This window comes from Lissotriton vulgaris, chromosome 8 (genome assembly GCF_964263255.1).
Source record: "Lissotriton vulgaris chromosome 8, aLisVul1.2, whole genome shotgun sequence".
NCBI classification, from domain to species: domain Eukaryota; kingdom Metazoa; phylum Chordata; class Amphibia; order Caudata; family Salamandridae; genus Lissotriton; species Lissotriton vulgaris.
The window spans coordinates 1,417,191,204-1,417,263,057 of record NC_141696.1 but is presented as its reverse complement, the minus strand read 5'-3'; the positions used below and the strand labels follow the sequence as shown (position 1 = coordinate 1,417,263,057).

General features: G+C 48.6%; 1 protein-coding gene across 1 annotated transcript; it reads left to right on the top strand.

The window, feature by feature from the left end:
• The first annotated feature begins 19,040 nt into the window (after window positions 1-19,040).
• LOC147698844 (uncharacterized) lies at window positions 19,041-64,949 on the top strand. Its single transcript, XM_086936279.1, has 3 exons — window positions 19,041-19,281; window positions 57,024-57,102; window positions 64,361-64,949. The coding sequence occupies exons 1-3, from the start codon at window positions 19,041-19,043 to the stop codon at window positions 64,947-64,949; spliced, it is 909 nt and encodes a 302-aa protein (XP_086792405.1).
• The last annotated feature ends 6,905 nt before the right edge of the window (window positions 64,950-71,854 follow it).

Genomic DNA, 71,854 nt, shown 5'->3' with positions numbered 1-71,854 from the left:
CCAGTCTTAGGCCGCTCTGCCCCCCACTCTTCACCTTCTAGGCCCGCTGGGCCACAGCACCTTCTCGCAGATACTCAGTGGAGATCGTCAGTATCTGCTGGCGGGCCCTCCACTGCCTTTGTGCAGGCCCAGGGTCAAAGACGCCGAGCTGTCAAGACGACGGTCTGGGCCTCTCACCGCTGTGCTCCCCCGGTCTCGCACTGCAGCGCCTCATCAGTCCGACGGCCTCCCGCCGCCCTGTCTCTCGCCCGTCATCTCTAAGGCGCCCTGGGCCGCGGCACCCTCCTCTCAGCTGCCCAGCGGGAGAGCGTCAATATTCGCCAGTGGGCCTGATGTTGTACTTTCAATATGGAGGGCTGGGCCTCTCACCGCTGCGCTCCTATGGGCTCACACCGCAGCGACCTCACCACACCATCGTCCTCCTGCCTCGGCCGGCGTGCCAGTGTCTTCACCGAGGGCCTCCGCTCTCTCCGGGCAGGTCGGAGCTCTCCTCGCCGGACCTTCTCTGTCCCGCTTGAGGTCCCCAGGCGGCACCTCGCAGACCAGCCAGTTTTGCGCGCTATCTGCTTTCCTCCGGGGATGTGCACCAGCAAGCACAATCTCCGCTCCTGTCCAGCTCCAAATGATACCGGGACCTCTCCGACCCCCTACTATGACCCGACAGTGGCTGAGACGGCCCTGGGCCAGTGTTGTATCAGGCCATCGGTAGGAGCTTAGGAGCAGTACGTCTTCTCATGCCGCCATCTTAGCCACGCCCCCCCATAAATACATTTTTATGTAAAAATGTTAAAACTGTCTCCAGGAGACCTAAGAACTTTATTGTGTGGTGTCCTAGGACAGGATTAAAAATGACTAGGCGTTATCAACAAATATACCTCTGCTAGAGGTCAACATGTTTCAGCCCTTCACAGATCCCAGCAGGAGTTCACGGGCATTCTTCAGGACCAAAAAGAAAAACTAGTCACTCTGCAAAATCTTACAAATATTGTTACAAAATGTGTTAGACAAAAACAGATGTTTATACTGCCCGTCAAGAGTTCTTAGCCATTTATACGACCGGTGAAGAGTACACCGTCTCATCTGATCAAAGGCATTCAATTACCTCTCCTCAGCCAGAGGGTACCCCACTTGAAACTCGGTTGTGGTGCAGTCCGAGTTCCTCCTTTCCCCTGGAGTGCATCACAGCCAAGTTTCAAGTGTGGTACCCTGTGGCTGAGGAGAGGTAAATAAATGCCTTTGATCAGAAGAGACGGTGTACTCTTCACCAGTCGTATATACGGGCTACACACTCTTGTGGCCCTGGTGGGAGGAGATGATGAAGCATGTCACCTTTGGGTGAGTGAGGTTTATCGTCCTTAAAAAAGTCTCTCCTTATTCTCATCAAGAAATATAACCTTCTAATCTACAAATTTTTATTATAGTTTTCCTTTATAATTTTTTCTATAACAGAAAACCATGTCACACCTTTTTGAGAACGTACTTTTTGTGAGTTACAATTCAGATAGGGAGCAGTACGCTCACTCTTTGGGGCTTCTCCCTTAGATCTTTTGTGTGTAATATAATATTTCAGATTTTCTTTCCAACAGGACCCAAATGGGTATTCTCGGTTCCTATAAATATTGTACCATGACATTGGATGGGGGATTCCCCAGGGCTCATGTCTTAGACCAAAGCTTTAACATCTATGTTGCGTCCCTAGCCAAAATTGTCAGAGCCTTTTGTATTGAGATCATATCATTTGCGGACGATACTCAGCTTTTAATCTCCCCAGATAACAACTTGGCCAAAACCAAAGAATATTTTTTCTTTTGATTGCAGGCTATCACCATCTGGTTGACAAAAAACTGTCTCCAGTTAAATGCTGCAAAAACAGAGATGATGCTGTTTGGGAAAGCCAAACACCTTTGGAATACTGATTAGTGGCCCCCAGAACTTGGCACAGCCCCTTCACCCAAACTATTAGTTAAAAACTTGGGAGTCTATTAGATCAATCTCTATGAAAGATCAAGCTCTATCAACCGTAGGGGCATGCATGCATATGATGCGACGAGTCCTTCATCCACTACTACTTACAGCTAGGAAAACTTTAGTCCAGGCACTGGTGATTAGCTGTTTGGATTTTTGAAATGCTCTTTTGGCCTCAGCAAATGAGTCTCTATTATCCAAACTTTAGTTGGTGCAGAACACCTCTGCACACTTTATCAGTAACCTCCCTTCTAGAGCAGCTTCCTCCTCTCTTCTTTATGCCCTACGCTGGCTACCAGTTAAAAACAGAAATGTTTTCAAATGTTTCTGCTTAACTCCGAAAGCTCTATATGGAAAGGGGCCTTCCTATCTTTCATCAAAGCTCACCCGCTACTCCCCTCCAAGTCTTTTAAGGCCTTCCTACAAAGCATTGCTCAGGATACCTACGGTCAGGAAGTCCCAGTCAAGGGGCAGGTTGTTTTCTTTCTTAGCTCCATTCTATTGGAATGGGCTGCCTCTTCAATTGCAAATTTGCAAGGACCATTGGCAATTTAGGAAATTACTTAAGACCAATCTATTTTAACTGCTTTACTTCTGCTGTCTCCATGGTTTCCCCACCGAGATACCCCTCCCGGGGTGATTCGTGCACGTAATAAATGTTAGTACCATAAGAGGAGGAGACGCTGTCACCTACCAAACTTGCACATCACAGAAGTCCTACCTGAGCACACTCACAAAGGGTTTGACTCTAGTCTTTTGTAGCTCTAGATAAGATGAGGCCAGGGCTGGGTGCTGGGAAATTCCAAACACCTCTGGGAATGAAGCCGCCTGAAGATTCTCTTATTTCAAAGTGGGCACCAGGTATAAATATTCAAACCTCAGACCCAATGCTTCAGTACTCCTCTGGACCTGTGGAAGACTCAGAAGGACTATTGTGGTGCTCTGCAAGAAGGACTGCTACTCTGCATCCCAGCTGCCCTGCTGCCTGAGTAAGAAAGACGGGACCTGCGTCTTGAACACAGGACCACCAGAGTGACTGCAAGGGCTGGATTGCTAGCCTCCTGATCAGAGCCTCACGGAAAGAAAAGGATTTACCCACCTTCAACCCAGCACCTGGCCTCTGTCTGCTGTGAGTTTCACCCCTAAGTGGGGCCACCCCTGTCATGGAAGTGAGCCTGATGGTGCTCTACCAGCCCAACTGTGGTCTAAGTAGTACCAATGCAGTGAGATGCATTGCCTCGCAGCCTTGCATCGGAATAGCCGCAGTGCAACACCTTCCCAACGCAGGACCCAGCAGCTCCTTGGAACAGCCTCTGCCGTATGAATCCTCGCTGCCGGACCTCGCATTGCCAACTCACAGCTCCGAAGAACCGCCACTGCACAACGCATCCTCGATGCAGGACCCTGCATCGCAACCCAGAAGCTCCTCAGAACTGCCGCTTCCAATGTGCCCTTGAAACAGGACCATGCATCATTTCAGCGCAGCTCCTTGGAACCACCACTGCACGACACATCCTCAACGAAAGACCTTGCAGCAGCCGCTGAGCGACACATCCACGATGCGAGGCTTTGCAACACACTGCAACCCAGATTTAAGGTACTTTGTACAGTGGGCCTAACCTGGTAGCTGTGGTCGTTCTGAACTTGTGACATTGTCATGGTCCAGCGCGACCAATAGCCACTGATGGAGCTTGGTGCCTTCTAAGCACTGTTTACACCTAAATCTTTAAAATTGCATATCTCTGGTTCTACTGCTTTTGTGCCAAGCTAAGGGGGTTAAGCACAGGTTAATTTGGGGTTTGCTTGTGCTTCAGTCTAACAAGAAATGTGGCTATCGCATGAGTAGGGTGTCCCCCCTCAAGCAGTAATCCAATTTCCTACAGTAGTACACCCATAACGGTGTTAGTTACAGTGCAAAACCCGGCAATGTTTCCTATTCATAAACTCTTGTATCACACTAACATAAATTGTAAATTGATACTTGTATAGCGCACAACTCACCCGCAAGGGTCTCAAGGCGCTTGTCAGTCAAGTCAAGGCAAAGATCTTTATTCGGAATAAAACATCCATAAAAGTGCATAACAAATACAATGGCAATGAATACAAAAATAAACAACTAATATTTAGTCTATCTAATTCTACAACAATGCAGGTACATATTAAAAGAGGACAATATATGTAATTTAAAAATTAGATCATTTAAAAATAGCGACAACTATAAAATGTGGGACAAAGACAAAGGTAAAATCAGGACAGATGTATGTGCAAAATACAGATGTGCAAATTGTTAAGCGATACAAAGTGCAAAGTGCAATGTACAAATTTTATCAGTCAATGTGCAAAGTAGCTCGCGAGCGAACGGCGGCTTTAAGGAAACAACTCACTCTAAATATTATTTCATCTGATCCTAACATTAATAAATTCCTCAACGCTATCTTAAAATCCAACAGGTCATGTTTCCGACAGTATGGTATTAAATAATGGACAGTAAACAGTTTATAAAAACCACAAAAGAACATAAAGTGCATGAGACTTTGTTTCTTAATCGGGTTACACGGACAGCTTAAGGTTTCCAAATGTTTGTTATAACCCAAAGGAAAGTTTAGCAGATTTACGATGCTCCTGTCCCGAAAACGGAACAGTAAACTCCTGTTCCATCTACCAAGATTTAAACGTAGGTATTTCTGGGGCGGGGCAGGGTAACAACCAGGGGGCTCCAAATGGCCCATTTACTTTGCAACTGTACACTTTGGGAAATCGTTCCTTTCCCGCTCTTCTCTATAAAGGTTATACAGAGCCCTTTGAATCAGAATCTTATGTGAGCGGTCTATGAGATTGGGCGCTGTAAACAGGTGTCCTTGCCCTACACTTATTAGACATTCATTCACGGCTTTCAACCATGGTATACAATGTGCCCTGTCACATTTTAAACAATCTGAAATGATGTCACGTGTCAATGAGGCTGCAGGGTTCTGCCATATCTTTAGCCAAAAAAGGGCCGGTCTTGATCTGACAAAGTCCTCTATATAAGGGATATTTAATTCACTGTGGCATATGTAGTTTGAGGCACAGATGACTCCACCCAGCTCCTTCTGACAGAATCTATTTTCTTCCGTCTGGATATGGAGACAATTTGTATGTCCCCATACCTCTGCGCCATAGGTACCTGTTGGGATGCATTGGGTTTGATAGATCTTTAGTAAAGGCGTGATCACATCAGCATGATTAGGTTGGCGCAGGGAAATTATTGAGTTGATCGCTTTACCTAATTTATTCCTCGCATAGGAGACATGTGGTTGCCAAGAACCAGTGTTAGAGAACAACAGCCCCAAGTATGGGAAAGTGCAGGTGCTTTTTAAAACATTTTCCCCTGACATGATCTCAATAATTTTATACTTTTTTGGGCCACAGGTCATAATAAGTGATTTTTTAAAATTTGTGGTTAAACCTAAATCAGCCATAAAAGTAACAAAACCTGAAATTAAGATACGCAGTGCCTTTCGGGTGCGGCCCATTAGGACCGCATCGTCCGCGTAAAGAAGGGTAGGTATGGGAGTGCCATTTACATACGGTACATCTTTTGTTAGGGTACCCAGGGAACTACTCAGCTCATTAATGTATAGGATAAAAAGCAGAGGGGCCAGAACACAACACTGTCTGACCCCCCTGCCGATTAAAATATCACTGGAAACTTCGCCCGTGTGGTTAATGCGCACACGGGCTCTTAAGTCGCTATGGAGGTAAGATTAAAAGTAAACTAAATAATCATCTAAACCATAAGTAGGACGGACCATTTACAAAATCAAAGGCAGAACTCAAATCCATGAAACCAAAATATAAGGGGGATTTTTTAGCGATGGTATATTTAGCCATTATTAAATTCAGGTTCAGGCATTGTTCTACTGTACTCACATTGCTTCGGAAACCAAGCTGGCTTGGGTGTAAGATGATACTTTCCTCCGCCTAGGTTCTAATTCTTTTAAAAATTACCCTACCTAAGACTTTCAGAGTGTTATCAATTAATGATATTGGGCGGTAGCACCCAGGATCTAGCCTGTCGCCTTTTTTAAAAATGGGTACAATAGTACTGCAAGACCATGTTTCAGGGATAGATTCATAAGTTAGGTTGTTAAAAACATTACACAGCAACGGGGACCAAAAGTCAATTTCACTTTTTAATTGGTCAATAGAAAGGCCGTCAGGGCCAGGGGCTTTATTACCGGCACTTTCTGCGATGGCATCCTCTACCTCAAGCAATGTAATATTCAAAGGTTTCTGCGGGGTTGCCAGATACAGCATAGATCTTCGAGAAGAGGTCAACCCACACAGGCCCTGTGATGTTACAATTGATTGGTGTTATGTTTGAACCAAGAGATATTAGGTTCTTAACCTCCCTCCAAAACCCTGGGGTGTCCTTTAGGGCAGCCATACGGGCAAGGGATTCCCAGTGATCTTTAACTAATTCATTGGATCTGGTACGTAAGGTGAGTTTGTACCTTGCTCTCAAGAACCTTCCCCGGGAAGTATCCCGCGGTTTGGCCATGAGAGCAGCCCTTAAGTCCTGGTTTGCTTTTGAGCAAGAGGCATCAAACCATCTTGGGGCTTCCTCAGTTTTCCTGGATGCTGGTTTAGAGATCTCGCTTTTTATTGCGGAGCAGAGTTCACAGAATGATTTAATCATATTGCCCCCGCAGCTATCAATAGCAAGACAGTCCGAGATCAATACTGGATGTTTCTTAATCACACTGGCCAATACACCCTTGTTGTCTACCCCCCTCCAGACAACCCTTAATCTGTCCGTCGAGGCTTCCAGGTTTGTTGCCCCGATTACACTATGTGATATTTTCCCCCCTAATGATTTCAGGTAAATCACAATTGGGTAGTGATCACTATATACGTTACACACTACCTCTGCCTTTAATAAAACATCAGCAAGGGAGGGAGAGACAAATCTATAGTCGATCGTTGTTGCGCTCCCATGACTGATGTAGGTGGGGACCGGGGCAGTGCTTGTACCAGTACCGGCAAACTCCATAGTGTTTACGAGTTCTCTGGTTGCGAGGAGATCAGATAGTTCTACACCTCTCTTACAAGGGGGATTTCTTAAATGAATGTGTGCATTGAAATCCCCTCCTATGCAAATACCATCGAATTTCCCATATTTCCGTCCCTCCACTATTTCATCAATAAAATTGAACAAGCTTAAAAAATTACTATTAGGGTGGGATATAAAATCATTGTTGTAGAAATTAATTAGACATAGTTTTACCCTTCTTGTGTATATCAGTGCCATAAAACTTGGGTCATTAATTTGTAATGCTTCTGTTTTTACCTTTGCGGTTATCTTTACCCAGATCGATAATCCCCCACTAGGGCGGCCTAAGGGAGGGGCCGGTACAATCCTATTGTGACAACTATACCCTTCAAGTAGCAAATGGGTTGTACACCAAGTTTCCTGAAACATTAAGACATCATAGCGGTTTACCCAATCTTTCCAGGCTTTGATTTCCATTTTTGCCTTCAGCCCAGCAATGTTCCAGCTTATAATAGACAAGTCCTCGTCGGGCAATGGACGAACATCCTGGACAGAGACCTGGGCAATGGCTGTTGGGTTGGCTAATGGATCACATTGTGCATTGGGTGGCAGGGGAAGGTCAGATGGTATCAAAAACCCCACAGACTCTACTCTCTGTGAAAGTTCAGCATCGGACACCGCTGCATCTGAATCTTCCTGGGTGGCTGGCAGTCAGTCCAAGGTGCCCTGGTCAGATAGTGCTGAGAATCTATTATGTAACGGAAACAAGGGGGGTGGTTGCAACATTCTATGTGGGGGTCTGTAAAAGTAACTCAGAGGTAAGTGGGTCACCACAGTAGCTGGCCGTGCTGGTTGTAATTCTTGTTTAATAAGAATTTTACTGTGCCAGGGTTCCTGAAGTTGATTGTAATACAGTCTCCGTTGATATTTTTGAACAGAGGTCCAACCCAGGTCACCCGGCGTGCAGAAAGAATTTCGTTGGATATGTCATAGCCGACCCCCTTATGTTTAGTTAACCAGTCAATGCATTTGTTATGTAACTGGACCCAGGATTCTCCTTGACCCTCCCTAAGCGGTGGTATGCCAGCCAGAACCAAGACGTAAGGGCCAGCCTCAGGAGGAAGATGTAAAGCAGGACTTTGATGTTTTATCGGCCTGTTGTCCTCCGGTTGTTCCTTGTCCTGGCCAAGGTTGGGAGATACCTTCTGCTTGGCTGTGCCTCTGGGAGGATTACTCTTCTGGATATTATTGATGGAGTTTGTGGTGCAAGGTAGACCGGAGGATGGCAAAGGGATGGGTGGCGGAGTTGAAGCAGAATGGTTTTGCCTTTTATTTACTTCCCTCGGCGGTAAAGTAGGTATAGAGGGGGTACTAGTGTTGGGTGCCCCTTTACCCCCTTTAGCTAATAGGGGAAATAGGAAGAGTAACACCAATCATGATGGAGAGGGCAGCAATCACCTCCCGCCAGTAGCCATAAATCTCACTACATTGTCATGCAAGGGGCGAAAACCGCGTCCCATCCTGCCGGCATCTATCACAACGGCATCTTCTCTCAATATATATGTGTGTAGCCTCATAGGTGTTTAATAAACTCTCTGCAAAATTTTAAAGTGTATGTTTTGCAAGTGACTACTTACCGTGTTGGCTTCCATCTGTGAGCAACAATATACCCATTGCTCATCAGTCAGTGGCGAGTCAAGGTCCTGGTCCCATGCCTCCTTAGCCCCGTGTTTTGGCTGTGGTTTTTCCAGTACTGCAGTGCAACAGATTCTGGACACTGCATGTGCTGCTCCAGCCATTTTCAATATAGTGTGCAAGGTATCTAGCATAGGGGGCACCTGCAGAAATCCATGGATATTGGCGCTAACTTCATGCTTTAGCCGAATGTATTGGAATAACTCCAGCAGAGTGACATTATCTCCCGCCAGAAGCTCCTGCCAATCCTTAAAAGTGCCTTTCTGGTACAGATCTCCCCAATGTATGAAGACTTCTTTTTCAGAACATTTCTCGACATACAGCCTCATGTGTGACAGGGGCAAGGGGGAGGTACAGGTGAGGCAACAACGGGGAGTATAGCACAGGCTTACGCACTATTCTAGCTGGGCACTCCCAAGCTTTGTTGGTGCATGTAACCATGTGGTGAGCAACTCCCTCTCTGGGACAGGCTTCCCCAGGAAGGAGGTTACAGGAGTGGGCGCCATATATCCCTGCTCAACAGCCAGATGCGGCATGAATGGCGGTAGATGGAGCCTGTATATGTCAAAGTGGGCCTGGGCGCTCAGAAAATATAGCTTCCTATCTGGGACCTCGAATCCCCCACTAGAGAAAGGTTGAGTCATGGTCTGCCATTTCACCAGGGGTAATTTCCCACCACATGCCAGTCTAATGAGCAGCGATCGAAGGGTATGAAAGAAGGGGTGTCCCGGATTATAGGGTATGTTAATCTATACTACTATTATAAAGAGAGAACAGAAACCTTTTGGCAAGATAAACTCGGGAACCACAGCGCCAATCCACACACCCAATACATTGTTGTAATCCTCAGGGTGTGTAGATGGACATAGGCTGCATAAAATTAAAAAAAAACGTAAATTAAAAAATTAAACTTTAAAAACAAAGTAGTCCCCTAAAAGTAGCGCCGGCCGCGACGTAGCGCTGGCCGCGACCTAGCGATGTCCGCAACGTGCGTGATGACGACAGGCGGGGAGGAGCGGTGACGAGCAGAGAGGAGTGGCGGTGAAGTCCGGAGCGCGGGGAAGAGCGGCGGCTCAGGTAAGGCAAAAGCAAAGGCGAGGCGGGAGGCGGTCTGGGCAATGTCGGGGCGGGTGGGATAAGGCACTGGCTAGGCGGGAGGCAGGAGGCGGGAGGCGGTCTGGGCAATGTCGGGGCGGGCGGGGGCCGGGGCGGGAGTGCACCCAAGCCTGAAATGTTGCCCCCAGCCCCCTTCTGCCCCGGGCAACGCTGCCGCAATCCGGAAATGCTGCCCCCAGCCCCCTTCTTCCCCAGGCAACGCTGGGGTGGGCTGCTAGTAAATAGATATAGTAATTTGGGTAGGATAATCCTCTTCTTCAGTGCCAACAAAAGTGGCAGCGTAACCCAACGAGCTACCCAGTTGGCTATCATTTCGATGGCTGCGCCATAGATGGTATGAATTGTTTCCTCCCTAACTCATTTTATTACCACACCTAAATAGTTTATTTCTGTCTTGCACCATCTCAATGGAAATTCCAGGGAGAATTTAGCAGTATTAGGTATAAGAGAAAAGATCTGAGATTTATCCCTGTTAGTGTTTAGTCGGGAGAGGGTGCCAAACCGAATGACCTCTCGAAGGATAAGGTGGAGGCTGATGTGTGGCTCTCAAGGTATATGGTGATGTCGTCCGCACTAGTAGTGCTGCGATGAATATTGTATAGCATACTCTCTGTGATGCTGTCGGAATTTGTCCGCGTGAGGCTCGATTGCCAAGGCGAAGAGTAACGTAGAGAGAGGGCACCCTTGACGGGTGAGTATAGGCTATTTATTTCTATAGTGGCTTCCGGCTGAGAATAGAGTTGCCTTATCCATGCTAAGAAAGGGGGAGGTAGGCTCATTCTGTGCAATATTGTGAACATGTAGTCCCATTCCAAAGAATCAAAGGCTTTTGTGGCATCCAAAATTATCCCGGCTGCTGAGATATCCGGATCAACATCGTGCAATAGCGTGAATGTGGTTCGTATACTCCTGGGTATAAACCTCGCCTGGTCCTGCAGCACCAGTCCCTCCATCAGCAATGTCAGTCTATTTGCGATAACTTTAGCTAGTATCTTGGTGTCACAGTTAATCAGTGACAAGGGTCCATAGGACTCACATGCGGTGGCGTCCTGGCCCGGCTTGAGCAAGGAGATGACCATGGCTTTCCGCATGGTCATGGGCAGGGCCTTCTCTCCACTAGCCTCTTCAAATACTTGTTTAAGGAAGGGGCCCGGCTGATCAGTATAACATTTATAGAGGTCCGTAGGCAGCCTGTCAGTGCCCGGTGCCTTGCCGGAGCGTAGGCCAATTAATGTGGCTCGAATTTCATCTTACTCAATGTCAGCTGCAAGAAATTCCCTACAGGAGTCACTGATCCACCCAAGGGTGGTGTCATCCAAGATGAAAGTAATATCAGGTGAAGTCCTTCTGTGTGGGCTGTAGAGTTGTGTATAATATTTAGTAAAAGTGTTGAGAATCTCACATTAATCAATATTCCTATTGCTGTTTTCGTCAACTATGTCTAATATCTGATTAGCAAATCTGGGGATTCTAGCTACTTCTGTTAGGGCTCTACCAGGGTGTTCGCCCTCCCATATGTCCTAGCTGTATAATATTTGGAGCGAAACTTGGATTTGCACTCTGCCTGAGGTGCCTATTCGATTAGCAATTGTTTGAGATGTGCCCTCTGCTGTGGGTTAGGGGCAGTGGCTGGATATTCCTCTGCTTGCATGGTGACCTTAAAGTTTTCCCATATGCAACAAGTGACAAGACACTCTCTTTATTTCAGGAGAAAAAGGCACTGTCTAACAAAGTTAAGGTTTGAAGCCTCTGGGAGCGACACAGGGATTCGTTGCTTGGCAGAGCCAGTCTCAGCATCGGGGAGTGGTCTGAGAGGGTGCGCGCAAAGTGCGTCTCCTCTCGGAGTCATGTGTTCAGCCCTCTAGAGAGTAGCCAAAAATGTATACGGGACCAATTGGCATGTACACTAGAGTAGAAGGTGCCTTCCCTGTGTGTGTGATGGAGGGCCCTCAATGCGCCAAATAGCTGGTAATCTGTCATAATGCCTGAGAGATGTTTATTCGCTTGTGGATGTTAGGGAGGGAGTGCGTGTGATCGGTCAGTCAGTGAGTAAAGGTCTAGATTAAGGTCGCCTCCCCATATAATGAAGGTAGAGCCTATCCCCAGAATGTGGCCCCAGAGTTTGTCGAAGTAAGCGGCAACGTCAGTGTTGTGGGACATAACAGCTAACCAACGTTAGTGAATGATCCACCAGCCTGCCCCACATCACACTAAATCTACCATGTGGGTCCTGAAAGGCCCCCACCGGACGGTATTTTCCACAAGCTTTAATTAGAATTGCTGTGCCCCTGGCATAAGTCGAATATGAGGAGAAGCAGCTATGGGCTGCCCATTTATTGACAAAAGTAGGAGGTGTTTTAGGGCCTAGGGGCATCTATAGCAACATTGCCACCTGCACTTGGTGCCTGTCTAGGTAGCCTAGGATCTGTCTGCGCTTGCGGGGGTCCCGGCGTCCTCGCACATTCCATGTCAGGAAGGTGTAAGTGAGGGCCGAGGCGGCCTAGCCATAGCAGTAGTCATACTGGCGTACCTGAGGCTGGAAGTCTTTGCTGGTTCTGTCATGCCTAGCATTTGTAGTGTCCTGTATGCACATTCGCAGCTGCGCAAATTCAGGCTCTTGCCATCCAATGCCACTGCATACAACTGTAAAATCCCCATCCCTCCCCCTCTCACGTCCGCGGCCCAACCCGGCAGGCGGATAGCAACCCACCCAAAAATCCCACAAACAGTAAAAGTTCAAATGCATTGCAAAAAACCAGTGATCCAGTGATAGGAGAGATAGAATGTGGCCAGAAAGGAGAATAGAGAATTTAGAAGGTCGAGATTTCTGAAAGGAGATGATACTGAGATAGCCATAATAGAAAAGAAAGATAAGAAAGAAAGTGTTGATCATCAGAGTACATTTTACAGGGAATCCCTACAGGAGAGCTGCGCCAGAGAGTTCACCGGTGCTCCTCGCAGGTGCAAGGGTGCCCGGGAAGTGTTGGGCCCCCTGAGGTCAGTAGCTTCGGCTGCCACAGTACAGTCAAATGTTATTGCCGATTGGGTCATCAAGGGCCTGCGCATGTTCGCAACAGGCCCGCAGTTAGTTATCTGCAGAGCCTTATCAGGTGTGGCGGTGTCTGCCTTGCATGGAATGTCCACCTTTATTCCTCTTTAGGAGCTGGGAATTGCCGTCTGAAGTATGATTCTCTGTCTCAAGAAGCAGGCGACCGTCGTCCAACGGTTTTTAGGCACTCCTGTGATTCTTGTGGGGTAGTGAAGATGTGTGTCTTTCCACGGTATGGGACTCACAGCCTTGCAGGGTAGAGCATTGAATATTGTATATTGGCCTGTTGGAGCTTGCGCGAGACTGGGAGGAACTTTTTCTGTGCTTCTGGGACTGCCATAATAAAGTCTGGGTATATAGAGTCTGTTCCCTTCATGCACCAGCTCCTTCTTGTCTCTTGCCAGCCTCAGCATTGTGCTGTGATCTTTATAATTAAGAAAACGTGCCGAGATGGGCTGGGGTGCTCCTGGCGGTGGCCTGGCCGAGAGCGAACGATGCGCCCTCTCCACCACCAGAACTCCAGCTCCTCGTTCTTCGCTGCAATGATTTCTAGTAACTTTGCAATGCCTTGGAGGCGTTCTTGGCTTTTGGAAGATGTGTCCTCGAGAGAGCAGATGCGCTGCTCCGCCTTAGGTATGTGGTCATCATGTTTGTCCAAAATGGATGCATATTCATGGCATCCATTTTGGTCTCGATGGACGTAAGGCTATGGTGTATCGTGAGGAGTAGGGATTTTCTGTCGGGTCCTGTGTGTCATTTAAGGAAAGGGGGGTCCGCTTCCCGCTGTGATTCCGTGTCCTTCACAGCATTAGATGCAGTTTTGCATGCTGTGAATTGCAATTTCGCCTGCTTGCCCTCCGTGCAACCCATGATGTGAATTTCAGAGTGACTTTAACAGCCGCTGTTTGCGCCGCAGGTGGGGGGTAGAAGTGCGTCCGGGGGATTATTAATTTTTATGTTTTATAAACTCCCTCTGGTTTGTTTGTACCCAACGGGTGTGTCTTTCAGGTCTCGACGTGATCCAAGAGTGCCTGTTCCCAAACACAGTGTATTGCATGTGTAGGCCTCAGGTCCTCTCTGATTCAGGCAGTTGTTGTTTTTATAGTGTCCTAAGTGATTTATTAGCCCCAACTCCATGTGCAGCAGTGCCGCCGCACCTTTTAGCTGGGGGCATGTTCATAAGTGCTGTACCTCCTCATCCGTGGCTGCACAGGGATTTCCAAGCGGCCTTCCGCCCGGGCAGCACCAGGTCCGGACCTATGGTCTTCCGCTCTGCCTGCCACCACTCGGCGTCGCCATGTCAGACCAAGCAGGCTTCTTCACATCCAAGAATGCAGCACACTTAGAAAGAATAAGTAACAAGAAGAAATAAAGATGTATTCCTCGTTACGCCACCCTTGTGGTGGCATATCTTTGTTGCACATTCCCAGTGGCGGCTGGTAATGTTAGGAACCATGTTATTATCATTTTATTTTCCGCTAGTGGCTCTGTAGGTACAGGGCGAGGCTGGGCTGCCACAGAGCAGGGGGAGGAGTGGTGAGCACTTTCTAAGTGTGCATGACTAGTCGGCCAAACCGTCATGCGTACTTTGAATATTCTCCACCGGCTATATTGTACAGCCTGGGTGGAGAACATGCACAGCCTCCCATCCCCTGACTGAGCGCCAAACCACGGTGCTCAGCCCAATCACGACGCTGCTGCCATGCAGGCCACAGCAGCGTTGTGATTGACTACTGGAGTCTGGGAGTCAGGGTGCTTCCTGTTTCCTGCGTCGTGGATAGAAAGACGGAGGAGAAGCGGCAACCACCAGGAGCTAAGTTAAATTGCTTTTTCCCCCCTTTATTTCTTTCTTTTAATCGCCCCACCACTACTGCCCTGTAGCAGCCGCTACTCTCTGCTCTTTTTGTGAAGTGAGTCAGGACCAGAGTAGCACAACACCCTCTGCTCCCGTTCCGCAGATTCGACAGATCTTCTGAGGGGTTGGAGACGCTCTCCCCCCTGAGGGGAAACTCCCTGACGGATATGCCAGTGGATCTGATTCTAAGGAGCCCTTGTAGTGCTCTCCTGTTTGCTTTGTTTTCAGGGATGAATCCTCGTGTCGTTAATTGCATTGCATCGCCTAAGATCAGAGCAGCACACTGCAGTTGACTTTATTTTTAAGAAGACTGTGATTCTCTCTGTCTGCTACTTTGTGTTTTTTTTTCTCCTTTGCCACAGGCGCTTTCTTGTTAGAACGGCTGATCTGGCGCCGAATTGCTGTAAAGGAAAACTAACAGAGCATGGCTCCAGTGACTTGCAGCGCAGTTTACAGCAGCTTGTCTCTAATGGCTGCAACCTCCTGTCCTGGTAAAGACACATGATGGGTGATTAAAGTGAACGTCCTTAAATCAAAGCCGAGCCAGCGGTCTGAAGAGGCAGCGGCTGCGCTCTGAGCGGGCTTCTGTCTCCAGGAGGAGGGAGGACCTCATTAGGGCAAATGGAGTCTTATACTAACAGGAAGCTGTGTCTCCGGATCCTTTTCATGTTCCCAAGATTTAGCATAACCGGTGTCAAGGGGCTTGACTTCAGTTCCACTCATCAAAACTGGCATGTTTGCACTTCTAGAAATTTCATGCTTGATGGGACATGAGCTTTCCTGAATAATGTATTTTAAACAAGAGTAGATGAATTCCTATCTTTCCTATACATCGACTTCTGCATATTAGTGTTTTCCACAATATATAAGAATCTATGAGAGCTGGCATCAAAACATGCAGGCATGAATGGTTTGTTTGTAGTGCTTCATTTGTTAGAAAACAGGTGCAGGATCCGAAGTTTTTCTGAACAAGCCACCAATGGCTGCCGAAAGGTCATGGTTGCCAGATACCAAGGCTTCTTTGTCTTGATTCGACATTATGCGTCTTTCTTTCTCCTCTCCTCACTTCATGCATGTATCTGTTTTTCTATCTTTCTCTGCCTCCTCCTTTAACTCTTTCCTGCTTTTCTCCCCCTTGCTTCTGGTCCACGTCTAATGATGAAACATGAGTTCTGGTCTCCAAAGATGAATGTTAGTGCCCACCACCTGCATCCACTTCCTTAAAGTTGCTACTCGCTGATGGAAGATCCTGTCCTCATTTTTTCTTTTTTGGCTTGCCCTTACATTTCTGCGAAGGCGTTTTTCTTTCTTCCTCAGCAGACCACGCTCCACCTACAGTGGATTGGTATCGCTGTTCCATCATACGGCTTTGGGAAGGGTGGTCCTGTGGTTCAGCTAACTGAAAGTCAGGGACACAGGAATTTTTACCTGTTTTCTAAAGACAGTGGTCTACTCACTCACTAGTGAAAATGCGCTAAGTCAGCGATAACTGTGTTCCTTCACTTTCTCTATGACATATGAAATGTAGCATAACACGTTTTACCATCTGCTACCTAACCTTTTCCCTCCTGAGGCGGAAGCTGGGAGGTCTCCTTCCTTTTCTTGGCACCTTTTATCTGAGTGTGTTTGACTTTTGTGACTTTTGTGTTTAGTCATTTTAAAACTGTGTGCAGTTTAGGATCGCGCTAGATTAATTAGCGTGTTGCTGCCTTGCCAGAGACTTCCTAGCGCTTTTAAGCGCTTCGCCTGCTCCCTTCCCCTTACCTGGGTTTTCAGACCGCCCTCGGCCGAGCATTGACGCCGAGGGCTGGGATCTGATTTTGGCCGCCATCTTGGGGATAGGACTCTCCGCCCTCGCGCTCTAGTAGCGCTATAAAAGGGAATCGTGACACTTCATCTGGGATTACCATCTGCTACCTAACCTTTTCCCTCCTGAGGCGGAAGCCGGGAGGTCTCCTTCCTTTTCTTGGCACCTTTAATCTGAGTGTGTTTGACTTTTGTGACTTTTGTGTTTAGTCATTTTAAAACTGTGTGCAGTTTAGTATCGCGCTAGATTAATTAGCGTGTTGCTGCCTTGCCAGAGACTTCCTAGCGCTTTTAAGCGCTTCGCCTGCTCCCTTCCCCTTACCTGGGTTTTCAGACCGCCCTCGGCCGAGCATTGACGCCGAGGGCTGGGATTTGATTTTGGCCGCCATCTTGGGGGGGTAGGACTCTCCGCCCTCGCGCTCTAGTAGCGCTATAAAAGGGAATCGTGACACTTCATCTGGGATTACCATCTGCTACCTAACCTTTTCCCTCCTGAGGCGGAAGCCGGGAGGTCTCCTTCCTTTTCTTGGCACCTTTTATCTGAGTGTGTTTGACTTTTGTGACTTTTGTGTTTAGTCATTTTAAAACTGTGTGCAGTTTAGGATCGCGCTAGATTAATTAGCGTGTTGCTGCCTTGCCAGAGACTTCCTAGCGCTTTTAAGCGCTTCGCCTGCTCCCTTCCCCTTACCTGGGTTTTCAGACCGCCCTCGGCCGAGCATTGACGCCGAGGGCTGGGATCTGATTTTGGCCGCCATCTTGGGGGTGGGACTCTCCGCCCTCGCGCTCTAGTAGCGCTATAAAAGGGAATCGTGACACTTCATCTGGGATTACCATCTGCTACCTAACCTTTTCCCTCCTGAGGCGGAAGCCGGGAGGTCTCCTTCCTTTTCTTGGCACCTTTTATCTGAGTGTGTTTGACTTTTGTGACTTTTGTGTTTAGTCATTTTAAAACTGTGTGCAGTTTAGGATCGCGCTAGATTAATTAGCGTGTTGCTGCCTTGCCAGACACTTCCTAGCGCTTTTAAGCGCTTCGCCTGCTCCCTTCCCCTTACCTGGGTTTTCAGACCGCCCTCGGCCGAGCATTGACGCCGAGGGCTGGGATCTGATTTTGGCCGCCATCTTGGGGGTAGGACTCTCCGCCCTCGCGCTCTAGTAGCGCTATAAAAGGGAATCGTGACACTTCATCTGGGATTACCATCTGCTACCTAACCTTTTCCCTCCTGAGGCGGAAGCCGGGAGGTCTCCTTCCTTTTCTTGGCACCTTTTATCTGAGTGTGTTTGACTTTTGTGACTTTTGTGTTTAGTCATTTTAAAACTGTGTGCAGTTTAGGATCGCGCTAGATTAATTAGCGTGTTGCTGCCTTGCCAGAGACTTCCTAGCGCTTTTAAGCGCTTCACCTGCTCCCTTCCCCTTACCTGGGTTTTCAGACCGCCCTCGGCCGAGCATTGACGCCGAGGGCTGGGATCTGATTTTGGCCGCCATCTTGGGGGTAGGACTCTTCGCCCTCGCGCTCTAGTAGCGCTATAAAAAGCTCCTCCCCTCCTCCGCGCAGCGGACGCGAACTGCGGACGCTCCGGATCTGTGCCGGAGTCGTGCCAGAGTCCTGCCCGTCTGCGCCCGTCAGCGTCCCGGAGGCGTACGGCGTGGCAGGATCTCTTGGTTGTTACTTTCTCCCCCCTGTTTCATTATGCTTTCTTACTCCTCTCAGGAGCTCCACTCCCTGCGCACTATGGATGTGTCCTGTCACTCAGTATTTCCTGGTCACTATAGGGGTAAACATAAATGCCCTGTCTGTGATTGGCATCTCACTAGCATCCCCCTCCCCACCCGTCCCGCGAAGGACTGCAGCATTAAACATCTTTGCGTACTCCTTAACACTAGGTCGCTGCACAGACACACTCAGGAGATTTTTGATCTCCTCTCTACGACCAGTCCTACTTGTCTTATGCTCACTGAGACTTGGCTCAATGAGTCCTCCCATCCGGACATAGTGGCAGCCATTCCCTCTGAGTATAACATCCATAGACAAGATAGAGCTAAGGGAAGTGGGGGAGGAGTCACCCTAGTTGTGAAAAAATCTCTCACGTGCACAGTTATGTACACAGAGACCATCTCGGGCGCCGAATCCCTCGCCTTTACCCTATCCCTATCACCTCAACAATCGGTGAAGGGTCTTGTAGTTTATAGGCCCCCGGGTCCTGTGGGATCTTTTTTTGATGATCTCCAGCAGGTCCTGTCTGCACTAGTCCTGAGATCTGAGCAGTGTCTATTGGCGGGAGATTTCAACTTCCACATGGAAGATCTTCAGGATTAGGATGCTATTAAGCTGCTGGATATCACGTCTGCCTTGGGCTTGTCCCCTTATCTCTTCGGCCCGACCCATGACAAAGGTCATACGTTAGACCAGGTCTTTTCCACTTCACCAATTGTGGCTACCGCACTTCTGCCAGTATTATGGTCTGATCATCGTCTTGCCCATTTTCAAATATCTGCCACTGAGAAACCAGTTGTCAGTGCCATGAGACAACAGGGCAGTAACTACAGGGCGTACCATCGGGTGACTCCAGATCTGTTAGCCCAGGCCCTGGTGGACCATCCTCTGTCCTACACCGGTGATCTGGATAACGACCTTGACATCCTGCAGTCCTGGCTCTTAGCTAGATTGAATGAGCTGGCCCCATTACAGCCACCCAGATCTGATACTCAACGGATCTCGGCCCCTTGGTTCACGGTGGAGCTGGCCCACTCCCGTAGACAATGTAAAGTCGCCGAACGGGCATGGAGAGCCCACTATGATACCGAGGCAAAACAGATTTATAAATCCATGATGAAATCTTATCATGGTTTAATCCTACAGGGAAAGAAATGCTACTTTGCTAAAAGAATTGAGGAAGCAGCAAACTCCTGCAAGGAGATCTTTTCGATTGTACGAGAATTTACCACCCCGCGTTCGATCTCAGCACAGGAAGTCCCGGCTGAGACTTGGGCCGACACCATTGCTAACTTTTTTACTACCAAAATTAGGCAGATACAGGACTCCTTTCCCCCAAGACCGACAGCTGATCCTTCGACTCTGTCTAACGAGATAGCTCACCTGCCTACCTCTGGCCCTGTCCTGCTGGACTTCCCGCCTCTTACGATATCCTCATCTTTAGCATTGATGAGGAATCTTAAATCTGGCTCACCTCGCGATCCCTGCCCGGCGAAATTCCTAGCTAGAATGGCAGATGTTGTCAACCCCATAGCCAATCCTATTCTCAACCTTTCCTTGAATCAGGGAGCTTTGCCACACTCCTGGAAACAGGCCATGGTTATTCCTCTCCTTAAGAAGCCCAATCTTGACCTGGAAGCTCCGTCCAATTATAGACCGATCTCACTCCTTCCAGCACTTACTAAAATCCTGGAGAAACACGTTCATAGCGTGCTCTCCAACTTCCTGGAGTCGAATGAGCTACTCCATGCGTCTCCATCGGGCATTCGATCCAACTTAAGTACCGAGACGGCGCTTTGGAAGTCTCAGAGATTGTGAAGGAGGTGCTGGATGCCGGAGGCAGGGTGATGTTAGTTATGTTAGATCTGTCGGCGGCTTTCGACACCGTCCCCCATGAGGATCTCCTCACTAGATTACATGACATCGGTCTAGGGGGGACGGTGCTCAACTGGCTTTGTTCCTTCTTAGCCAACCGCCGACAGACGGTCTGGGCCTCACCTGGATCTGCCGAAATGCCGCCATTGGGAGTTGGAGTTCCTCAGGGCTCAGTACTGAGCCCTTCTCTATTTAACATCCTTATGACCCCTCTGGCGACATTGGTGGAGTCCTATGGGGCCCGGATCGTCTCTTATGCTGACGACACCCAGCTTCTTTTCACCTGCCGTAAGAGCGAAGATTTCGATGGGGAAAGTATCCGTGAGTGCCTTGGGGCTGTTTTCAACTGGTTCCAACTGAACAGCCTCAAGTGCAACTCGGATAAATCCGAGATACTTTTCTTCGGATGCCCATCGGAACCGGATTGGCATAGTTGGTGGCCTGCCGACATGTTCCCCCCAGCTCAGTCATCTAAATGGGCTAAGAACCTGGGAATTAAAATCGACAACGAGCTCATGCTCAAATCCCAGGTGGCTACTCTCACAGGGACGTGTTTCGGTATCCTCAGGATGCTTCGAAAGTTCTTTCCTTTACTTTCTGAGGAACATCGGAGAATAACTGTACAGGCACTCATAGGATCCAGATTGGATTATGCTAACATTCTGTATCTGGGTCTGCCGGAATATCTCTTACAGCGCATGCAGGTGACCCAGAACGCTGCAGCACGAGCGATTTTTGGCCTGCATCGCCGTACCAGTGCCTCTAACTTGCTGCAATCCCTCCATTGGCTTCCCATACGGAAGAGGATAATGTTCAAAGCCTTGACATTAGCCCATAAAGCCCTGCATGCCACTGGTGCAAAATAGCTACAGAAGAGGCTGGACCTTTACCGGCCGACACGATCCTTAATATCGGAGTCACTGGCACTTGCTGTGGTTCCCCGTATAAAGAGGGCCCGACTGGGTGGTCGGTCCTTTAGATTCTTGGCCCCCCAGCTATGGAATTCTTTACCGCTGTCCCTTCGGTCCACATCCAATCTGCTTGCCTTTAGGAAGGGTCTAAAGACCTGGTTATTTTCTGGTTAGTGCGCTTCCATTTTTAGCTTCTGTTTTCCTCTGTTGTTGTTATGTTTTTCAGTCTCCTCTTGGGTCTGGAGCACAAAGCGCCGGGACACTCCCTTGGAGTAGCCGTTGCACTATATAAGACTCATATAACATAACATAAAATAACATAACATAACATAACATAACATAACATAACATAACATAACATAACATAACATAACAACATAACATTTGCACTACATGAGGGTAACTACCTCCAAAATCCTTGATGCAACTCCAGGAGTTTGCAACTTAAGGACTCTTTAGCCGAATTCTTCATTGTCTGGTGTCTAGAGTACTCCTGGCAACGTTTAGCACAAAGCTATGGCCTGGATGAAATCCGTTTTTTCTAATTGGAGAGTTCACGTCCATGGTCTGACCAGCAACATAGAGATGACCCTTATGACATCTGGGCTGTATCTTTACAACCTGTGACCAGTTGATCAATTAGCTCTCGTCCTTCCATCAGTGTAAGGAGCACAATCAAATGCCTCAAAGACACTCCCTGTGCTGGTGAGATGGACACTCTTCATTTAAGTGGTTCGTGCCTTTCCATTCGGGCACTGGCTTCTTGTCGTGCCATCAGTGGTACATCAGTGCTGACTGTCTAGAACAAATACCCTGGAATAGCTATGACCACCTGGTGGTGTCAGTAGCCTCATCTGAGTGAATAAATGATACTAAGGTCTTGAATGCTCCACTCAAGGGTGGAATTAAACCTAGTGCCAGATGAAAAGACCCTACTTCTGCTCCCTTCCTTGGGTAGACGTGTCTGCAATGCTTGGAGTGGTGAAGGTGCCACTGTGGTCTTGAGAACAAGCACAAGACAGGGTAAGCGTCCAGGAGAGAGGTAGGGCAGCAACCATAAGGATCAGCGGCCAGCTAATCAATACATAATCTGAAAACAAGATTGGCATCTCCATCATGAGACGATTCAGGATGATAAAGACACTAGTGGACTACACCTGCCAGTGACCATGCGCCGCTCTCTTGATCTAAACCCCTCTACTTTGGCCAATGTGCATCATTTTCAATGGCTCAGTGGAGACATGCAGTGTTACCTAACGAAGGTAGGATAATGCCATTTGACAGTATGGTAGACTCTATCGTTTTTTGCTGTACATGAGAGGAAATTAAGGTTTACCATCTGTCACCCTAGACCACTAGTATGTTGACTAGTTGTGTGGAATAGAAAACCATTGGTTTCCAAGTTATTGCATTATAACAGCTTGAAGACCCCAAACCCAGATGTTCCCTTGCCTCAAATGGATGCCAACAAATCCAAAGTGTGCCCCCAATATGCATGAGCACCTTCACCAGTGGAAAGTTATTCCCAGCCATTGCTTAGGTACAGATTCCCAAAGTTCTGAAACAACCTGGGGTTCTAAGCATTAAGTCCAAGTATGCATTTTGAGTAGGATATACTTGACAAATTTGAACTTCAGCCGCCTGGCAACCCGTGTTTTCATCGCTGGAGACCCTGTAAAGATGGAGGCATTTAAACTACTAGCGCATAACTTCTGGTGGTGGTTTACTGTCTTTTGTGTGTGCAATGCAGTTTTGGCGCAGACGCATGATCTGCTTTACTTGAGCCACAGATTGCATAGATACCAGCACAAGGGCGATAATAGCCACTGTGCTACATTGTAGCCACCTGTCTGTCTTCTTCCATTGACTAGAGTACAGGAACTTCTTCTGATGTATTAATTGTGAAAATGACCATCAAACAACTAATGATCTAAAATGTCCTCATGTAATAACAACTCTTTTCATCATGAAGTTGTGTTTATGTTAAGTGTATTTAGTTTGGTTGTTTTCCTAATGTCTTGTCTATATTTGTGTCTGTTGATGTTTGACAGCCTTGTAGAAATCCCATGTGAATCGGGACGAAACGCGTAGGCTGTTTGTTTTGGACGTGTCAATCCTGTTTTATCCAAACATTTTGGAGATTTGTATGAATAAAGACGATATAAAAACAACCTACATGTGGAAGAAATTGATTACTGCACTTTAACTAATGGTTTTGCTGTCATATGTTTTGTCAGAAATAATGTATAAATTCTCTTGACTTTCTAAACTTTGTGCTCCTCAATTTTGTGGTGATTTGTATTGATTAAATTGGGTTTTTCGGTGGACCCAAAGAGTGAGCATTCTTCAGACGTTTGGGACAGACAGTGTGCAGGCAAAGTCTATACCACAACGGTTTTTTCTGTATTTATTTAGTACAGGAACTATGGAAATAATAAAATGAGAGAGACACAAGGCAATCTGAAAACTACGGCGTTTTCGCAATTCCTCTTCGCCAGATTTATGTTGTTCATAAGCCCCCATATTATCAGAATGATAACACAAATAGCACATTTTATTTTATGAGCCACTAATGCTGTTTTTCACATTAAGCATATTTTGGGTAGTTTTTCCGCCAATTTATGATCACATTTTTTATGTGAAATTTTAATCCATGCGAAATTGGTTTGAGCAGAAAATATCTTGCAGGAACTGTAAAATGGATGCCTGCTGCAGCCCAGAAACAGTTCTGTTCGAACCACTTTTTCTACAGAATCTCGCATACCCTTTCTTCAAGAGATGTGCCCTTGTGTATAGTTTTCACATCGATGACTGATGTAATGAACTTCAAGCTTCCTATGGACCGACACAGGAAATAGCATTGTTGGGAAACAAATTTAGCTGAACTCCAGTCACAGGTAAACTAGGTCCAATCATAGTCCTGAGTTGATGTGAGCCGGGAAGGGTGAGGCTACATTCGGGCTCGAGTTTTATTTTGGAGAAGTCTTCCAAAAGCAATGAGCAGATGTCCAGTGGTAAGGCAAAAGACTATATATGCATTACCACTGATTGCAGATTAATTGTAGCTATTTCACATCAAATTTCTTGCAAAGGGCTTACAAATAATGCTCCCCCCTGCACTGAGCACAGCCCCCAAGCCCACGGATCATGCACGCAATCTAGGCTTCATCCTGGACTCCTCTCCCACGATGACCAAACAAGTCAACGCCGTCTCATCTTCATGCTTCAACACCCTGCGCTTGCTTCGAAAGATCTTCCGGTGGATCCTCACCAACACCAGAAAGACGGTCACCCAGGCCCTCGTCACCAGCCGTCTGAACTACGGGAACGCCCTCTACGCCGGAACCACAGCCAAAGTACAGAAAAGACTCCAACGCATACAGAACGCTTCCACACGACTCATCCTGGACATACCCCAACACAGCCACATCTCTACCCACCTGAGACACCTGCACTGGCTCCCCGTCAGCAAAAGGATCACATTCAGGCTCCTCACCCACGCTCACAAAGCTCTCCACGACACCGGCCCCGAATACCTCAACAACCGCCTCACGTTCTACACACCCACCAGACAACTCCGCTCCCCCAGCCTCGCTGTCCCACGAATTCGCAGAACCACCACCGGAGGAAGATCCTTCTCCTACCTGGCTGCCAAGACGTGGAACTCCCTCCCCACCTACCTACGGCTGACCCAAGACCACCTCTCCTTCAGGAAGCAACTCAAGACCTGGCTCTTCGAGCAATAGTAGCTCCCCCTCCCCCAGTGCCTTGAGACCCTTGCGGGTGAGTAGCGCGTTTTATAAATGTCCTGATTGATTGATTGAATACTGATCACTCTTCTACAAAACAAAGTTCCACTATCACCAAAGGCCACTCTCTATACTCTCTACTAATAAATGCTCGATCCCTCTCTAAAAACAAGCATCACATCTACGACCTTCTCATCGATGCAAAACCAGACATACTATTCATAACCGAATCATGGTTGGGAGAGGATATGGCTCCAGTCCTGCATGAAGCCATTCCTCTAGGCTATCAAATAATCACCCAAATTTGTATAGCCAAAAAAGGAGGTGGTCTAGCTGTTGTATTCAGGCAAAAAATACATATCACTAAAGTTGACAACATCTCCATAAAGAATTGTGAGGCTCTTATAACAAGATGCAATCCTACACCGTCTTCCACCTGTAACTTCCTGCTCCTTTACAGACCTCCACCTAGCAAGGCAACATTCCCAGACGCACTTCTAGACACAGTTTCAAACCTGATAACAATGCACTCCAACCTATGCATTCTGGGTGTCCTTAACATTTGGTCTGATAAAACCAATATGACCCATCCAAAAACAATAATCACCGGCCTAGACGCATTGAAACCTGCATCAGATTGTCCACAATCCGACACACACCGCTGGACATATCCTAGATGTCATTTTTGCTAATACTGAACTAGTTACCTTTCAAACTATAACTCCAGTCACATGTTCAGACCACCACTTGCTTGCTTTCCAACATAAAACAACACTAAGCGACTCACCTAAAACTACCTTACATCCATCCACCTATCGGCCGTGGAACAAACTCAATTTGGAACACTTGGAAACACAACTAACATCCAGTATAAATCTGGAAACCATAAATTCTGTTCAGAATCTATAAGAGTGGCTACAGGAAGCTTTTGACATCCTGATACCACTCAAAGCCACACAACAGAACAAAAGAAAAAAAAAGCGCCTTGGAGAAACATAGAAATAAAAGACACAAAACAGCAAATTAGAAAGCTGCAACGTACCCGGCTCAAAACAAATGCAAAACAAGACAAACTTCACCCACAGAAAATTAACAAATTATGTAAGTTGGCTATCAAAAAAGTTAAGAAAAGGTACCATTCAGACAGAATTCAAAACGCTAAATGTGCAAATAAAGAATTATATAAAATACTCAATAAATTTCGAAAACCAAATTGCCTAGATGGAACTCATCCTTTTACTCTAGATTTCACAGACAAACTGGCAAATCATTACACGGACAAAGCAGACATGTTGGACTCGTACTTAAAACAGAAACAAAGCACCAGCACTAACCCTTGTACAAAACAGCTATCCAAGAATGCTCTAATCAAGCCCCGCCGTTTCTTTCAACACATCTCACACAATGAATGTATGGACTTGGTCAAAGCAAGCAGGCCTGCCGGCAGCCCTTATGACCCCTGTCCGCCACAAACTTTCAAGACAATTCTTTTAACAACCTCTGCTGCCATTCCAGTAAGAAGAATCATCAATGATTCCCTAACTACTGGAATATTTCCACAAGAACTCAAAAAGTCATACATACACCCTTTACTGAAGAAAACAAACTTGGACCCGATGAACCCTGACAATTACAGACCCTTTACAAATGGACCTTTCCTGGGCAAACTTATAGAAGGAGCAGCGTTCGCCCAGATGTCACAATTCATTGAAGAGAATAACATACTTTCAGATTTCCAAACATGATTCAGTCCGAGAAGAGGCACTGAATCTGCCCTCCTTGCCATCTGGGATGACCTAAAGAATACCGTTGACCGCAACGGGGTTGCTGCGCTATTCCTCTTGGACCTCTCAGCTGCCTTTGACACCGTTGACCATGACACTCTGAAACAAAGACGTTATGAAGCCAGCATAGAGGGAACTTCTCTAGACTGGTTATAGTCCTACCTTCGAAAGAGAACTAATGTCATCCATGCCCCACGTTTCTCGTCCAAATCGTACTCCACAAAAGCAGGGGTCCCTCAAGGTTCTATCATGTCGCCCATGCTTTTCAACATTTACATGAAGTCTTTACCAGTACTGATCAATAAATGTCACCTCACGTGCTACAACTATGCAGAGGACACGCAAATACTCCGCCAACTGGAATACCCCAAAGACATTGGAAAATCACCAATTTTCAGCTGCCTCACAACCGTGAATCAGTGGTTGACTTGGAGCCATCTCAAATTGAATACTCACGTGTGGCGATTGGAAAAATTACAACCCGCCTGCCGCATGGCCTGATGAACTGGGATCACTGCCTAAAGTATCGAAGGAAGTAAGAAACCTCGGTATGACCATGGACTCCAAGCTGTCGTTGAATGCCCAAGTGGATAAACTAGCAAGATCAAGCTTTGCTACTATAAAAACACTGTGACGAATGTTCCCTCATTTGGGATTTCCAGACAAGGTCCAAGATACTATCTCCCTTGTTCTATCCAAACTCGATTACGCCAATAGCCTCTACCATGGATCACCTTTAACGACCATGAAAAGACTACAACGGATTCAGAACTCGGCTGCCAGACTACTCTTGCATATCAAACCACAAGACCACATCTCCCCTGCCTTGAAAGCCCTGCATTGGTTATCGGTTTCCTAAAGATCCACGTTCAAGCTGCTTTGTATTACCCACAAAGCAATATATGGAATAGGACCACTCTTCATCGGGAATAAAATCAACAAACACATTCAACAAAGGAACCTCCGCTCTAAAGGAGCATCTCTCCTCAAAATCCCACCATACAAGAAAAAAACCATGGGTGGCACATCCTTCTCTGTTTAAGCAGCCAAACTATGGAACTCTTTACCCCCAACATAAGATTCACCAACAACCACCTTATCTTCAGAAAACTACTCAAGATTTGGCTCTTCCCCACATAAGCACCATATGGAAACAGAAATTTACAGCATATCCCTCTGTATATAAGCATGTGTTTTCACTGTAGATATGTACCTATCTTTCTGTATTACTTTATAAAACATGTAAAATAATTATGTTGTTAAGAGAAAAGAAAGAAAATAATAATAATAATAATAATAATATTAATCAATAAATAAAAATCATCTTTGGCCTACATGTACTTACTTCCATTGTGCATCTATGTACCTTCCATGTACTTGGATCTGTATGTCTGTTACTTTTCTGCTGAAAAAGCATACCCAAAGCACTACCCTATTTCTCATCCTGTGCCTCTATCAATATATTTAATCTAAATATATTTACTTCCTTTATGTATCTATATACTTTCAATTTACTAATGGATATGTATATTTATCACTTTCTTCTAATTTAGCATTTCCAATGCACTAGCCTATTTCTCAGCCTATACTTCGCTCAATATATCTTCTAGCCCAACCTTCTCACTCATCTCAAACTTCTTTCTACTACTCCTTCCAATGCACTACCCTATCTCTCATCCTATACATCTATCAGTATATCCTCTACATCCACTCTCTCATTTATCCCAAACCCCATACCACTGCTATTATCGCCAAAATAACCATTTCCAGACTCTCTCCTGCTCTACCCCTCCTTGCATCATCTGACACATCTTTAACTGTACTGATCCCCAAAAACAAACCTTTCTAAACTCTCCCCTTTGACTCCTCGCCTCCAAAACTACTTTTTACTCATCCAAAAGCCTCTTCCTACTGCTAAGACCTAAAAAAAATAAACAAATAAACAAATAAATAAAAATCATTCACTCTTTTAACCCTCCACTATCCTTTTCAATCAAAATTAACAGACTAACATGTTCACTTCTCAAATTCCATATTCAACTATACTAATATACTGCCCAAATAACTGAATAACATATCTACTACTCAAATTACTTCATATTTATAGTATACTAATTTTCAACACTAATCCTTTATGGGTTCCGGAGTGGCGTGCTACTCGCCAGAAAAGCGCTTCAACACCAATCAGGGGTAACAAGTGCTATATGAATGCAAATCTTTCTTCTCCTTTTGTTCCTTCGCTATCCTTTTCACTCCAAGTGGAAAAGCGTGGCTCAATGGTAGAGCGGGAGACCCTGATGCAGAGGTCTCGCCCGGGACCAGGGTTCAATTCCTGCCTCAGCGTCTCTTGGACTCAATCTCCCCGGACCTGATCATTCTCGCCTCGGTGCCTAGTCTTATCATGGGTCCCACTCTGGGCAATAGCTTGCTTAATCTCCACAACAGCCCCAGCAGCGCTTGGATGCCTGGCTTCACCTTGGGGGTGCCCAGGAGTGGACACCTCACAGGAAAGCCAGGAAGGGTTCCACAGCGGTATGAATACAGCGTTACGAGACCTCTGGGTAGAAGGTGCTGTATAAATACAAACACATTTACAAGTAACTGACTACTATCCACGACTGAAATTACCTCATAATTCACCACTAATCCTTTATAGGCTTCCTGAATAGCGTGCGTCAACAAGCGATAAATAAATACAAACTTTTGCTTTCTGCTATCATTCCAAATCCAAATAACTGACTAACCTATCCACCACTTAAAATGTACTTGCATGTTTCACTATACTAATTAAACACTAGTCCTCTATGGGTCCCGGAGTAGCGGGCTACCCGCCGAAAAAGCACTTTGACGCCTCGTCAGCGGTAGTAAGCGCTATATAAATGCAAGTATAATACAATTATAATAATACCTTCAGCTATTCAGAGGTCGTCACTGTCAATAGTGGAGGGGCGCCACCTACTGGCAGCCGCCCTCCAATTGTGGCCTGACTTCCATTTTACACTCCGAATTTTCAACCTTTCTCAATAGTGAAAAATATGGGACTCACATGGATATAGTTGTTCTTGTGAAATACCAGTTTTTATTAAATATCAAAATTAAATATCAAACACAAGACACACACACAGACGCAGGTGTATCTTTATTGGGAATTTAGGAAACATTTGGAACAGCACAACTCTAGTAGTAAAATTCAATACAATCTGTAGCTTTACGTTCTGGCAAGTATTTCCACAATCTAAATGCAAATGTATTTTTTTATCAAGTCCACTTCTCTTGCTTATATCTATTTAAAAATCATGCTACTGTTGTTTAATATTCCCGCCGTTATAAACGTAATTTCAGGATATTATCTACATAAATCCCACTTTCATACATAAAGCACGTTCTGACCTTGAGATGCTTTACTATAGGGACCCTGACCCTAAACCGCTCCTACTTATGCCAGAGAAGTTTGTTGTCTAGAGGCCACGTTACTGACGCTGAACTTGGGTAAGTAGAAGGTCTGGTCCCAGTTCAACACTCGCATGTTAAAACGGTGTGATTCTCGTTAAATCCTGTAATCTCCCTGTGAGTGTTGTTGCAAATAGGTGTAGTTTAAAAAAAAGGGGCTTATTTACAAGCCCCTTGCGCCGTCAGTGTGTCACTTTTTTGGACGCACCGGCGGCGCAGTGTGCTGGCCCATATTTACAAGGCCACGAAAAGCCAACCTGTGTGGCTGTTCATGACTTTGCGTGAAAAGGGTATTTCATGGAGGTTGCTGTGGGTGTTCCGATGCAACAACACTGGATTCTGCCAAATTCCCAGATTTACAACATTTCGTAAACCAGAGAATGCGTCAGAGTACAACGCCTCCCCAGGGATGGCGCAACGAGGAGAAATACTATAATTTCTCCTTGTTTTTCCTCTGTCTGTGCGTACTGCATTCAGCACACATAGAAACAGTAAAACACCATCAGTGATTGTTTTTGTCAGGAAGGTGTCCCTAGCATATCATAGAGCTATTGCAACTGGCTAGTACCAACATAAGGCCTGTAGAGCTGAGGTAGAGTCAGTCATTTGCGCTACTGGTTCTGCTTGAAACTCAATCAGCTTCGAAGCTTTGGACATTTCTTGCAGGTCAAGTGGGCGAATATTATAAAAGTGGACACTGTACTGAACATTATCCTCACAAGGGGAAAAAAAGTAGATCAAAGTTAAAATTAAATACCTACACCAACCAACCTCATGCAGTATTTTTTTTATTACGAGAGACGAGAAGTGGTGGGGTTAGCAACTGTCAGCTCGACGTTAATGCTCTTAAAACGGATCTGCGAGCACGACCCTTGTGGGTGAGAGCTCTTAGATTGAAACTGACAGGTATATAAGGAAAGGCCTGAATAATTCATTGCGAGTGGCTGCGCGGTACGCCGTCATGTGATCACCCTCACGCACACTGTTTAGTCTCGGGTTCAGCCACTGTATGGTTCTTTTTAATGCAGCGGACTCTTTGTTCTTGTTGACCTCGCCGTTCACTCCTAGATGTTTTGATGCCGCATGCCTCTAGCGCCGACCTGCCCTCGAAAAAGCACTTTACTACCCTCAGATTCACAAAAACCTGAACTGCTACCTACAGCAGCAACCTGGGTACGTCACCAGTACGTCAGCAAGCGAGGCAGCACAGTGGGCTAAGCTGTCACTGTGGAGACCTTTGTGTAACCCTCGGTCAGTAGGGCGGTGCCCACGCGAGGGACGGTCACTAGTGGCCCGGTAACAAGGCGCAGTTCTGTCGCACCCGGTAGTACCGAAGCCTGTACCGCCCGGGCGATTCCAAGTTGAAACATCTGGAGTGGGTAATAAAATGGGAAAAGTGTTGTTACAGCACCCACTTTACAACCGCACTTACCAAATTCCATCCCATTTCTAGCCATATTTCTGCCTGCTTTTTGCAGTGGACATGGACCCGAAAATACCAGAGCATCTATCAGTTCAATTTGGCTGAACACTCGCATTTTTGTCTGAAAATTTAATTTCTGGCACTCTTAGAATCGAGCCCTCGGTGTTTCCTCCTTCTGGTGTAAGCAACATGAGAATCCCATTCACTTTGTTGATAGAGACCCCTATTAAATGTAGTGCTATGAAGTAAGCATGGGCGAATTTTGCGAATCTCGCGTTCGCGAATTTTGCGGATTTGCGAACTCGCAATCCGCAAAATCCGCGAATTCTCGCGAATTTGCGGATTTTTTTTTTTTTTTGTGTTTGCCACTCTCTGTCACCACTGCCACTCTCTGACTACTCATGCCACCCTCTGGCCCACCCATGCCACCCTCTGTTTCATCACAGCACCCTCTGGTTGTCCAGTCAGTGTACCTTATTGTGGCAAAGCAAAGCACACCTTCCCTGCCTCAAGTGACCTGAATTAATTTGGGGCTGATTAATGTGTCACAGAATATTTTTTTAGCTGGCACCTGCTTCCTTAGTGCTTCCTGATTAGTGATCTTTTGCACTTGCTAAGTGCTTTCATTGTTGCAAAATTAGTTACAACACCTGCCCTGCCCCAACTGACAATAATGAATTAGGGGCTGATTAATGGATTTGAACTTCCAGCCTGGCTCCTGCTTGTCTCCCTTAGCTGTAATTCAGGACCTTTGTGGCATATGTGTAACTATTCTGAGGTTCAGAGCAGGGTCACATAATAGTTGCAACTGGCAACTGAACTCTGGAGGGGCCCCTCAGGAAGCACTACAGGAAATGGCTACTAATGATGAGCCTGAACTTTTGAACCTGGTAAGTAGTTTCAGTTTTACTAAGATCGTATTTCTGCAATTTAGCGCTTTTTCGCGGGGCGCGAAGTTGTACTGGGAAGCCGCGAACTCACGCGAACAGTGCGAGCAAGCCATAAAATCCGCTGCTCGCGGATTTGCGGATTTTGCGGGAGATTCGCGAATCTCGCGGATTGCGAATTTACCGAAAATCCGCAAAATCCACGAGCGAAACGGATTTTCCGCCCATGCTTACTATGAAGCTTACTGGTGCGTATATCAGCCGGTGGTGACTGGCCCTTTGGATTGCATGAGGTGGACGCACCACCAGTCTGTCCTGAAGACGTGAAAACATCGCTGAAAATGTGTTGCACTATATAAGGGGTCTCCAACCTTGTTTGCATTGAGAGCTACTTCAGCTCAAGGAAAGGCTGGCTGAGGCTCGTTGAGCTACTAGAAAACATTACCACTGCCCACCAGTATACAATTGTGCCAAGACTGGACACCATAAGGACCAGGATGGCCACCCTATTATTAGTCATGGCCAATATTATGCAAGGGGCAGCCACAATGATATCAGGGACACCTAAATATGATGTAGTCATGCTCTTAATATGCCACTGATGGCTGCCAGTATACCTTAACTAGACCACGAATACTCAAAATAGTTAAGGATGGCCATAACTATGTCATTGGCACTATTACGCCATGAACTGACACGATTGTGCCATAGACAAAACCCATATGATGGGGCTAGCATGCCCATTTGTTAGTCCTTGACACCAGGTGTAGCTTTCAGGAAACATTAGTGTTTATAATGGATGCATGCATAAATGAATGCAGGTAAGGCTCTTAATGTTCTCTGCTCAGGATCCAAGCTTTTCTCAGCCCTTGGCTGCTCATGCACCCAACTGATACATTTTCACTCTGACTCCTGCAGTCCCAGACTTTAGTGAATCAGCACTGATTACTGCTCAGGCTACCACTGCCACTCTTCATTTATGGCCCACTGTTCACACACAGTGAAAGTGATAAAGCAGGGGACTACCTCATTGCCAATCGCCCTGTGACTTAGTACGATACTGGATAAAGGTGGCCATGTGGCAGACTCAATAGGCCGACACAGTGTGTGTTTGATTGTTAATATGAGTCCCTGCCATAGGATGGCTGGCTGGCTAAAGATCTTCAGATTAGCAGTATTGTCTTTTGTAATATGCTTAAAGTCTCTCTATAGACTCTTTGAATGAGATACTGGGAATGACTTCACCTGTGAGAGCTACTTTGAAGGTGCTGCCAAGTTACCAGTAACTCCCGAGGTACTCCTTGCAGACCCTGACTATATAATGGAAAAGATGACCGTGAATCAATGTGAGCTAGTTAGGGGGCACGTGCAATTCTTTAACTGATTTCAGTCCGTTATGATGTGGCGACGTTGTCCTCTATAATACCAGTAAATATGTTATTTAAGTCAAAAGCACAATTCGACTCACACAACAACAAACTGGAAAACAGTAATGGGAAAGGTGTTCTAAAACTGACCTTTTGAACCTGATGTAAAATAAAGTTTACAATATAGAAACTCCCCAAGTATCTATTGAAAGTGCCAGCATCACCCACTGTGCAATCCTGCGGACAGGAAGGCTTATTCTATGTCGCAACATATGCGAGGGGCATCATTTCGACTTTCTTGAGACTCTTCAGGTACTTGCTATGCATGGTGGTACGGATAGTTGTTTCTGCTGTGCGTCTTGGTTTCTATAAAGCTACACATGCTTCTACAACAATGGAATGTTGAAAGCTCCATTGAAGGTAATTGAGTAGTTCCGGATCCATAATGGTCAGTCTAGGCCTCTGCTCTAACATTTCAATATTTGTCTTTCTGCTTCTCCCTGCCTAATATAAAACATTCTACCCTCCATGGATGGAATGCACTCAGTGGCGACTCCTCCGCTAAGGCGGAGGAGCGTCGCCCCCACTGTTGCTGTGCAGCAGGAAAAGAAAGGAAAAATAAAATGAGAATAACTTGATTTTATTATCATTTTATTCTTCTCATCTGGGGCAGCATGAGGGCAGGGCTGCTCTGCTGACAGAGCAGGGGAGAAGCAGTGGGCAGACTAAAGTGAACATGATGCATTGACCAGCCCCCTCGGGACGGCCAAACAGTCATGCACACTTTAGCATGTTCTCCATGCAGGCTGCATTACAACCTACATAGAGAACATGCCCAGGCCCCCAGTTCCCTTCTGAGTGCCAAACCACCATGCTCAGACCAATCACAGTGCTGCATTGCAGCGTTGTGATTGGTTTAGGGGAGCCAATCACAATGCTGCATGGCAGCATTGTGATTGGCTCAGGTATGCCTGGCTGCTTCCTGTTCGGCAGAGGAGAGACGACATGGGACAGAGCGGCGAGGAGGTAAGTGAATATTTCTTTATTTTACAATTATACCTCCTTACCCACTTACCCTCTGGCTCACCAACCCAGATCCCTGCTGGCCGCCACTGAATGTACTAAAAGCCTTATAGCCCCTTTGCTTCGAACTATCTGGCTTGTTAAAGCTCCTTATCCTTATTATAGGCACTCGTGTATGGCTCTGGCCTATAACTCGAGTTTAAGGTCTTTAAAAACTGGTATAGCCCCAGGCAGGGGCTGCAAAGGTATATTCATGATTACATACTTCTTAACTGTTGAGTACAAATAAAACATTTGGGTGCTATGAGAAACCTTGAGGTATCAAAAGAAATCTATACGTTCACTTTGGATGAGATGTAGGAAAAGTCTAGTAGGCCATGTAGGATACCACTAGCATAACAACTGACAGCGCCATTCAATACTGATTCCAAGAATGATCAAATAGTCTTATCTCATGCTTATTGACATTTTTAAAACCTAGGCATATTTATTTATCGAAGCCCAGCAAATAAGTCATAATATTTTTTTACTTATTATTTCCTTTTTCAATCAGTTTTTAATCAATCATCATTTTATATTCTAGTTGATATAGGCATTGTGATTGACTTAATGTAAAATCTATACAATAAATATTGTATTCATATATGCATTCCAGCATGGGGCACCTACTGTACTCCTTAAATAGAGAATATTCCATCTGTGTGGTGGAGGGGGATTGAAAAATGTGACCTCCCTTTGGCACCACAAATCCTTGCACTGATCTTATGTTTCATTAGGGACTGTCTCTAAAATGGGTTATATTTTTTTATAAGTGTACATGGAACAAGAAAATGTGAATGAGTCTTTGATTTTTTGGTGTTTTGATAATTTTGTCAAGCGATAGCATTCAATATCACAAACTGAACTACTGAGAGGGTAGAGTCATGTTTTAAATGCTCTGTTGAACCTCAAAAGATTAGTGTTGGGGCATAGTGCTAAGGAAGTCAGTGCCTTTGCGCCACTGAAGCGACAAAGTCCTACTGTGTGTTGCAGCAGAATATAGTGAACTATTGCCCCGCAGATACAGCTTGACCATAATAGTAACTCTTAAAATATTGTCACAGCAGTGTTAATAATAGTAAATCCTATTCTAACCCTTTTGGCTTTTAGGGACTGTTTAAGTCATCCTAGGGAAAGGGTTCAGACAAGGGCTTACATTTGTGATTATTACTGTTAATAGGCTTGTATACAAGACATAGTTTGTGAAGTGAAGTACAGATAGAGGTCAAAGCAGGTGACTGCATATTAAGTTTAAAAAAAGCCCAGTATCATTATGGCAGCTGTTCTTTAACAGCTGCAACCCATGTCACGTGGCTCAGGGCAAATCTAAGTTAAGTTCTCAACAGTGGTCCAAAAACATTAAAAGCCAATATTTTACGGGATAAGAAAAAGCGAAAAATTTGAAATTAAATTTAAAGATTGTGCTTGTTAATGGAATGCCATTTTAATTTTTAGTTGATTTTATACCAAGTTTTCTCGCACAGGTGACAAATATGGAAGGTTCTGCAGGGGTTCATGGTCAGAAGAAATGATGCCATAATGGAGTATTGACCAAAGGCAGCAGGATCTCGGTTTTCCCATCATTCAGTTTTAATCTATTTTGAAGCATCCAAATGTCTATCACTGTTAGGCAGATGTAAAAGTTGGTGAAAGTTCTTAATAGAGATGTCAAATCTTTTAGCACAAGATAAATGTTGGTCCTGACATCCTTGACTCAGCTTTCTCCTGACTTTTTCCATTCAATCCTTATGTTTTTGCTGACTTCATTTTTACTGGCCTTAGTAATATATATACTTTACCACTGCTAACCAATGCTAAAGTGTTTGTGCTCTCTCCCTAAAACATGGTAACATTGGCTTACACCGACTTGGCACATTTAATTTACTTCTAAGTCCCTAGTAATGCGGTACTACATGTACCCAGGGCCTGTGATTTAAATGCTCCTAGTGGACCTACAGCACTCATTGTGCCACCCTCTCAAGAAGCATTGTAAGCATTTTTTAGGGCTACCATTGCAGTGTGTGCATTTAGTTTTAAACTGCCATTTCGACATGGCAAAATAAATCTTTTGCCAGGCCTGCGCCTCCCTTTTGCCATAGGACAGCGGGGAGTGTATTTAAAAAGTTGGACATGTACTTTTAGGTTATACATGTCCTGGTAGTGAAAAACGTCCACATTCATTTTTCACTATTGTGAGGCCTACCTTTCCCATATGATAAAACTGGGTTACCTAATTACATTTAATAAGTGAGAACTTTTAATGGGGAACAGGTAGGAATATCGCGTTTGGTGTCTAAAGAATTGTAATTTAAAACCCTCTTTAATGGTAAGTCAAATTTGAAGTCACAACTCTGAAAAGGCTTGGGCCAAGACAGGGAGGCAAGACATTCCAAACACCTCTGGGGATGGAAACCTCCAGAACCTTCTCCCACTTCAAAGCTGACACCAGGTATAAATATTGGATCCTCAGACCTAACACTTCAGTGCATCTCTTGGCCTGTGGAAGACTTAGGCGGGCTTCTGCGCAGTGATAAGGACTGCAACTCTGCTGCCCTGCTGCCTGAGTGAATAGGACTAGACCTGCATCTTGAACCAAAGACCACCAGAGTTACTCCAATGGCTAGTTGTCTGGTCTCTTGATCAGACATTCAGGGGTAGAAAATGTTCCAACCACCGTGAACCCAGCAGCTGAACTTTGTCTTCTGTGAGTTTTGCCCCCATGTGGTGTCTCCCCATATATGGACCCTTGGATGTTGTGGTCCAAGCAGAACCAACATAGTGCACCACATAGGAACTGCAGCTGCACAATGCACACCCTGACACAGGACTCAGCAGCACTTTGGAACCACAGCTGGGCAACACCTCCTCCACACAGGACCTCCCATCACAGCCCTGCAAAACCTCTTTGACACAGGACATTGCATCAAAGCCCCACAACTCTTCAGAACTGCTGCTGCACACTGCAAGCTCAACTCAGGACCTTGCATTGTTGTCCAGAGGCACCACTACGTGATGCATCCTGGATGCAGTACCTTGCGTTGCAGCCTGCCGCCCATTGGAACTATTGCTGCATAACATGTCCTCCAATCGGGGTCTCGCAATGTTCCACAAACCGAATTTAAAGTACTTTGTTCAGCGGGCCTCACACGATACTTGTATCCGACCGATGGTCCATTGCAGTCGGCCTGAACTTGTGACTTTGTCTCGATCCAGCACGACCTGATAGCCATAGTTGCCACTTTGTGCTTTTAGGCACTATTTTTGCTTACATCTTTAAAATTGCATATGTCCTGTTCGACTGATAGGAATTTTGCTGTTTAGTCTCCAACAATGTATTAAAATTAACTCTATTTTTCTAATTTGGTTTGGTATTTTTCTTGCGTTGTGTTTCCACTTTGTTGTGTTTTTACTTGTCGTGTGCTGCAAAAATACTTTACACATTGCCTCTAAGTTAAGCCTGACTGCTTTGTGTCGAGCTACCACAGGTTAATTTGGGGTTTGCCATGATTTTACCCTGACAGGAATTGTGGTTTATTCTTGAGTAGGGTTCCGCCCTCTCAACCAGTAACCCAATCTTCTACAATGGCATCTTCAGAATGCAGGCCACACATAGCCAAAACATTGGAGCAGTTGTGTCAGAGAGAATACATACACATGGAATAACGATGTGACCATTCGGATCCTTGTGTCAACACGCACAGTGACATAAACTCCCAAAACATGCTGCTCCACCCTTCCAGCTACTCCAATAATTAGAGTCCAGGTGGTTCTTGATGAGTCAATGGACACACTTGGTAAACACAAAAAAGCCTGAAGGAGGAAAAGAAAGAAAGAAAGTCCATTGTGTTCCAAGAGGTAGTAAGGGACAGTTTTGCTAATTTCAGAACTCCAGGACCCCAAAGAGTGGCACAATTTGTTGATAAAAGTCACAAATATAACATGAAGGAAATTTGAATGAAATGTTCTTTCCTTTGTTTCTTATGTCATTTAGTTGGTATAAGCATTATTTATGTTTGTGCATATATGCCAATTTATATATGCATATCTGGATTCAAAGCAACCAAGTACTGTACAAGAAAGCGGAGTTTACATCCAATAGAGTGGGTTGGGTAAAAAGAGAGAGGATACATGGGAGAAGCACCACAAAGCTGTGGGGTGAGGTTTATGTGTTGGTTGGACAGTGTAGAAAAGGCAAAGAGGTGCGGATATACATATGCTGAGGAGATGATGGCTTATAGGGAGGATCCTGTTTCCGGAAATTTAGTAGCTTAGATGGTCACAGTGTGATTAGCTTTTCTTTAAGATGATGGGTCTTCAGCTCATTTGGGAACTGGAGAAACGAAGGAGTGTATTGGATCTGGGCTGAGCTAGAGATACGGATCCCAGGACTTTGCAGGAAAAACCCTAATTTCATGCCTTCTCTTTCCTGTGGTTTCTGGTCTTGAGTCTGGCAATATTATTTCTATGGTGTTATGAGAGAATATTGTTGGCCCGGTATGGTGCAAAGTTTAGCAGCAGTGTGAAAATTTTTAGTTGCCAATTTTCAATCAAGAAAATCTAGAAAATCTAGCCTATGGGTAATAGAGTGTGTAATGATTGCCGATTGCTACACAATGCATACTTATTAACTGTCTATAAGGGTGCGGTGTAGTGTGGACAGCCACCGGACCGACTACATTAAGCATGTGTCGCTACACCACGAGCGCGTGAGCTGACCGACGTCTGGATGATCAGCAGGTCTTGAATATGATTCAGATAGATAAGAGAGAGGGGGCCAGTGCAGTTCTCTGAGGATGGGTGGGATTCCAGTGTCATTGAGACCTTCCACCAAGGGTGCTGCAACATGGGTGTAGATCCTAGAGGGGATCAGGTGTGTCTCTGAAATGCGAGCTAGTGGGGTCTTTCCACTATTGACCAGGACAGGACCATGCTTGGTCGACATCTGATTCGAGTAGAAAGGCCTTCACTTTGCAGAGCAGAGTCAGACCTGGACTTGGCAGCTTTAATCTTGTGTGCGATGTGTGTCCTTAAGCTGAGGTTGACATCTATGCAGAGGCCAAGGAATTTGGAATTTGTCTGTGGTGCGTGGGGTCAATCTTCCAAGAAGGATGTATATTTAGGGATACTTTCAGAACTTGAATGTGTCACAGGGCTCTTTCCAGGCCGAGGCATCCACTAAACAACCACATTTCAGAAGGAATCCTGTCTAATTTGCATGTGCAGATTATCCTCAAGAAACGCTTTCAAGAAAACGCCTCGCAGGCATCACTGGAAATGTGATTTAAGAGTAATGACTTTCTAATAGGCTGGAAATTGATGTGATTCTAAAATGATCACAACACTGAGACAAGTGAGCAGGGTTCCTCTTCCTGACAGGCTGTTTATACTTCTAAATGAAGCATTTCAAGGAGCGCATCTTGCATAATGCATGGTTGAAAGCTGTGTTTTGGTTTGCTTTTTTCTGAAATGATAAATATATGAATGAGCATCTCTGGGTGCAAACACAGACCAGACCTGCGCATGTAATGAATGCTAATGCACTTCACAGGTAAGCCTTCATGCATAATAGATTATATGTACGGTGCACATAGGGGTCGGGGTAGTTCAAATCCCCCTGAACATGTATGTATTTATCTTCAGTGTTTTCGACAATGGCTTTCTGGGCAAGTGCAAGCGCTTCAACGCGATTTGTAGGGACAGAAAAAAAATATGAAAGTCTGGTGAGAGTGAAGCGGGAAAACAGGAGAAAAGAGCGACAACGAGGTAACTGAGTTAACTGCTCGCCAATGGCTGCTCCGGAGGCTGGGAAATTGTGCACCGGTATTTTGATTAACAGTAGAACCCGCTATTTAACAGCGCATGCGTGTTGAAGCATGTATTATGACGTGTGAGGACAGTGGCGGGGAGAGGAAGTGATGATGCTTCGGAGAATGCCGGGGCCCGGGGGAAGCAGAGTCGCAGACTAGTCTTCCCCCGGGGTCTTTCGCGCAGGGGATAGGCCAGGTAGGGGAAGGGGAGGAGTTAGGGCGTGGGTATTTAAGTGCGGGGAGGAAGGGAACTTCCTCTTTTCTGCGCCTGGCACCATCGGGAGGGAGATCAAAAGGAGTGGGGCCCATGGGCCCGTCGGGCACCCTGCCAGTGATGCTTTTCAGGGGGATGGGCCTGGGGATGCCTTGCGGGAGGCAGGGGGGCTGGAGGAGGAGGCCCCCATTGACTTGTCCAGGTGTTCCAGGGCGGGCACCCCGGCCGTTTTGCGGCCGGTGGCGTCCGGGGATTTGGCGGGCCGGAGCGGGTCCCCCGCTCTGGTCCCCATTGGCGGGCCTGGTTGGGTGCAGGGTTTCCAGCAGGTGGGTTTCTTCCCCCCGGCGGGTGATTTCTTTGGCTACTGCCCGCCCCCTCCCCCACAGATCTGGGGTTCCATTTCTTGGGAGGAAAGGGCCCGGGGGGAGCGGATTTTGGAGCAGATTCAGGAGGTCAGGTGGGCCGAGGCGACCCGTGCCAGGGTGGGTGCGGTGTGGGGCCATGAGATTGAGGGCCCTCCCACCCCGACCTCTGAGGAGGAACGGGAGGCGGAGAGGCAGGAAGAAGAGGCTAGGAGGGCCAAGGCGAAGAAGGCAGGGCAGGCCATCCCCCCCTCGGGGGGTGTGGCTGCAGTAGTGACGGCCGAGACGGCTTTGAGGCCCGATGGTGCCGGGGCCCGCTCAGGTTCGAGCGACCTGAGGGGCGGGAGGGGATCCAAGCCGGCGGTTGTCGGCAGAGCCCGGGGGGGCCTTGCGGGGCGCAAAATGGCTCCGAGACGCAGGCCGGAAGCAGTAGGGCAGTCCGCGGCGGCTGTCCCTCCACCGAGGGATCGGGCGACTTCGGCAAGTGGCGTTTCTGGAATGCATGGACGAGGGAGTGTGCAGAAGGGTGTGAAGCGTGCGGTGAAGGAGGTGGTCAGCGTGGGTGTGGATCTGGAACCGGTGCTTGAGTTGGATTACAGTGCTGAGAGTGAGGAGCTGGAAGAAGGGGAGGTGCGGGATGACCTGGAAGGCTAAGGCGGCACAGCGGGAGACAACGACCTTGGTGTGTTGCAGGTCGAGACTGTGACGAGGACGAAGGCCGGATCGGTGGCGGTCCGGGGGACGGAGTCCAGAGGAAGGCCCCGGGAGCGGACGCCGGCACTCACAGGTGAGGGAGCCTGGTGGGAAGCTTGGGATGACGCTCCTCGGGGGGGGGGAAGGCCGGAAACGCACCTGCCGGTCGGTGGGTGTGGGGGACGGTTCTGTGCGGGAGGGGGAGAAGCCATCGGGCGGTCCACCTGCGGATGGTAAGAAGGTGGATGGTAGGTCGGTCACTTTGGGGGTGCAGACGGACAAAGGAGATGGCAAGGAGGAAAAGGGGGTGAAGGTGCCTAAGAAGCTGCCGTATATGGGGCTGGCGATGCCTCTTGGGTCGCATTTGTCGGAGAAACTGAAGGAAAAAATCTGGAAACATGAGTTTGTGGACGTTTTTAAGTTACTTCATCGGGAGGTTCAGGCCAAGGAGGGCTCTAAGGAGGAGGAGTGGGAGCTGACGAGGCGGCCTAGGGTGCCGGTGACTATGGAGAATTGGACGTCGGCTTTCCTGATCTATGCCAGTGTTTATTGCCAGAAGTGTCTGGACCGGGCGATTGCGCTGTTTAAGTACATGGACATCATTCGCAAGGCCCAGATGCAGTTTGGGGGGTTTGCTTGGTTAAGCTACGACGAGGAGTTTCGGGCCAGGGTTAGCGCGGATCCAGAGAAGAGTTGGGGTGAGGTAGACCAGGAGCTTTGGATGCAGTGGATGGCGTCTTCGCACTCGACGGCGTCTACCCATACTGCCAGTGGTTTGCCGGTGTTGTATCGGTCTTTTCCGCCGCGTCCCGCCCAAGGCGGGGCGGGGGGTGGAACAGTGCCCAGCACCATTGTTTCAGGTCAGCAGTCCAAGCAAGGGGGTTACTCCACGGGGGCGTGTTGGAGCTACAATCGGGGGTACTGCTCCAGGTACCCCTGTAAGTTCAAACACGAGTGCTCGAAGTGTGGCGGCAAGCACGCCCTTACGCAGTGCCTCACGCTCACCACCCCCTCTGAGCAATGGAGGAACGCGCGGGGGCGGGGCCAGCCTGGACCGAAGGGCGCCTACTCCGGTTAGGGTGGAGGCGATGGCCCCGTGGCTCGTGTGCTATCCTGATCGCGAGGCCGCGGCGGGGCTCTTCTGGGGGTTCACTGAGGGCTTTCGGTGGGCTACCAGGGTCCCAGGGAGTGTTGTTGGGCTGAGACCTTGAGATCTGCAAAAGAATTGCCGGGGGTGGTGTCTGCAAAGTTGGGAAAGGAAGTGGCCGAAGGGAGAGTGGCTGGCCCGTTTACTGACTGGCCGTTGCCGGACCTGATCATTTCCCCATTGGGGGTGGTGCCGAAGAAGGAGGAAGGGGAGTTCAGAATGATTCACCATTTGTCGTGGCCGGAGGGTCAATCGGTGAATGACTTTATTGCAGAAGAAGACTCGAGGGTGCTGTATGCGTCGGTGGACGATGCAGTCCGCCTGGAGAGGAGTTGTGGGCCCGGAGCGGAGTTGGCGAAGTATGACATCAAGTCGGCTTACCGTCTCCTGCCTATTCACCCGGCGGATGTTTCGCTTTTGGGTATGCAGTTTGGGGGGGCCATCTACGTGGACAAAGTTTTGCCCATGGGGTGTGCCATCTTCTGTGCTCTGTTTGAGCCTTTCAGCACTTTTCTGCAGTGGGTCATGGTGCGGGTCAGTGGGTGCCGTGAAGTCACCCACTACTTGGACGATTTCCTCTTCCTGGGGAGGTCGGAGTCCGGGGATTGCGGCAGGGTCCTGTCGCGGTTCCAGGCTTTGGCCTTGCAGTTTGGGGTGCCTTTGGCGGCCGAGAAGACGGCTGGTCCCAGCTGTTGCCTCACATTCCTGGGGATTGAACTGGACTCGGTGCAATGGTTGGCGCGCCTGCCTGCGACCAAGGTGAAGGAGATTCTTGCATGTCTGGAGTGGGCTGTGTGGGAACGGCGGATCCCTTTGCGGGCGGTGCAGAAGCTTCTGGGTTTCCTTAACTTTGCGTGCAGGGTGGTGCGAGCAGGGCGGACGTTCTGCAGGCGGCTCGGCATGGCCATGTCGGTGGCAGTGCTTCCGCATCACAGAGTGAGGATTTCCTTGGGGGTGAGGACGGACTTGAGGACATGGATCACCTTCTTGCAGGATTTCAATGGGGTGTCATTGGACTTTGACGAGGACAGGGCGGTCTGGCAATGCCAAATTTACTCTGACGCGGCTGGGTCAGCGGGGTTTGGTGTTTTCTGGGATGGCAGGTGGTGTGCGGAGAGCTGGCCGGCCTCCTGGATCAAGCAAGGCAGGAGCATTGCCTTTTTGGAGTTCTTCCCTTTGCTGGTGGCACTGGTGGTGTGGGGGGAGGACTTTCGGAATAGGTCCGTGCTCTTCCACGTCGACAATATGACGGTGGTGGAGCTGGTGAATCATCAGAGGGCGAGGGACCTGCGAGTGCTGCGGCTGTTGCGTAGGTTCATGTTGGTGTGCCTGCAGCTGAATGTGGTGTTTAGGGCTAAGCATGTCCCTGGGGCGAATAATGACATTGCGGATGCTTTGTCTCGTTCGCAGTGGCAGCGGTTTCGGCACCTGGCGCCGGGAGCAGATGCCTGCAAGACCGAGCTGCCGGCCGGCATCTGGGCCTTGGGGGAGTGAGGATGATTGGTCTGGTGGAGGGTTCGCTGGCTCCGACCACGAGGAGGACGTATCGTCTGGCATGGTCTGAATTTAGTACTTTCATGGGCTGGACGGTGGATGGTGTCGTGAGCGGGGAGTCGACCGTGGTGAAAGGTCTGCGGGGTTACGTGTTGGCTTGCATGGACCGGGGGTTGACTGCGGCTACGATCTCTTGGAAGTTATCAGGGATTTCTTTTTACTGTGTTTTGTTCTTGGGTTTTGACCCGACCAAGGATGTGGTTTTGGCTCGCATGTTGTGGGATGGGGTCGGGAGAGGGGGGCTGGGGGAGGTCGGCTGCGAGAGGCGGTGACGTTTGACTTGTTGGTTCGGCTGGTTGGGGTGTTGCGGGAATGCTGTTATGACCCGGTTGAGGTGGGCCTTTTTCGTTTGTGCATGGTCTGGATGTTTTTTGGGGCTTTCCGGGTGTCTGAGCTGTTGGGTACGAGACGGGGGGCGGGTAGGTTGTTTGAGGAGGTACGTGTGGACGCGGGGCGATTGGGGATTTGGCTGAGTTGCTCGAAAACGGATCAAATGGGCAGAGGCAAGTGGGTATGGCTGAATGAGTCGGGCGGGGCGGTTTGCCCGGTTTTGGAGTGGCGGTCTTTCCTGGGGACGGGTGGGGTGCGCTGTGGTGAGATTTTTTGCCATGCGTCTGGTGCGAGGGTGACGGCTGGCCAGCTGTTGGCGGTGTTGCGTATGGCTTTGAGGCGTTTGGGCATGGATGGGGCTGGTTTCGGCACTCTCTCTTTTCGCATTGGGGCTGCGACTGCGGCGGCCCAGCTGGGTTGGTCCTGGGACAGGATTAGGAGGATTGGGCGTTGGATGTCGCGATGTTGTGAGAGGTATGTGAGGAAGTAGATTGGTCCCAGGCAGGTGTTTGTTGGTTGTTGCACTGTTTGTTGCCTGTTCTAACATCTTTTTCTTCGTAGGTTGCGTGGGTGGCCCGGGCGGTAGGATGGTGACTTGGATCGTTGGGCACTCCTTCGTGCATTGGGCTTCTAAATATGCGGACCAGCAGGTTTACGGCCGTAACCTGGGGCTGAAGGGAGAATTGCACGAGGTGAAATGGAGGGGAAAGAGTGGTATGCGATGGGGGGCACTACTGCCCTGGCTCGCGAAGATGGTCCCACAGAGGGGATGCCCGGATTTGCTGATCATTCACTTGGGGGAAAATGACCTGGTGCAACTGTCTGGATTGGCATTGTTACAACTCATGCAAAGGGACTTGGAGGTTTTGAAATCGAGGCTGGCGGGGGCCTGCATTGCCTGGACGGAGCTGGTCCCCAGAAAAGTGTGGAGAGGGGCTGTGAAACATGGGGCCATTGAGAAGGCCCGGAGAAAACTTAATAGGGCAATGAAACTCTACTGTGCGGACAGGGGCATTAAGGTCATTGCACATCCTGGGATTCGACTGGAGGAACCGTTAGTTTTTAGGGAGGACGGAGTGCGCTTGTCTCAGCTGGGCAATGCGTACTACATGATGGAGATGCGGGATGTGGAGAGCAAGTTGTGGAACAAGGCTATCTGGTGTCGCCGGGAGTGAATGGGTGTTGGTGTCGGATGGACGGCCCTGTGAGGGGGTGGGGCTTCACTGGTTGGCAGGATTCGAAGGGACAAGGGGGTCAAGAGCGGGCACACCCATCCCTTGGGAGGGGAGTTTGCATAGGACGGATAGAAGTGTGAATGGAATGACGCAACGACTGGGGGCTGGAAGACGGTGATTGACGGGCAAGAAGAAAGGTGTTTGGAGCCTCTAGGCCTTGGTGATGAAGCGGAGTGAATGAAACGAATGAGGGGGGAAGTGTGAGTGGGGGTTTGCTGTTACTGTTATTGTTGATGTTACTGTTATGTACAGATTCGCAGTTCTGGTCTAATAAAATGGCCTTTTACGCTGACACTGCGTGGTCTGTTTATTGCGCGATGCCGGGCCCCGGGGGAAGCAGAGTCGCAGACTAGTCTTCCCCCGGGGTCTTTCGCGCAGGGGATAGGCCAGGTAGGGGAAGGGGAGGAGTTAGGGGGTGGGTATTTAAGCGCAGGGGAGGAAGGGAACTTCCTCTTTTCTGCGCCTGGCACCATCGGGAGGGAGATCAAAAGGCCACCCACCCACCCGGCAACTGGAGGTGGTTTGTTGGGTCGGTCTATGGCGTTGCCAGTTTAGGCCAGAGCTGCTGTAGGCAGGATTTGAAGGGACAAGGGGGTCAAGAGCGGGCACACCCATCCCTTGGGGGGGGAGTTTGCATAGGACGGATAGAAGTGTGAATGGAATGACGCAACAACTGGGGGCTGGAAGACGGTGATTGACGGGCAAGAAGAAAGGTGTTTGGAGCCTCTAGGGCTTGGTGATGAAGCGGAGTGAATGAAACGAATGAGGGGGGAAGTGTGAGTGGGGGTTTGCTGTTACTGTTATTGTTGGTGTTACTGTTATGTACAGATTCGCAGTTCTGGTCTAATAAAATGGCCTTTTACGCTGACACTGCGTGGTCTGTTTATTGCGCGAAGAACGGAACGGAAGTACCGATGGTGTGTTACCTCCTTTATTTCCGCCGTGGATATGGATATTCTGGTGTGGGAAATACCTTTCAAAAGTGTTCACTTACTTGCCAAGCAACCCACTGCTGTGAGTGGATTGTCTCACATATAAAATGACCCGTAATGTCATAACTTTGTGAGAGTAAACCACCTTGCAAGTGTAAATTCAACTTTGTATTTACAAAATTTGTATTTACATCCGTGGAACGAGCCATTGCACACATGAGTTGAAATCCTGTGTGCAAATGCTTTCTGAGCTAATCCCTAAGCGCAGCACCCAGAAAAATATTTTGGGTGCTAAATGTCAAAGATGGCAGGCCTATTGCTCTCGGACGTACAAATAGGGTGACCAACTAGCATGGGAGCAAAATTCAGGACGGTGAGTGTACACATTTAGGACAAAGGGTCAAAATTCAGGACAAAAGGTACGTTTTATAGAAACATGAGAGGAGTTTGCGCAATGGTATATAAGTAAGTAAACAGACAACAACCAACATAAGTTCAAGTCAAAATGAGTTTATATTAGGTTGAGACAATTGTGCACTTCATGGTTTTTTGGTATGCAAGCAGCTTTGAGAAACTCCAGGTCTTTAAATGGTATTTCATATGATCAGAATCTATTTATATGGTTACTGCGACGGGTTGTCCAGTCTGATATTTTGTTTACAGTTCAGGGTCCTGAACAGGCATGTTTGGTAAGAGAAGATCATGATCGGATGGACTTTGTTACAAGAATCTCATATTTGAGTACCATTTTGAGATGGAAAGCTGCATCTATAGAATGTAGCTGACGGGGTCCTGCAGTGCTGGACGAGAGTGCAGTCCTCTGAGTGGCCAGCTTTATGTGTCAGATCGCTTCATGCATTCCATGTCTGTTGAGCTGGTGATGACTGGTTTAGGGGCTGGTACAGTACCGAGTGATGAATAAGACCCAAAGCAGACAGGTCTTGTATGAGGGTAGGAGCATGAAGTAGGAAAAGGACTTTATTAACCAGCCAGCATGAGCTATAATTGGCTGCAGACTGCTGAGTGTTATGGCATTATTGTGGGCCAGAACAATTAGATAGGAGCTGACATCACTACATAATGCCCTGGCTGTTAGACCTGACATCTTTTGGCGTGATTACCCCTATCTTTTTGCCTCTGCCTCCTGTATTTTTCGATGCTGTGCTGGATTCGTTTTTGCTGGTTTAGATGCTTTGGACACTCTGCCGCTGCTGATCAGTGCCAGAGTGTAAGTGCTCCCTATATAAAGTGTTATTCTGATTGGATATACCTGTTTGGCATATTTGTATCACCATGAAGTCCCTCGTAAAGTGCACTGGGTGTGCCAGGGCTGGTGATGACAGATGCTACTCGTGGGCCTGCAGCACTGATTGTGCCACCCACAGGAGTAGCCCTAAAATGGTGTCTCGGGCCTGCCACTGCAGCGCCTACGGGCAGTTTAGAACTGCCATGTCCTCCTGGTCCGCGTCCCCGCTGACCAGGCCGAACCCTTCCCTTTTCGTGCACATCAGTCACCCCTATGGAAGGCCCAAGGTACCCCCCTGGGCAGGGTGCCGTGTATGTGAAAGGTAGAGCATGTACTGGTGCAGGTGACATGCTCTGGTAGTGAACTACAGCCATTTTCGTTTTCACTATTGTAAGGCTATCTTGCTCCATAGGTTAACATGGGGGATGCTGGCTACAGTGGTTAACGGCATTTCTTCCCATAGGAACAAGATAGGACATAAGTATCTAGTATCCCTGAACTCAGAATTTAATAACGCATCTTTTAGGAAAGGTGGTTTTTAGATCCTGTGTTTGAGGACAGCACTTTTAGAAAGTTGCTGTCCTCTTGTCTGACCCTTCTGTGTGCCTGAGACTGTTTGTGTATTGACTGTCTGGTTTGTGAGTGACAGGAGCGGGGGAATCCCCCCAGAGGCTGGATGAGTCAGCACTAGGCTGAGTGGAGCGATTGCTACCTGAGTGGTGGGAGGAGTTAGCACCTGGGCTGAATAGGGCTGTGCCTGCCTGCCACAATGCTGGCTCCACCCCCTGCTGGGCGGCGGAGGACTCTGCCCCTCACTCTGAAAGGAAAGATGCAGCCAGCACGTCAAGGTGCTCAGGATCCACCCAGAACTGGTTCAGACCGGGCTCAGGGCCCACATGCACTGAGAGAACAAAGACTTTAGGGGTATAAGTACAGGACCCCTGACAACAGAAAATTAGATCATCCTGGAAATCAAGAAGGAACCTCTGCCAAGGAGAAAGCTGACTCTGAAGAAGGAAGACTGTCCTGCTGTTGCTCTGCTGGACTGACCTGCTGTTGCTTTGCTGCCAAGGAGAGGGGAAGGACTTTGCTGTGAGCTGTGTCCCCTGTCTTGAAGGAATCTCCAAGGGCCTGAGAAGAGCTGGCTCCCTGTTTCCGAAGTCCCAGGAACAAAAGGACTTCACCCCCAGTCTCCCTGAACTCTGCTGAGAGAGTTCTGTCCTTCGTAGAGTGCTTGATCCAGTTGTGGGGCCTCTAGAAGTCGAACCTGAGCTGGGAAGCTTGAGACGAAGCTGAGAAACTTGTGAAGCTGAAAAGTGTCGCATCGCTCGCTGGCGGAGCGCAACCCCGACAGTGCGAGAAGTCTCCCGCCTCTACGAGGGTCGAGATCGGCGCAGCACCTGACTTCGCTGCCGAGGCCGTCGCACCCTTCGTTTGCGTGACGCACCAGGCCGGTGCAGGGGAATCGAACATCGCTGCGAGTGTCGTCGCAGAGCCTGTCGCTGGGTGAGATCACCGCACCGCTTGCTTGCGGACCGCATCACGTCGCTGCGAACATCGTCGCAGAAAACATCACATCGAGGAGCTGCGAGAGAGAGGGTCACCGCTGGATTGCGCATCGTCGCCCGGGAGATCGTCGCAGCCCCTACGAGATCATCGCATCGTGCCTTTGCGAGAACAACCTTCCCACGGAACCTACGCACCGGAATCTACGCAAGCTGCCTTCCTCCCCTTACAGACCGGATTCGTCGCCGCACGCCCGCTGCTGCAGCGGGGCTGTCGCATCGCCTCCCCAGGGTCTCAGGAGTAACGAGTTGCTTGTTTCCACCGCACCAGCTTCCTGCTTGTGGAACTTTGTTGCATCTAAAAGGTACTGTGAGTCAACGTGACGCAACTGTGAACTTTTCACGCATCTGTGGATTATTTGATCGTAACTTAAAGAACTTTGATTACAACCTGAAGAACTCATTTGAAACCGTAACCTTGCATTGTGTATGTTGGATTTCTGCCGTTTTGGTCTTGTGTAGTTTAGAATAAATACTTTTATTTTCCTAAACTGTCGTAGAATCAGTTTGTGGTGTTTTCACTGTGTTACTGTGAGTGTTGGTACAAATACTTAACGCATTGCCTCTGGTTAGCCTAGACTGCTCCGGCCAAGCTACCTTGAGGGGGAGCAGGGGTTATCTGAGAGGGTTATCTCCTTGTCCTGACTAGAAGCAAGGGTCCCTATTTGGACATTGGTACCTACCTCTGCCAACTAGAGACCCCCAGTTCTAACATTGGTGGTCAGGCGGTGGGATTTGAGCTTGTATTTGTACTTGACCCACAGTAATTGGTGTACATCACTAGTGAGTGCAGACCATTACGCCACCGCATACTACTGGTTTTTGAGTTTGTGCATTCTGTTGTTGAGTAACTCTTCGGAAAGCATCATGTCTCTGAATGGGAAAGCGCCCAGTGAGGAGGCAGAGATAGATTTGGAATTCTCGATTGAAGATCTGTACTCCTACCCAGTAAAGCATCTTAGGTACTTCTGCCAGCAGTTTGGGTGCCCCATAAAGAGCGCCTACAGGAAGGAGGAGCTGCAGAAAATCTTGAAAACCTATTGGGAAGCACAGGAAGGAAATGAGGTTGAGGATGTAGACAGTGCTTTTCAAGGCAAAGACCTGCCAGTGGGCAGAGTAGGCTCAGGAGCTGGCAGCAACCACTCCGGTAGGGGCCTCACCCCGGAAGAGTTACAGGAAAATCAAAGAATAAGAGAATATGACCTGGAGGTCATGAAAATGAAGATGAAGCAATTGGAAGTAGAGAAGGCGGCGGAGGAGAGCAAAAATGCCCGCGCCTTAGAGGAAAAGAAATTGCTTTTGGCTCACGAGTTGAGAATGAGAGAGCTGGATCTGCAAAACAGAGAGGCGGATGCCGGTTCAAATGGTGGCAGCGCACAGCCAGTGCATGGGGGTAAAGTATATATTCCCAAAGACCTGGTACAGAATTACCATAGGAGTGAGGATATTTATGCCTGGTTCACTTCGTTTGAAATTGCATTGAAGATGAATGATGTGCCTGACAAGTAATGGGGGGCGGGCCTGTGGAAACATTTTGAGGCGTCTGGGAGGAGTGCTCTAGAGCCTTTAGAATTGACAGGTGCCATGACCTACCCCAATATGAAGGAGGCCTTATGTCTCAGGTATGGCCTTACTCCAGAGCAGTACAGACTGCAGTTTAGAAACTCCAAGAAGAAAGAGTCTGAGACTTGGATGGAGTGTGTGAATGGGTACTCGCGTGCACTGGAAGGTTGGATGAAGGGCAGTAAAGTAACTGATTTGAAGGGGTTGTTGCATTTAATCAGTTGGGAGCACTTGAGTAGTCTTTGTGTTCCAGAGCTGCGCCAGCATCTTTTAGACAGCAAGCTGACAGACCCCATTGAGCTTGCTAAGGAGGCGGACCGCTGGTCTAGTACCAGGGTCCACAGAGGAATTGTGGGTACCACAGCCAAAGGTGGGCAGGGTCCCCAGCAGAAGAGTGGGGGGGACAAGGGTAACCAAAAGGAGTTCTCACAAGGGCCCCAAAGTAGTTCCCCGGAAAAGGATTCCCAAACCCCCAAGCCTAAACAGCCATGGCCCTCGAAGGGTAGGCGGGACAAGAGAAATAACCAGGGTCCCCCTACCTGCTATCACTGCAACGAGGTGGGCCATATCGCTCCGAAATGTCCCAAGAAGAAGCCCGCACCCACTGGTGCTCCTGCGCCAGCGTTAGCTAGTGTAGCTTTGGGTGGGGATTTGGTTTCTAGTGATTGGGGAGAGCTAGCGGTCATGACCCTTGTCTCGCTAGGAGACCGAGAGATGGTCCCGGAAACCTTACTGCCCTCAAACACTAAGAAATATGGGCAGAAGGTGACCATCAATGGGAGGGAGGTTGAAGCACTGAGAGACACCGGAGCCAGTGTGACATCCGTGAGGTGTCAGTGGGTGTCTGACGAGCAAATCATCCCTGGCGTACTCCGCCCTGTAGTGGCCGCTGACAGCTCAGTGCGCCTCTGCAAGTTAGCGAAGGTTTCCTTTGAGTGGGGAGGAGTCTCTGGTCTTTTGGAGGTAGTTGTCAGTGATGCCTTGCCTGTGGACTGTCTGTTAGGTAACGACCTGGAGAGTTCTCCATGGAAGGACATAGAACACCGAACTCACTTGGAGATGTTGGGTCTGCCTGCGTGGATCTGCGTGACCACGCGCGCTACGGCAGCCAGTAAGGGTGAATCAGCAGAGCTGGAGCCTGAAACAGTGGCCCAGAGACCTGCCAGGAGAGGAAGAGGCAGAGGGCGCGGGAAACCGGCCCCAGCTGTTCCCACGGTCCAGGAGGAAGCAGAACCTGAGGGGGATGCCCTGGAACCTACAGGGGAACAGGTCGCCGAACTGAGAGACCTACCTGAGCTGACCCATTGGCAGCAAGAAGGTGGTCCCTCCAGGGAGGAGTTCTGCCAGGCGCAGAAGGAATGCCCTTCCCTCGTTGGTCTGCGGCAACAGGCTGTAGATCAGGCAGCAGGTGGAGCAGTCAAAGATCACTATGTTTACTGGGAAGGTGACCTACTCTATAGCGAGCCTAAGTTTGCTGAGCCCGGTGCAGCCCGTGTGCTGGTGGTACCCGAGCGCTTCAGAAACTTCCTAATGGGTCTGGCTCATGACGTGCCTCTCGCAGGACATCTGGGGCAAGACAAGACCCTACACCGGCTTGTCACCCACTTCCACTGGCCCCAGATGAGGAAGCACGTCGGTTCCTTTTGCAGATCTTGCCAAACCTGTCAAGCTAGTGGCAAGACTGGAATGAAGTTGAAGGCCCCCCTTCAACCCTTCCCAGTGGTAAGCACCCCTTTCGAGCGGGTGGGCATAGATATCTTAGGGCCCCTGGACCCCAAGACAGCCTTAGGCAACAGGTTCATCCTGGTCTTGGTGGACCATGCCACCCGGTACCCGGAAGCAGTCCCTCTCAGGACAATCACAGCACCCGTGGTGGGCCGTGCATTGATGGGGATCTTTTCCCGTGTGGGGTTCCCCAGAGAGGTGGTCTCCGACCGGGGTACCAACTTCATCTCTAGGTACATGAAGTCTCTGTGGGAGGAGTGTGGGGTAACTTATAAGTTCACCACTCCTTACCACCCCCAAGGAAATGGGCTGGTTGAAAGGTTCAACCGGACCCTGAAAGGTATGATTATGGGCCTAGCGGAGCCCATGAGACGGAAGTGGGACGTCTTGTTACCATGCCTGTTGTTTGCCTACAGGGAGGTGCCTCAGAAGTCCTTAGGGTTCAGTCCCTTCGAACTCCTGTATGGCCACCCTGTCAGAGGACCTCTCTCACTGGTGAAGGAGGGTTGGGAAAAGTCCCGTGGGAAAACCCCCCAGGATGTGTTCAGCTATGTGCTGGCCATCCGCAACCAGACACAACGCTTCAGGAAACTCGCTCAGGCGAACCTGGAAGCAAGCCAGGAAGAAATGAAAAGATGGTACGATCAGAATACCACTCTGGTCGAATTTCAACCTGGGCAGAAAGTGTGGGTGATGGCGCCAGTGGAGCCTTGCGCGCTCCAAGACAAGTGGTCTGGGCCATACGAGGTGGTGGAAAGGAAGAGTGAGGTAACCTACCTGGTTAACCTGAAGACTCCCAGGCAGCCCCTGAGAGTTTTGCACGTGAACCGCCTCAAACCACACTTTGAGAGGTCTGAAGTAACCATGCTCATGGCTACAGATGCAGGAATGGAAGAGGATAGTGATCCTCTCCCTGACCTCCTGGCAGTTAAGGAGCACGATGGGTCAGTGGATGGTGTGGTCCTCTCGCCCACCCTGACCCCAGAACAGCAGAATGACTGTCGCCAAGTGTTGGGTCAGTTCTCCTCTCTGTTCTCCCTGACCCCAGGAGTCACCAACTGGTGCGTCCATGATGTGGACACTGGAGACAGTCTGCCGGTAAAACAAATGTTTTACAGGGTAGCCGACAAGGTCAGGGCCAGCATCAAGGAAGAGGTTTCCAAGATGTTGGCGCTAGGGGTGATTGAGCCCTCCAGCAGCCCCTGGGCTAGCCCAGTGGTCTTGGTCCCCAAGAAAGCTGCTACCCCCGGTGGCCCGCCAGAACTCCGGTTTTGCGTGGACTACCGTGGGCTCAATGCGGTCACGAAGACTGACGCACACCCTATCCCCAGAGCTGATGAGCTCGTGGATCGGTTGGGAGCTGCCAGGTACCTCAGTACGTTCGATTTGACTTCGGGGTACTGGCAGATTGCCTTAACTGACGGGGCCAAAGAGAGGTCAGCATTTTCAACGCCAGAGGGGCACTTCCAGTTCCGAGTCATGCCCTTTGGGTTGAAGAATGCCCCTGCCACGTTCCAGAGACTGGTTAACCAGGTACTGTCCGGGCTGGAGGAATTCAGCGCCGCATACCTGGATGACATTGCCGTGTTCAGCTCCACGTGGGAAGAACACTTGCAACACCTCTGCGAAGTGTTGAAGGCTCTGCAGAAGGCAGGCCTCACTATCAAGGCCAGTAAGTGCCAGATAGGGCAGGGATCTGTGGTGTATTTGGGACACCAGGTGGGGAGCGGCCAGGTGGCGCCCCTACAGGCAAAGATTGATACCATTCTGGCTTGGGAGCCCCCCAAGACCCAGACAGAGGTGAGAGCCTTTTTAGGACTCACCGGGTATTACAGACGGTTTGTCAAGGGATATGGCACCATCGTCGCCCCCTTGACAGAACTCACTTCCAAGAAGTTGCCCAAAAGAGTTGACTGGACTGACGCCTGCCAAACTGCTTTTGAGGCCCTGAAGACTGCGATGTGCACCGCACCGGTGCTCAAGGCACCTGACTTTTCCAGTGAGTTCATAGTTCAGACGGACGCTTCAGAGCATGGTGTGGGAGCAGTACTCTCACAAGCCACTGAGGAGAATGGAGACCAGCCGGTAGCTTTCATTAGTCGGAGGCTACTCCCCAGGGAACAGAAGTGGAGTGCGATTGAAAGGGAGGCTTTTGCTGTGGTCTGGGCTCTGAAAAAGTTGAGGCCCTACCTGTTTGGGACTCACTTTCGCGTGCAGACCGACCACAGGCCCCTCAGGTGGTTAATGCACATGAGGGGTGAAAATCCAAAACTGTTGAGGTGGTCCATCTCCCTACAGGGAATGGACTTTACGGTGGAACACCGCCCCGGTACAGAACACGCCAACGCTGATGGTCTGTCCAGGTTTTTCCGCCTTAGTGAAGAGAACTCCCAAGAGGGTGGGTAGTTCTCCCCACTTTCAGCTGGAGGGGACACGTGTTAGACCTGACATCTTTTGGCGTGATTACCCCTATCTTTTTGCCTCTGCCTCCTGTATTTTTCGATGCTGTGCTGGATTCGTTTTTGCTGGTTTAGATGCTTTGGACACTCTGCCGCTGCTGATCAGTGCCAGAGTGTAAGTGCTCCCTATATAAAGTGTTATTCTGATTGGATATACCTGTTTGGCATATTTGTATCACCATGAAGTCCCTCGTAAAGTGCACTGGGTGTGCCAGGGCTGGTGATGACAGATGCTACTCGTGGGCCTGCAGCACTGATTGTGCCACCCACAGGAGTAGCCCTAAAATGGTGTCTCGGGCCTGCCACTGCAGCGCCTACGGGCAGTTTAGAACTGCCATGTCCTCCTGGTCCGCGTCCCCGCTGACCAGGCCGAACCCTTCCCTTTTCGTGCACATCAGTCACCCCTATGGAAGGCCCAAGGTACCCCCCTGGGCAGGGTGCCGTGTATGTGAAAGGTAGAGCATGTACTGGTGCAGGTGACATGCTCTGGTAGTGAACTACAGACATTTTCGTTTTCACTATTGTAAGGCTATCTTGCTCCATAGGTTAACATGGGGGATGCTGGCTACAGTGGTTAACGGCATTTCTTCCCATAGGAACAAGATAGGACATAAGTATCTAGTATCCCTGAACTCAGAATTTAATAACGCATCTTTTAGGAAAGGTGGTTTTTAGATCCTGTGTTTGAGGACAGCACTTTTAGAAAGTTGCTGTCCTCTTGTCTGACCCTTCTGTGTGCCTGAGACTGTTTGTGTATTGACTGTCTGGTTTGTGAGTGACAGGAGCGGGGGAATCCCCCCAGAGGCTGGATGAGTCAGCACTAGGCTGAGTGGAGCGATTGCTACCTGAGTGGTGGGAGGAGTTAGCACCTGGGCTGAATAGGGCTGTGCCTGCCTGCCACAATGCTGGCTCCACCCCCTGCTGGGCGGCGGAGGACTCTGCCCCTCACTCTGAAAGGAAAGATGCAGCCAGCACGTCAAGGTGCTCAGGATCCACCCAGAACTGGTTCAGACCGGGCTCAGGGCCCACATGCACTGAGAGAACAAAGACTTTAGGGGTATAAGTACAGGACCCCTGACAACAGAAAATTAGATCATCCTGGAAATCAAGAAGGAACCTCTGCCAAGGAGAAAGCTGACTCTGAAGAAGGAAGACTGTCCTGCTGTTGCTCTGCTGGACTGACCTGCTGTTGCTTTGCTGCCAAGGAGAGGGGAAGGACTTTGCTGTGAGCTGTGTCCCCTGTCTTGAAGGAATCTCCAAGGGCCTGAGAAGAGCTGGCTCCCTGTTTCCGAAGTCCCAGGAACAAAAGGACTTCACCCCCAGTCTCCCTGAACTCTGCTGAGAGAGTTCTGTCCTTCGTAGAGTGCTTGATCCAGTTGTGGGGCCTCTAGAAGTCGAACCTGAGCTGGGAAGCTTGAGACGAAGCTGAGAAACTTGTGAAGCTGAAAAGTGTCGCATCGCTCGCTGGCGGAGCGCAACCCCGACAGTGCGAGAAGTCTCCCGCCGCTACGAGGGTCGAGATCGGCGCAGCACCTGACTTCGCTGCCGAGGCCGTCGCACCCTTCGTTTGCGTGACGCACCAGGCCGGTGCAGGGGAATCGAACATCGCTGCGAGTGTCGTCGCAGAGCCTGTCGCTGGGTGAGATCACCGCACCGCTTGCTTGCGGACCGCATCACGTCGCTGCGAACATCGTCGCAGAAAACATCACATCGAGGAGCTGCGAGAGAGAGGGTCACCGCTGGATTGCGCATCGTCGCCCCGGAGATCGTCGCAGCCCCTACGAGATCATCGCATCGTGCCTTTGCGAGAACAACCTTCCCACGGAACCTACGCACCGGAATCTACGCAAGCTGCCTTCCTCCCCTTACAGACCGGATTCGTCGCCGCACGCCCGCTGCTGCAGCGGGGCTGTCGCATCGCCTCCCCAGGGTCTCAGGAGTAACGAGTTGCTTGTTTCCACCGCACCAGCTTCCTGCTTGTGGAACTTTGTTGCATCTAAAAGGTACTGTGAGTCAAGTGACGCAACTGTGAACTTTTCACGCATCTGTGGATTATTTGATCGTAACTTAAAGAACTTTGATTACAACCTGAAGAACTCATTTGAAACCGTAACCTTGCATTGTGTATGTTGGATTTCTGCCGTTTTGGTCTTGTGTAGTTTAGAATAAATACTTTTATTTTCCTAAACTGTCGTAGAATCAGTTTGTGGTGTTTTCACTGTGTTACTGTGAGTGTTGGTACAAATACTTAACGCATTGCCTCTGATTAGCCTAGACTGCTCCGGCCAAGCTACCTTGAGGGCGAGCAGGGGTTATCTGAGAGGGTTATCTCCTTGTCCTGACTAGAAGCAAGGGTCCCTATTTGGACATTGGTACCTACCTCTGCCAACTAGAGACCCCCACAGACAACAGACAACAACCAACATAAGTTCAAGTCAAAATGAGTTTATATTAGGTTGAGACAATTGTGCACTTCATGGTTTTTTGGTATGCAAGCAGCTTTGAGAAACTCCAGGTCTTTAAATGGTATTTCATATGATCAGAATCTATTTATATGGTTACTGCGACGGGTTGTCCAGTCTGATATTTTGTTTACAGTTCAGGGTCCTGAACAGGCATGTTTGGTAAGAGAAGATCATGATCGGATGGACTTTGTTACAAGAATCTCATATTTGAGTACCATTTTGAGATGGAAAGCTGCATCTATAGAATGTAGCTGACGGGGTCCTGCAGTGCTGGACGAGAGTGCAGTCCTCTGAGTGGCCAGCTTTATGTGTCAGATCGCTTCATGCATTCCATGTCTGTTGAGCTGGTGATGACTGGTTTAGGGGCTGGTACAGTACCGAGTGATGAATAAGACCCAAAGCAGACAGGTCTTGTATGAGGGTAGGAGCATGAAGTAGGAAAAGGACTTTATTAACCAGCCAGCATGAGCTATAATTGGCTGCAGACTGCTGAGTGTTATGGCATTATTGTGGGCCAGAACAATTAGGTAGGAGCTGACATCACTACATAATGCCCTGGCTATCCGATATCAGCCCTCTTTATTTTATCTGTATATGGGAAATAGTACACTGATTGGGCCATTTCATTTCTGTGAGCTGTAAACTGCAGATTATCATTGATGCACAGTAGTGATTGTAGTATATGCCTATTCTCCTCGTGCTGTACTCAGCACGAGGGAATACTTCATGTTTCCTTTTGTATTGCTGTTCCAATGGCTCCGTTCGATTCTAGCACTCTGGGCAACGTTAGTCAGTTGCCTGGAGTCCTGGAGTCGAGCGGCAGCACATACCTGTGGGTGTTGCTTTCCCAGAATAAAGAAGACTTGAAATTACAACTTGGTATCCTGAATCTTCTCTTATAACATTTGGCGAAGAGTGGGTCCCGAACCTACTCAACACCCACCAGGAAGAAACTCGGCTAACTTTTAAAACCTGCCGACTCTACTCCCATCATTCGGCTCACCTTTGAAATTCTTCATCAACCGCCTGATTTGACGCTTCTCGACTGGCTACACTTCGCCTGCTTCCTGAGGATTTCCTCCTAATTTTGGTGTTTCAGACGGTTCGTCTCGAGCCTCCCATCGCGTGAGTACCACGCACGTCATCAGCTATCACTGTGTTCTACATGTCATCTCTGATACTGACGTGCATTTGACGCTGCTCAATCTGACATTTCTCACGTCACTTCGTCAACATGCTCACGCACGGCGGCCATCTTTATTTGGTTGCCTAGTTACAGCTTCGTGCTCATTACTACACGCTAACACGGAGCCGGCTTCACTGAATTGTCTCAGCGAAATTGACTTCTTTCAACGGCACAATTTAACTATACTTCCTTCAACGTTTGAAAACTTCAATACTGGTATTTCATTGTGTTTTTATTTACTTTCTTGTGACTGTCAAGATTAATTTCGTAATTCCAAGGTTAAGTTCCTTCGGTGACAGGCACACCACTGCCTGCACCACAGTTGTACTTAAAACTTTTGTACCTTTACATTCCTTGGGCACATGTTATTATTTTAAACTAATTTCTCTAACATCATTTTGTCTAATTTGACTATAACTTACAAATAACTTTTTACAAATGGCTTCTTCTCAACAATTTGCTCAACTTCCACCTTTTCTGCAACTTCCTGGCAAACCTACTATCCCTTGGCGTCAGTGGGTCAGAGCTTTCGCCAATCAAATTGTGGCAATTGACGCAGTTAAGTTTACTCCTGAAAGGAAAGTTGCTATCTTGTATGGTTGCTTAGGTGTTGCTGCACAGAATGTCTTTGAAAATCTTCCGAAGTCCCCTGCTCCCTCTGGTGATGCGGGTGATCATTAGGATGAATATAAGGAAGCTTTGTCTCGCTTAGCCAGGCATTATGGCTAAGGGGATTTGGCGGGCCGGAGCGGGTCCCCCGCTCTGGTCCCCATTGGCGGGCCTGGTTGGGTGCAGGGTTTCCAGCAGGTGGGTTTCTTCCCCCCGGCGGGTGATTTCTTTGGCTACTGCCCGCCCCCTCCCCCACAGATCTGGGGTTCCATTTCTTGGGAGGAAAGGGCCCGGGGGGAGCGGATTTTGGAGCAGATTCAGGAGGTCAGGTGGGCCGAGGCGACCCGTGCCAGGGTGGGTGCGGTGTGGGGCCATGAGATTGAGGGCCCTCCCACCCCGACCTCTGAGGAGGAACGGGAGGCGGAGAGGCAGGAAGAAGAGGCTAGGAGGGCCAAGGCAAAGAAGGCAGGGCAGGCCATCCCCCCCTCGGTGGGTGTGGCTGCAGTAGTGACGGCCGAGACGGCTTTGAGGCCCGATGGTGCCGGGGCCCGCTCAGGTTCGAGCGACCTGAGGGGCGGGAGGGGATCCAAGCCGGCGGTTGTCGGCAGAGCCCGGGGGGGCCTTGCGGGGCGCAAAATGGCTCCGAGACGCAGGCCGGAAGCAGTAGGGCAGTCCGCGGCGGCTGTCCCTCCACCGAGGGATCGGGCGACTTCGGCAAGTGGCGTTTCTGGAATGCATGGACGAGGGAGTGTGCAGAAGGGTGTGAAGCGTGCGGTGAAGGAGGTGGTCAGCGTGGGTGTGGATCTGGAACCGGTGCTTGAGTTGGATTACAGTGCTGAGAGTGAGGAGCTGGAAGAAGGGGAGGTGCGGGATGACCTGGAAGGCTAAGGCGGCACAGCGGGAGACAACGACCTTGGTGTGTTGCAGGTCGTGACTGTGACGAGGAAGAAGGCCGGATCGGTGGCGGTCCGGGGGACGGAGTCCAGAGGAAGGCCCCGGGAGCGGACGCCGGCACTCACAGGTGAGGGAGCCTGGTGGGCAGCTTGGGATGACGCTCCTCGGGGGGGGGGAAGGCCGGAAACGCACCTGCCGGTCGGTGGGTGTGGGGGACGGTTCTGTGCGGGAGGGGGAGAAGCCATCGGGCGGTCCACCTGCGGATGCTAAGAAGGTGGATGGTAGGTCGGTCACTTTGGGGGTGGCAAGGAGGAAAAGGGGGTGAAGGTGCCTAAGAAGCTGCCGTATATGGGGCTGGCGATGCCTCTTGGGTCGCATTTGTCGGAGAAACTGAAGGAAAAAATCTGGAAACATGAGTTTGTGGACGTTTTTAAGTTACTTCATCGGGAGGTTCAGGCCAAGGAGGGCTCTAAGGAGGAGGAGTGGGAGCTGACGAGGCGGCCTAGGGTGCCGGTGACTATGGAGAATTGGACGTCGGCTTTCCTGATCTATGCCAGTGTTTATTGCCAGAAGTGTCTGGACCGGGCGATTGCGCTGTTTAAGTACATGGACATCATTCGCAAGGCCCAGATGCAGTTTGGGGGGTTTGCTTGGTTAAGCTACGACGAGGAGTTTCGGGCCAGGGTTAGCGCGGATCCAGAGAAGAGTTGGGGTGAGGTAGACCAGGAGCTTTGGATGCAGTGGATGGCGTCTTCGCACTCGACGGCGTCTACCCATACTGCCAGTGGTTTGCCGGTGTTGTATCGGTCTTTTCCGCCGCGTCCCGCCCAAGGCGGGGCGGGGGGTGGAACAGTGCCCAGCACCATTGTTTCAGGTCAGCAGTCCAAGCAAGGGGGTTACTCCACGGGGGCGTGTTGGAGCTACAATCGGGGGTACTGCTCCAGGTACCCCTGTAAGTTCAAACACGAGTGCTCGAAGTGTGGCGGCAAGCACGCCCTTACGCAGTGCCTCACGCTCACCACCCCCTCTGAGCAATGGAGGAACGCGAGGGGGCGGGGCCAGCCTGGACCGAAGGGCTCCTACTCCATTTAGGGTGGAGGCGATGGCCCCGTGGCTCGTGTGCTATCCTGATCGCGAGGCCGCGGTGGGGCTCTTCTGGGGGTTCACTGAGGGCTTTCGGGTGGGCTACCAGGGTCCCAGGGAGCGTCGTTGGGCTGAGACCTTGAGATCTGCAAAAGAATTGCCGGGGGTGTTGTCTGCAAAGTTGGGAAAGGAAGTGGCGGAAGGGAGAGTGGCTGGCCCGTTTACTGACTGGCCGTTGCCGGACCTGATCATTTCCCCGTTGGGGGTGGTGCCGAAGAAGGAGGAAGGGGAGTTCAGAATGATTCACCATTTGTCGTGGCCGGGGGGTCAATCGGTGAATGACTTTATTGCAGAAGAAGACTCGAGGGTGCTGTATGCGTCGGTGGACGATGCAGTCCGCCTGGTGAGGAGTTGTGGGCCCGGAGCGGAGTTGGCGAAGTATGACATCAAGTCGGCTTTCCGTCTCCTGCCTATTCACCCGGCGGATGTTTCGCTTTTGGGTATGCAGTTTGGGGGGGGCCATCTACGTGGACAAAGTTTTGCCCATGGGGTGTGCCATCTCCTGTGCTCTGTTTGAGCCTTTCAGCACTTTTCTGCAGTGGGTCATGGTGCGGGTCAGTGGGTGCCGTGAAGTCACCCACTACTTGGACGATTTCCTCTTCCTGGGGAGGTCGGAGTCCGGGGATTGCGGCAGGGCCCTGTCGCGGTTCCAGGCTTTGGCCTTGCAGTTTGGGGTGCCTTTGGCGGCCGAGAAGACGGCTGGTCCCAGCTGTTGCCTCACATTCCTGGGGATTGAACTGGACTCGGTGCAATGGTTGGCGCGCCTGCCTGCGACCAAGGTGAAGGAGATTCTTGCATGTCTGGAGTGGGCTGTGGGGGAACGGCGGATCCCTTTGCGGGCGGTGCAGAAGCTTCTGGGTTTCCTTAACTTTGCGTGCAGGGTGGTGCGGGCAGGGCGGACGTTCTGCAGGCGGCTCGGCATGGCCATGTCGGGGGCAGTGCTTCCGCATCACAGAGTGAGGATTTCCTTGGGGGTGAGGACGGACTTGAGGACATGGATCACCTTCTTGCAGGATTTCAATGGGGTGTCATTGGACTTTGACGAGGACAGGGCGGTCTGGCAATGCCAAATTTACTCTGACGCGGCTGGGTCAGCGGGGTTTGGTGTTTTCTGGGATGGCAGGTGGTGTGCGGAGAGCTGGCCGGCCTCCTGGATCAAGCAGGGCAGGAGCATTGCCTTTTTGGAGTTCTTCCCTTTGCTGGTGGCACTGGTGGTGTGGGGGGAGGACTTTCGGAATAGGTCCGTGCTCTTCCACGTCGACAATATGACGGTGGTGGAGCTGGTGAATCATCAGAGGGCGAGGGACCTGCGAGTGCTGCGGCTGTTGCGTAGGTTCATGTTGGTGTGCCTGCAGCTGAATGTGGTGTTTCGGGCTAAGCATGTCCCTGGGGCGAATAATGACATTGCGGATGCTTTGTCTCGTTCGCAGTGGCAGCGGTTTCGACACCTGGCGCCGGGAGCAGATGCCTGCAAGACCGAGCTGCCGGCCGGCATCTGGGCCTTGGGGGAGTGAGGATGATTGGTCTGGTGGAGGGTTCGCTGGCTCCGACCACGAGGAGGACGTATCGTCTGGCATGGTCTGAATTTAGTACTTTCATGGGCTGGACGGTGGATGGTGTCGTGAGCGGGGAGTCGACCGTGGTGAAAGGTCTGCGGGGTTACGTGTTGGCTTGCATGGACCGGGGGTTGACTGCGGCTACGATCTCTGGGAAGTTAGCAGGGATTTCTTTTTACTGTGTTTTGTTCCTGGGTTTTGTCCCGACCAAGGATGTGGTTTTGGCTCGCATGTTGCGGGATGGGGTCGGGAGAGGGGGGCTGGGGGAGGTCGGCTGCGAGAGGCGGTGACGTTTGACTTGTTGGTTCGGCTGGTTGGGGTGTTGCCGGAATGCTGTTATGACCCGGTTGAGGTGGGCCTTTTTCGTTTGTGCATGGTCTGGATGTTTTTTGGGGCTTTCTGGGTGTCTGAGCTGTTGGGTACGAGACGGGGGGCGGGTAGGTTGTTTGAGGAGGTACGTGTGGACGCGGGGCGATTGGGGATTTGGCTGAGTTGCTCGAAAACGGATCAAATGGGCAGAGGCAAGTGGGTATGGCTGAATGAGTCGGGCGGGGCGGTTTGCCCGGTTTTGGAGTGGCGGTCTTTCCTGGGGACGGGTGGGGTGCGCTTTGGTGAGATTTTTTGCCATGCGTCTGGTGCGAGGGTGACGGCTGGCCAGCTGTTGGCGGTGTTGCATATGGCTTTGAGGCGTTTGGGCATGGATGGGGCTGGTTTCGGCACTCTCTCTTTTCGCATTGGGGCTGCGACTGCGGCGGCCCGGCTGGGTTGGTCCTGGGACAGGATTAGGAGGATTGGGCGTTGGAAGTCGCGATGTTGTGAGAGGTATGTGAGGAAGTAGATTGGTTCCAGGCAGGTGTTTGTTGGTTGTTGCACTGTTTGTTGCCTGTTCTAACATATTTTTCTTCGTAGGTTGCGTGGGTGGCCCGGGCGGTAGGACGGTGACTTGGATCGTTGGGCACTCCTTCGTGCATTGGGCTTCTAAATATGCGGACCAGCAGGTTTACGGCCGTAACCTGGGGCTGAAGGGACAATTGCACGAGGTGAAATGGTGGGGAAAGAGTGGTATGCGATGGGGGGCACTACTGCCCTGGCTCGCGAAGATGGTCCCACAGAGGGGATGCCCGGATTTGCTGATCATTCACTTGGGGGAAAATGACCTGGTGCAACTGTCTGGATTGGCATTGTTACAACTCATGCAAAGGGACTTGAAGGTTTTGAAATCGAGGCTGGCGGGGGCCTGCATTGCCTGGACGGAGCTGGTCCCCAGAAAAGTGTGGAGAGGGGCTGTGAAACATGGGGCCATTGAGAAGGCCCGGAGAAAACTTAATAGGGCAATGAGACTCTACTGTGCGGACAGGGGCATTAAGGTCATTGCACATCCTGGGATTCGACTGGAGGAACCGTTAGTTTTTAGGGAGGACGGAGTGCACTTGTCTCAGCTGGGCAATGCGTACTACATGATGGAGATGCGGGATGTGGTGAGCAAGTTGTGGAACGAGGCTATCTGGTGTCGCCGGGAGTGAATGGGTGTTGGTGTCGGATGGACGGCCCTGTGAGGGGGTGGGGCTTCACTGGTTGGCAGGATTCGAAGGGACAAGGGGGTCAAGAGCGGGCACACCCATCCCTTGAGAGGGGAGTTTGCATAGGACGGATAGAAGTGTGAATGGAATGACGCAACGACTGGGGGCTGGAAGACAGTGATTGACGGGCAAGAAGAAAGATGTTTGGAGCCTCTAGGCCTTGGTGATGAAGCGGAGTGAATGAAACGAATGAGGGGGGAAGTGTGAGTGGGGGTTTGCTGTTACTGTTATTGTTGATGTTACTGTTATGTACAGATTCGCAGTTCTGGTCTAATAAAATGGCCTTTTACGCTGACACTGCGTGGTCTGTTTATTGCGCGATGCCGGGCCCCGGGGGAAGCAGAGTCGCAGACTAGTCTTCCCCCGGGGTCTTTCGCGCAGGGGATAGGCCAGGTAGGGGAAGGGGAGGAGTTAGGGGCTGGGTATTTAAGCGCAGGGGAGGAAGGGAACTTCCTCTTTTCTGCGCCTGGCACCATCGGGAGGGAGATCAAAAGGCCACCCACCCACCCGGCAACTGGAGGTGGTTTGTTGGGTCGGTCTATGGCGTTGCCAGTTTAGGCCAGAGCTGCTGTAGGCAGGATTCGAAGGGACAAGGGGGTCAAGAGCGGGCACACCCATCCCTTGGGGGGGAGTTTGCATAGGACGGATAGAAGTGTGAATGGAATGACGCAACGACTGGGGGCTGGAAGACGGTGATTGACGGGCAAGAAGAAAGGTGTTTGGAGCCTCTAGGGCTTGGTGATGAAGCGGAGTGAATGAAACGAATGAGGGGGGAAGTGTGAGTGGGGGTTTGCTGTTACTGTTATTGTTGGTGTTACTGTTATGTACAGATTTGCAGTTCTGGTCTAATAAAATGGCCTTTTACGCTGGCACTGCGTGGTCTGTTTATTGCGCGAAGAACGGAACGGAAGTACCGATGGTGTGTTACCTCCTTTATTTCCGCCGTGGATATGGATATTCTGGTGTGGGAAATACCTTTCAAAAGTGTTCACTTACTTGCCAAGCAACCCACTGCTGTGAGTGGATTGTCTCACATATAAAATGACCCGTAATGTCATAACTTTGTGAGAGTAAACCACCTTGCAAGTGTAAATTCAACTTTGTATTTACAAAATTTGTATTTACATCCGTGGAACGAGCCATTGCACACATGAGTTGAAATCCTGTGTGCAAATGCTTTCTGAGCTAATCCCTAAGCGCAGCACCCAGAAAAATATTTTGGGTGCTAAATGTCAAAGATGGCAGGCCTATTGCTCTCGGACGTACAAATAGGGTGACCAACTAGCATGGGAGCAAAATTCAGGACGGTGAGTGTACACATTTAGGACAAAGGGTCAAAATTCAGGACAAAAGGTACGTTTTATAGAAACATGAGAGGAGTTTGCGCAATGGTATATAAGTAAGTAAACAGACAACAACCAATATAAGTTCAAGTCAAAATGAGTTTATATTAGTTTGAGACAATTGTGCACTTCATGGTTATTTGGTATGCAGCTATACAACAATATGAAGGAGTACCACCAAAAATAAGGCTGAAACAGCCAGTATTGGTGGGATGAGACACTAGTGTAAAAGAAGAAGTCCTCCTTTGTTTTTAAGGAACCCCTCACTCACCGACCTAGTCGGTGACATGCTTCATCATCGGGACCACCTCGACAGCCGAGTGCCGCCAAGGTGTGCTACAACACCTGAATACAGTGGAGCGGGTATGTGGGTGATGAATGTAAAAAAATAGTCAGTGAGTTAAAAATTGTCCTGGTATAACTTTTACCAAATATATTTTATTCTGAAGCTACTGGACAATATTAAAAACAGTGATGATACAATAAAGGCTTTAATCAGACCTAGTGTATCTTTGGTATGTGCTGGGTCTACATGTTTCAAACCATATGGGATTACCGGTTTTTCATCAGGACCAAAAATGATGTAAAGGAATTGGGTGGTCAGGGTACACTAACACCCTGCCATACCTGCAACCCTTTCAGACCCAAAAATAGCGATTTGCTAAGTGGGTAAAAAATAGTAACCCAGAAGTGGTTACATACAAAGGAACAAACCTGTAAAAGAAAGAACATTATCACTTATAAAGGTTAATTACGTGCCTGTAACGTAGTGGAGTGACGTAGTCCGTTCTGTCTGTGACTCATTCCACATTCAGTGATGCGAATAAACCATGGTGCGGTGTGTCAGCATAGTTTTTTATATTTATAACCAAATGATACTTGGTAGGGCACACCTATCAATATGGGTGTGAGTGAGCACGCATGCGTAGTTCTATATTTTAAACCACTTCTGTCACAACTTTTTATAGTGCGTGCCTCAGTCATAATTCTATCCAATACTGGCTGTTTCAGCCTTATTTTTGGTGGTACTCCTTCATATTGTTGTATAGCTACTTACCTAGGGGACTGGGAGTACCCTTCCATCCACAGCAGTGGATATAATCCCTTAACTCTCTCACCTTGTTAAATATATATTTGGTATGCAAGCAGCTTTGAGAAACTCCAGGTCTTTTAATGGTATTTCATATGATCAGAATCTATTTATATGGTTACTGCGACAGGTTGTCCAGTCTGATATTTTGTTTACAGTTCAGGGTCCTGAACAGGCATGTTTGGTAAGAGAAGATCATGATCGGATGGACTTTGTTACAAGAATCTCATATTTGAGTACCATTTTGAGATGGAAAGCTGCATCTATAGAATGTAGCTGACGGGGTCCTGCAGTGCTGGACGAGAGTGCAGTCCTCTGAGTGGCCAGCTTTATGTGTCAGATCGCTTCATGCATTCCATGTCTGTTGAGCTGGTGATGACTGGTTTAGGGGCTGGTACAGTACCGAGTGATGAATAAGACCCAAAGCAGACAGGTCTTGTATGAGGGTAGGAGCATGAAGTAGGAAAAGGACTTTATTAACCAGCCAGCATGAGCTATAATTGGCTGCAGACTGCTGAGTGTTATGGCATTATTGTGGGCCAGAACAATTAGATAGGAGCTGACATCACTACATAATGCCCTGGCTATCCGATATCAGCCCTCTTTATTTTATCTGTATATGGGAAATAGTACACTGATTGGGCCATTTCATTTCTGTGAGCTGTAAACTGCAGATTATCATTGATGCACAGTAGTGATTGTAGTATATGCCTATTCTCCTCGTGCTGTACTCAGCACGAGGGAATACTTCATGTTTCCTTTTGTATTGCTGTTCCAATGGCTCCGTTCGATTCTAGCACTCTGGGCAACGTTAGTCAGTTGCCTGGAGTCCTGGAGTCGAGCGGCAGCACATACCTGTGGGTGTTGCTTTCCCAGAATAAAGAAGACTTGAAATTACAACTTGGTATCCTGAATCTTCTCTTATAACATTTGGCGAAGAGTGGGTCCCGAACCTACTCAACACCCACCAGGAAGAAACTCGGCTAACTTTTAAAACCTGCCGACTCTGCTCCCATCATTCGGCTCACCTTTGAAATTCTTCATCAACCGCCTGATTTTACGCTTCTCGACTGGCTACACTTCGCCTGCTTCCTGAGGATTTCCTCCTAATTTTGGTGTTTCAGACGGTTCGTCTCGAGCCTCCCATCGCGTGAGTACCACGCATGTCATCAGCTATCACTGTGTTCTACACGTCATCTCTGATACTGACGTGCATTTGACGCTGCTCAATCTGATGTTTCTCACGTCACTTCGTCAACACGCTCACGCACGGCGGCCATCTTTATTTGGTTGCCTAGTTACAGCTTCGTGCTCATTACTACACGCTAACACGGAGCCGGCTTCACTGAATTGTCTCAGCGAAATTGACTTCTTTCAACGGCACAATTTAACTATACTTCCTTCAACGTTTGAAAACTTCAATACTGGTATTTCATTGTGTTTTTATTTACTTTCTTGTGACTGTCAAGATTAATTTCGTAATTCCAAGGTTAAGTTCCTTCGGTGACAGGCACACCACTGCCTGCACCACAGTTGTACTTAAAACTTTTGTACCTTTACATTCCTTGGGCACATGTTATTATTTTAAACTAATTTCTCTAACATCATTTTGTCTAATTTGACTATAACTTACAAATAACTTTTTACAAATGGCTTCTTCTCAACAATTTGCTAAACCTCCACCTTTTCTGCAACTTCCTGGCAAACCTACTATCCCTTGGCGTCAGTGGGTCAGAGCTTTCGCCAATCAAATTGTGGCAATTGACGCAGTTACGTTTACTCCTGAAAGGAAAGTTGCTATCTTGTATGGTTGCTTAGGTGTTGCTGCACAGAATGTCTTTGAAAATCTTCCGAGGTCCCCTGCTCCCTCTGGTGATGTGGGTGATCATTAGGATGAATATAAGGAAGCTTTGTCTCGCTTAGCCAGGCATTATGGTGAAGAACCAAATGAGATGCTCGAGAGACATAACTTCTTTAAAAGAAGACAACGTGAAGACGAGTCTATTGAAGAGTACATTGCCCAGTTGAGAATCTTAGCATCTACTTGCGAATTTGAATCTAATCCTGACATTTACACCCGGGATCAATTTGTTTTCGCTTGTTATCCCAAAAAGATTCAACAACGCCTGTTGAGTTGCAAGAAGCCTACACTTCAAGAGACCATTGACATTGCCAAAAGCATTGAGAGGTCTATTACAACATCCAATGCTCTTCAGAAAGACCAACCTCATACTCCTGTTCATTCTTCTTCATTTGATAATTCTAATTCTGTTAATTTAGTTAATACGAATAAGTCTTTTAAACAATTGTCTAAAAAACCTTACCCTTATTGTTACAGGTGCGGCTCTAAGTCTCATATTGGCAACAATCCCTCTTGCCCTGCTATTGGCAAAAGGTGTGTTTTATGTAAAAAAATAGGACACTTTCAAGGTCTATGCAGATCTGTCAAGAAGACGACTAGATCTTCTGTTAATAACATTGTATGTCCTGATATGGATGATTGCATTGATGAATTTCAAGATATGGTGGTGTCTATCCAATGCAATAACATTGACACTCCCAAATTAGTTAAAGGTCCATTTTGGTCTGCACTTTTTGGGGACATTGAAATTTTAGTAATGGCAGATTCTGGATCTCCAATAACCATTTTAAATGATGTGTTATTTCGTGAAAAATGGAACAACTCTATTTCTTTGATCAAATCTGACCTCAGTCCCAAAGCATTCGGTGAATTTGACATTATTATGCTTGGTTATTTTAACTATAGGCTAGAGTGTTTTGGCAGATCTATTATTACAAAGATTTATGTTGCGATTAACGGTCGCAATATTGTTGGTTCGCAAGATCTCGCCAAAATGGGTCTTTTCTTAGTTCCTGGTTCGGATGATCCCATTAGAGTAGGTGATCCTCCTGAGGGTTATTCTCCTGTTCCACCTTTTGTTTCTGATTGTCTCCTCGTTAACGATCATGAGTCTGACATTAAACAAATTTTGGACAGGTTCCCTAAAGTTTTTTCCAACCAACCAGGTACTGTCAAAGGCTTTCGACATGAAATTAATCTGAAAGCTTCTGCTCAACCCATTGTTCATAAAGTTCGCCCTGTCCCTATTAGTGCCAGGGATGAGCTTAAATCTGTGCTCACTTCCCTTAAAAACGATGGTATCATTGCACCGTCAGACTCTCCCGAATGGGTTTCGCCCATTGTTATCGTACGCAAAAAGAATGGTGAGGTTAGGCTATGTGCCGATTTACGCACATTAAATAAAAATATTTTGGTGGATTGCCATCCCCTCCCCAAGATTCATGATCTCCTGGCCAATCTGGGTGGTGCAAAATATTTTTCTCTAATTGATTTGCGTTCAGCATACCATCAGGTTCCCCTCACTGAGGCTTCCCAAGATCTCACCACGTTTGTGACCCCATTTGGTGTTTTCAAATATTTGAAACTTCCATTTGGACTTGCTAGTGCAGCTAGTGTTTTCCAAAAAATAATGGATCACCTTTTTGAGTCTATTCCTGGTGTGCAGGCCTATCAGGATGACATTTTGGTTTTTTCTCCTGATTGGAATTCCCATTTGTCTCATCTGTCTTCTGTTTTGAGCAAGCTCAATGAAGCTGGCATGACTGTCAGAGCTGACAAATGTAAATTTGGCTCTCAATCTTTGGAATACTTAGGTCATACCTTAACTCACGAAGGTATAAAACCCATGTCCTCTCTCATTGAGGCTACCACTCATGCTTCCCCTCCCAAGGACAAGGATGCTCTTCACTCCTTTCTGGGTTTAGCAGAGTATTATGCCCGTTTTGTAAAAGGCTATGCACAAATTGTTGAACCTCTTCGTTCTTTGCTTCACAAAGGCTCAAAATTTGCTTGGTCTGAAGAAATTGATGCCTCTTTTTCTCACATCAAGAACATGATTGTTGGTGCTCCCGCGTTGCATTCCTTTCAAGATTCTGCCAAATGTTTCATTATGGTTGATGCCAGTTTGACTGGTTTAGGTGCTGTCTTAGGTCAGTGGGTCTCAGGTAAAGAACACACAGTTGCTTTTTCTTCTAGGAGACTTAAGGACTCCGAAACACACTATAGCACCATTGAGCGAGAGTCCTTGGCTTGCGTATGGGCCATTGAAAAGTTCAAAAATTACATATGGGGGCGAGAATTTGATTTATTTACTGATCACAAGCCACTCACTCAACTTCTCAATGGGGATGGGCTAGGGAAAGCCTCCTCAAGACTTGTCAGACTCTTGTCCAAGTTACATGAGTTTCACTTCAATATTAAGCATATATCTGGTGGTAAAATTTTTCGTGCTGACTGTTTGTCTCGCATGTCACTCAATGATTCATCTGATTTGCAGGAAATTGGTGACATTGAGTGTGTAGTCGCCACTCTTGATGCCACTAAATTATGCCCT

What these genes read in the sequence shown, in the direction of transcription:
- LOC147698844 (XM_086936279.1), top strand. Translation starts at nt 19,041, where the DNA reads ATGAGACAACAGGGCAGTAACTACAGGGCGTACCATCGGGTGACTCCA. An exon ending in GGCCCACTCCCGTAGACAAT is followed by an intron (nt 19,282 to 57,023) that starts GTAAAGTCGCCG and finishes GAAGCTGAAAAG; the next exon opens with TGTCGCATCGCTCGCTGGCG. An exon ending in CGAGGGTCGAGATCGGCGCA is followed by an intron (nt 57,103 to 64,360) that starts GCACCTGACTTC and finishes CCCGGGCGGTAG; the next exon opens with GACGGTGACTTGGATCGTTG.